General features: G+C 37.6%; 3 protein-coding genes and 1 long non-coding RNA gene across 6 annotated transcripts in view; 3 read left to right on the forward strand and 1 right to left on the reverse strand.

Moving 5' to 3' along the window:
- Positions 1-2893: 2893 nt before the first annotated feature.
- LOC144632710 (coiled-coil domain-containing protein 166-like) lies at positions 2894-56860 on the reverse strand. Its single transcript, XM_078491419.1, has 7 exons — positions 56613-56860; positions 40470-40523; positions 40054-40108; positions 13774-13918; positions 9138-9217; positions 5518-5694; positions 2894-3591 (listed from the first exon to the last, which is right to left on the reverse strand). Exons 1-7 carry the CDS (start codon positions 56729-56731, stop codon positions 3328-3330), a joined length of 894 nt encoding a protein of 297 aa, XP_078347545.1. The 5' UTR covers positions 56732-56860; the 3' UTR covers positions 2894-3327.
- LOC144632735 (uncharacterized) lies at positions 32818-33521 on the forward strand. Its single transcript, XR_013566934.1, has 2 exons — positions 32818-32916; positions 33244-33521. It is a non-coding gene; the product is annotated as an uncharacterized LOC144632735 (long non-coding RNA).
- Positions 34780-36233, forward strand: LOC144632655 (uncharacterized). The gene has a single exon (XM_078491337.1). It carries the CDS (start codon positions 34823-34825, stop codon positions 35606-35608), a length of 786 nt encoding a protein of 261 aa, XP_078347463.1. The 5' UTR covers positions 34780-34822; the 3' UTR covers positions 35609-36233.
- Positions 56861-71731: 14871 nt separating the features above from the next.
- The window catches only part of LOC144632717 (uncharacterized), a 74653-nt gene continuing 74295 nt past the window's right edge, over positions 71732-72089 (forward strand). The window contains exon 1 of one of the 3 annotated variants that reach the window (XM_078491433.1): positions 71732-71914. In XM_078491433.1, coding sequence (XP_078347559.1) covers positions 71778-71914 — 137 coding nt within the window. In that variant the 5' untranslated portion in view covers positions 71732-71777. The remainder of the gene's footprint in view (positions 71915-72089) is intronic. The other 2 variants (XM_078491431.1, XM_078491432.1) reach the window with 2 other exon arrangements.

The raw sequence follows: 72089 nt of genomic DNA on the forward strand, positions 1-72089 counted from the left end.
GTTGATTTCAGGACAATTGTATGAATAAAGTCCAATTTTAGCAGTCTCTGAATGTTTTATAGTTTCAAGCGTATTGTATGATAATCGATAGTCATGATACGTAGTAAATAATTTATCGTAAAAAAGCTCGCAAAACTGACGAATTTTGTTGCCTTTTAATAATATACTGTATAGTACTTGATTTGCATCTCTAATAGATTCATAAAAAAAAGGAGAAAGAAAAAAAAAGACGTCGTATAAAATTGTAAAATAGATTGTCGTAAAAAAAAAAAAAATTAATCGTCCCCGCTGAGAATCGAACCCGGGCCGCTGGACTGGAGGGCCAACGCATTACCACTACACAACGCGTTAGCAAGCTTGCACTTATGGTAGAAATTAGTGTTATATAACGAAGGCTTTTGAATGGATTACCGGTACCCGCGTCCGCTGTAAACACAAGGAACCAACGTGATCATATCTCCCTTCAAACAACTTCTATACTAACATGCCGCTCACAAAAAGACAGAATCATTTCATAGCTCTACACCAATACATTTAGTATTCTCATTCACGAGTGGGCTAACAAAGCGCCTTTGATTTGACATGTTTAATTATAGTGGATTGACTACCTGTAGACAAATTTTTAGAAAAATTTGTTAGAGCGTTTTAGAGAAAATCAAGAATGAATTTTTTTGTTATTTCTTGTAGTTTCCTACAATCGGCAGTCGATATATTTTAACCAATTAAAGCAAGAACTCTCTCGCTTTCAGTTAATGTTCTTTGATGGTTTAAATATTTATTTTTAATTTTGAATAACTGCGCTCAGATACTTAGAAACAATTTAAAAGCGCCTATTTCACATTAAAACGGGATTTTTCTGAAAACTTCATTCTCCGACGGTTAGTTTTCATGTAATTTAAAACAACGTAAACTTGGAAACCTTACTACATTTTGACGCAAATGGTGAGTTAATAATATTTGCTCAAACTTTTTCATCGTTGCAAATAGCGGAATAAGATTTGGAGCTAACAAAACTGATGCACTGAACTTTCTTTGTCTTCGGTTATGGTACTTTTGGGCGAGATGTGGAAGTGCTGGAGCGTTTCAAGTCTCGAAGTTTGCCCGAGATTAATATTTTGATGATCAAATTGTATTGAGGTTTCTGTTCCGACGATTTTTCGGAATCTTAGAGTCATAATAAGATGTTATAATAAGATAATTGCAGTAGTTTAAACGAAATCTTAGCGCTCAGTTTTCTGTAAATAGCAGTTTTATCCAAATAGGTGTGTTCAATAAAAGTAACATCGCGCAAAACTCGTAATCACTACATCGATATATTGACGTCCGTGTTAATCTACGATAAATTCGAGTAAAATGCAAAAGTTGCAGGGAAATCGAGTCAGAAATGGCGAAGTTATTAGAAAATTTTGACTGGCATACGGCACGTCATTTATTTCGATCGAGTCACCTTAATGAACCGGTACAAGTATGTACTTTGCTGTTAAAAGCAACTTCGATCGATAGCTAAAACAGAAAAAGAGCGTGCCATTCCGTGACAATTTGAAAACTCAATTAGTTCTTGTTTGTTGAATAAAATTTACGTTGTGAATGAACCAAAATCTTTGTTGAACAGTTCTGACGGGAAACAAATTTTCCAGGTGTACTGCGCTTTAAAGAACTTTCCCGAAGAGATTGTTTTTGATTTGATTCGTTTATTACTTCGTTTATTACAGTACTTTTCGTTCAATGACTATAAGGAGACGTGGCTTTTTCGAGAAAAACAAGGGTATCGTGTTACATTCGTTTAAAAAACCCAAAGGTATCATGTTACAAAAGTGAGAAAAACAACGGTATCGTGTTACAGTGTTTGGCAAAAAGCCAAAAGTATTCCCTAACAAACAAAAGTAACACGTTACGGTTGCTACAAAGCTAGCAACAAAATGACCGCTTTAAACAGAATAAGAACGTGCCATTTTGATAATTGAGTTAGTTTTTTGTTTTTCAATAAATGATGAAAATTTTCGTATTAAATAAAACAGTTCTGATGTATCAAAATGCATGTAATTTTTTTTGTGCAAAAAGTGACTCCGTGGGCCGCCATACACAAATAGCCCAACTCATGACATAAACCATCCCAACAGGACAATCGCCCAATTTCACCCCAAACCACCCCATAAATCGAAAAAATAACTCCTGCACGCTTAGCGTTCCTGTTTATGTATGTATTCTTATTTTAGTGACGTAGGTGATACTTTGAGCTACCTCTAAGAACGTAGTAATTTTGCATTAGAATTTTAAAAACATTGTCAATAAATCAATGGTTGTAAAAAAAATGAATAAAGAAATAAATAAATACTGTAAATACTAGTGTTAACCGCTGCTGTTAATGTAATTCCGCTCCAAGTATATAATTTTATTTTATGAAATAATGCATCGACGCCAGATACCGCTAGTAATGTATTAAGTAATTCACTGTATGTCACTGTACTGTATTCTAACAACCATGTTGTCTTGTAATTTAAGAAGTATTGTTACCGTATCTCTAGGTTTTTTATTTTTTTTCTTCTCTATGTGTGTACCGAAATGAATAATAATAAAAAAAATCTAAAACTAGTAACTCCTATTTTAATCCTGCCAAGGAAGAGAGGGGACTAAGGTACAACGTGTTTAACAATAAACAGCAAAACCATACATGCCCTGTGCAGAGCAGAAGTCCAAACTTAAAAAATGTTGTCTGAGTGTAATGTCCGTAACGGTGGAAATGCCCATATACGCACGCTAAGCATGAACCAATTCTTAATCAGACCACAGCTCTTGACCAGTGAGAGCGACAGAATATAATTCACTCGGTTATTGTATAGATAAAATTAGACACCCTCGCCCTATTTTATAGAGAAGTACACACAAAGTCATATCAGGTTCAACGCTTTATTCAAATCATAGCGTTAAAAAATTACGTTAACCAAATGTCTTGCATTTATTTCAACCGAAAATACGCTGTGATTATCACTGTTTTTTCCCCTTTTACCTTGACAAAGCGCGCGGTAGAAATTAATCGAGGGCCAATGAAGAAAATGAATTCCTTTCTGGCTTGCTGGTATACTGGAGGATAACACGTTCGGCTAAAGGAATCTCCTCAAAATTTCATGGTTGCCCTCAAAGCTTCGCTTTCTCGCAAATCTTCCAGCGTCGGTCATAAACTCCAAAATACCAGCCGCCTGAAGGGGTTTGTTTACCGAGTACCTAATATTCAATATTGGGAATATTTTAAAAATGAAGAAAAAACTACAACACCCTTTCAAGTAACGATTTGCATCCTGCCTCTGATAGTCACAAAAGTTTAAATAATTATGTCTTATAGTCGCCCATCTCGTCTGTCTCTGTACGTATTCCAAAGTTGTGATAAAGTCTGTTTTGCCTGGAGCCCCTGAGTTTCTTGAGGTCTCTACTGTATTGCACTTCACGTAACAGTGTTTTATGCTGTTCTTCTAGTTCTTGGCGATGTTCATGGAGAGATCTTGTTTGCCTAATGAGTTGTAAAAGCTCTTTACGCAACACTCGGTTTTCGTCTTTGATCCTACGTGTGTGTTCGTCTAAACATTGTTTCGCTTCCTAAGGAAACAAACGAAAACAAAACAGAGCTAGGAGTTAGGATTCTTTTTTTGCAGACTTTATCTGAAATAGCTGCAACCGTTACAGTAAAAACCCGTGAGTAAGAACCTATTGTTTTTCAGGTTAGCCTAAACAGGTTCTTACATAAAAGGTTATTAACACAAATTTAGGCTAATTAGGTTCCTAATAGGTTCTTACTTTCTGAAGAACAAATTTCAATGTTGTTATACGAGATCTTCAGCCTTTTCTTTTATAAAATTTGCATACCACGTAGTGTTTATGTATGTTTCATTCTGATTCACATATTTTCATGTTTTTCGAAATCGCGAAAGTCTACCTGCATCTAGCGGTTTGGATTAGTACGGGACATTTGTTAATGCAGAATAGTAAAATTGTTTAAGTAAACATCCAAGAAGTAGGAAATTTGTTTATCTGAAGGCCATTATCTTTAGTTTACCCATAAATTATACTCTTTTTATAGAAATTCACAAAATCTTTCAAAATTCCTCTTGTACATTTGTAAACGTCCTATTAAACTTCACTTAGCAGAAGGCAAACACTGCCAAGGTATAAGTAGCGTAGAACGGGATTTCCAAACGGAAAATGTGGATAGGGGCTAAAATTTGATTAAGACCTAAAACAAGTGTGACATCATTGTCACCTGATATTCATTCCGAACTCCAAAAAATTGGTACTATACTGATGTTCAGTCTATATGTAATCCATGTGTTATAATGGATATGTAATTGAAATCAAGCTGTTTATAGGAATGAGAGGTTCAAAGGTGGAAGGTGCTCCTACACAAATACTGGGTGGAGCAACCTTAAGCTAAACAGAATGAAATTTACAAGAATACCTGAAAACTGACATACCTTCGTTCATAAAGTACAAACAGATTTTCACAATAAAAGTGGGCTTAGCGTATTTGAAAGAGTTTGTTACCTCATATTATTATTAGCAGCACAAAGCTTTAGATAATATTAGACGAAGCAGCATTTTTTTCAAACACAGACATGGGAATTATCTGCGAAGATCAATCTCTTTCTCTCCATTCATGCACAGTTTCTTTTGTCCTTTACTTCAGTGAATTTGATAGACTTTGCGCTAAGTTGGTCACAGGAAGAGCGCCTTTTTGACTTGTACAGTATATTATGTTCAGCTCTGCTGTTATTTTGGATGTTCCTGTTCATTTGTCATATACAAAAACAACAATCAAGCAAGCAAACAAGCACTCCATTCTTGTTCAGTCAACATGAGATACAGCCAACGTCAAACTTGCAATCGTCATGAATAAAACAGTCAAAAGAAAACTAATAGTAAGCTATCACGATAGGTGTGTTAGTGAAGGGAGTGTTTGAAAGGCAGCAAGAATTAAGAAGTTGGAAGGAATTCCAAAATAGTGACAGTTCTGTAGTACATAGAAAGGTAAAGCGGGTTAAGTGAGTCTGTTTTGTGACCCCTTTTCAACAACTGCAATAATACGGTGATTAAGAAGGTTTCCGCCTAACATTCGAGCAATACAGGTAAAAAGAAAGTTACCACAGAGATCTCATAACATGGTAACAGTTTGAGTACAGCTCACAAAAACCAACCAAAACTTTAGCTCTCAAGCTGACCCCGCCAGAGAAAAATGGATTTGATGTTATCTACATTTCAGTTAAAACGGACGTTCCATGCCAGTTTAAAACAAAATGCAAAAAAAATGCATGCATGCATGCATGCAAGCTTGAAGCAAGCAAGCAAGCAAGCAAGCAAGCAAGCAAGCAAGCATACATACATACATACATACATACATACATACATACATACATACATACATACATACAACCTTTTTTTATACACGATGAAAGATAAGAAGCTACAAGCTTGTGGGGTCTACTTGCAATCATTCACAAACTAAGCAGTTTCAAACTTTTTAACACACACCTGTGATGCTTGTTGAGCCATCTCATGTATCTTTGTATCAGATTCCTTTTGATAACTTCTTTTCTCTCGAAGGAATTGAGATTTAAGTTTCTGAATTGCCTCAGAGTGTTTTCCTCTCATGGTGTGAACTTCCTGCTCCAGACGTGTGATCTCTGCCTTCTGATCACGCTGAAGAGTCTAGGAACAAAAACGTCAATTGTTATGTCACACATAAGATTAGTGAAGTGTCTGTTGGGCTACCTCTGGCTGCATATGACAAGTATTATGGGATAGACTGTTGTTATTAACCCACCCTTATGGGATTACTACCTTATCGTGGTAGGGTGGTTTGAGTGTCGGAGAGCATAACGCTGGCTGGAGTCTTGGAAATCTACAAAGTACTCCTGGTAGGGCCACCCATGCAAGACAGGTCGAAGGATATAGGGTCCTGACAAAAAGTGATCCCTCCAGGTTGGGAATTTGGCATAGGGTCAACAACAACAACAGAGGATACAACCACAACTGTGTGTCGTGGCCTTTGGAAGTCACCTCAAATGGCACGGATGAATGGCAGTGGTGAAATCCGCAAGGAAGTTAAGCCACTGACAGGATTATAAAAAAGTCCTAGGCACCAAGACTAGGCCAGAATAGGTTTTGGGAATGTGCGAACCCTGTATCAAATGGGAAACTGGTACAAGTTACAGGTGAAATGAGGTGCTATTGCTTATATTGCAGAGATTAGGGGAGTGCGTTCGACCCAAGATAGGTACCCAAGATAAGGCTAGCAAACGTAATCAGAGTTACACGACTGTTTATATCGTCATACAAATTTAAAACGACCGCGCATGCAACATCAGTAAAGCGCGCATCCAACATCACTTGAAACTATCAGAGAAACAATCTCAATCCAACAGCGCACGAGGCAGCACAGCAATTTTTTTACTACTGTAAAAGGAGGACTGCTGAAACGTTTATTTTTCAGCACAACTTACAGGGCAAACTCGAAAACGCAAACCTAAGAAAATAATCAATCTCGTTCCCAGGGTCTCTTGCAAAGAAACTGCAACGTCATTAATTAGCCAACCTGCCACATAGCAAGATTCATAGAACGAAACGTAAAACAACTTTCACTGGACAGCCACGGGACCACATGCCACCACAAGATTAGGATTTTTTCTCCTACCGTCGAACACAAATTTTTTTTACAGTCTAGCGTTATCTGCTTCATGAATTGTTTTTGCGCGCGCTGTCTTTGTTGACGTTGCTGTGTCGCAATTAATTGCTTTCTTATGTCTAATCACATGAGATCGAGGCCACCTTGCCACATACCAACATACATAATACGACACATAGAACCACTTTCGCTTGTGCGTTCACAGGACAACCACGGGGCCACAGGCCACCGCAAGATTAGGATGCGTTCTCCTACCGTCGAACGCAATGAAGGGGAAGCATGTTCACCTGTCCCTTGTCCAATGTTATGCACCAACAAACAACTGTGAAGACACCATGAAAGACAGCTTCTATTCACAACTGCAAGCAGAACTGAAGAAACTGCCGTATAACGAGTGCCATTAATGTGAAGGTGGGAAGTGATAATTCGAGCTAGTATATGACAGAGCAATGGGAAAGGAAGGCTGTGGTACTATGAATGAAAATATTAATGGACAACGTCTTGCCGAACTGTGTGCAGCATACAACCTGGTCATTGGAGGAAAAATCTTCCCACACCGTGATATTCACAAGCAAACATGGTGCTCTCCTAACGGTAGAGATCGGAAACAGATTGACCACTTTGCACATTAGGACACATTACGATGCTCACTTCTGGATGTTAAGGTGAGAAGAGGAGCAGATGTTGGCAGAGACCATCACCTTGTCATGGTGTATGTTAAGCTGAAGCTAAGAAGCACTGGTCGAAAGCCACCATGCAGCCAGTGCGGCAACACAGACAACTTGCCATCAGTGAAGAATGACTTCATCACTCAACTTAGAAATAGATTCCAATCCTTGGCGGTTCTGTCTGATGAGCCCAAACCAGATGAATTCAACAAAATATGGAAGCAAGTGTCTTTCACTTTCAAAAGAGAGCAGCAAGGTATGTCTAGGTTTTAAGAAGGCAGTTAAGAAGAAGTGAGACTCTGTGTACCTAGCTCACAAGCCTTGATGGAGTCGATGGGGTTACAAAAAGTGACATAGGTGCTCTAGAAACAATTAAGCTGATGTTGTAGGTTCTTTGGCAGTGTCGTCCACCACCCCCACCCAACCCAAATCTCCCTTCAACATCCTTTGTGCCATAATTATCAGTTATTAGTTATCAGCTATAAGCTATTAGTTAAGGAGGCTCGATGTAGTTTTTTTAGGAGGGGTGGTTGTTTTGAATTTTATATTTTTTTAATTTTTTTTTTTCAAATTATTATTTTTATTTATTTTTTTTTTTTTTTTTTTTTTTTTTTTTTTTTTTTTTTTTTTTTTTTTTTTTTTTTTTTTTTTTTTTTTTATTTATTAATTTTTTTTTTTTTTTTGTTTAAAAAAAAAAATTTTTTTTTTTTTTTTTTTAAAAAAAAAAAAAACAAAAAAAAAACCTAAATTCGGAAACTGCTTCAATGGCCTCGATGAAGTCTTTTCTTGATAACGGTTCGCTTGTCGTCAGATGTAGCTGCTTGCAGATTTCTTTCAGGACTACTAGTTTGAGTTGGCCGATTTTGTTGGTTTTAACAAGGTCGCAAATGAACATGAGACAAAAATTGATGGCTTTGATTGTCCATGTCATCCAACACCAACTTTTGAGAGTGTCCAAGGGCAACGCCGTCAGCACGGTGAATGTCTTTCTTAGTGAAATCCTCAGGGTCAATACCCGTATAGCGCTGCGCAGCTGCTTGCCATAAAAACATTCTGCTGGTCAGTTGCGCAGTCCTGCTCTCTCCAGGCTTAAAGGTGAGCTTTCCGTCCTCATTTCTAAGCATCTTTATCTCCTTCGCTGCCTCTGCACAGGATTCAGGCCTTGTTTCCAGTTCTTACATGCTCATCGATTTTTTTTAATAAAAAATGTCTTGACGTTATCTGCCATAAGAGTAAGTAGCAACCTCCTGTTATTTTGAATTCATTAGTTTTACTACCCGCTGTGAGCTCAAGGTGTAAGAGCCACAGTACTCTGAGAAGAATCAATGTTTAAGGGGTTGTATGGGAATGAAACACAAACAATTTTGTTTTAGGAGTTATAAATTCCAACGTTTTATGAGTAAAATTGACTTACACTGTTGCTGCCAAAAATCAGACAAAAATGCTTGTGGTCGACTTTTACATTTTAGGCTCCTGTGTACCTGACTACTGTAGATTGACTCACTGATTCATTTTTAATACCAACAATAATTAAAATGAATGGGTAAGTGGGGATGAACCATAAATCCACAGGTTTTTGACCAATCAAGGCAGCCATAGTTTCTGTCTGATTAAAATATTTTTGGTAACCAGTAGTCAGGCTTTCTCTAGGACCCAGTCTCCAAAAACTGATTTTATTGAGGTCATCCTGCAAAACATGTGTGTTGTGGGTATTGTATTGTTCAGAGTGAAGTGTTATATTGTCCTCTAAAAATATAATCAGTATCAATATTAGAATTAAACATTATTACAGGATGTACCTGATACTCTTCCAATTCTGCCAGTTCATTATTTGTCAAGGCAAGTTCAGCCTCTTTTTCAAGCGTAAGCTGTTTCAAAGCTGTTAACACATCAGGAAAAATAACAAATACCATAATTATCAGTGGTACATGTATATAATTCTTGTTAGTCCCTTATTATTTTTTACCTGAAAGAGACATAGGCTAAGTAAGGATGTCTTAAATTAAAAAAAAAAACATTTAAATACATCCACTTCATGCTGTTCAGTCATTTACTACATAATAGCCTGAATTTCAGATGTCTTCCTCTGGTCGCTTACTCCCAAGAAGAGATGTCTGAACAAAATAGTTGCAAATGCCGTCTGGTGATGTCACTACACTTTGCTTTAATTTGTGTGGAAAAGTCTCTGTTGAGACTATCGCTTTGTGAAAGAAAAATGGCTTCAATAAAGGATTACTGCAGGCCTGGGGTTTAAAATTGGTTTAGTAGTAAAATATAAACTGACATGAAATTTTAATTGACTGCATGCTATATTCTTTACACCAGTCTGCCTTGATTCAATCTGATCTGATTTGCTTAACTATTACTCAAACAAGTACACTCTTAGTAACTTGATTCGTTTTAACTTGAATTAACCCATTTAGGGAGTTACAGAGTAAAGGAATTCAGTACAAATATATACTACTTGACCATGGACACTGAGTTCAGAAACCACTTGTTGAAAAGTGTCAAGCGGGTTGTTGACAAAACAAGAAAATTCAATTAGACAAACACAGTGTTAAAGCGATGACCCCCGCTTACTTAAAACCTACCAGCTTTCCATAATGATTCTGCCTTCGTAAGAAAAATGAAACAGTTTCATTCAAAGTAAATAACTAATAAATTAATTTTTCACTCATAATTACACATAATTATGTGACTGTATTATTTTTAATTCAACCAATCAAAATCACTTTTCTGGTTTTTGGGTAGTGACAACACCAAACGACATTAGCTGCTATTTTGTTCTTCATTCATCAAAGTTATTATTTAATAGTAAATGACTAAAAAGTTTCTTTTTTCTTTCTTCTGGATGACAACATTAACAAAAAGCAAAACATCGTGTGCACAAAAAAGAAAGATGGCTACAGGTTCCAAAGCTGGAGCTTAAGGCAAGTTATATAGCTACGTACAGAAGCCAGTTTTCGCTCGTACAGTGCCAGCTTTGGGCTATTCTCCTAACATATTATACTTCTTGCTCAAGAGCAGAGGAAAATACTACGGACCCTTCATGTATGTATTGCTCTCAACATATACATCTTGGCCATTTTAATGACATCCAAACTTTGGAGATTTACTTTTTTTCCTCTAATTATGAAAGTGGCAAGGACATTTGAGGAAGGGATCAAAATAAGGACAAGGAAAATAATGGGAAAATACAATGTAAAAGGAATAACAATATTCCTTTTACATTATTATAACAATATTATAATAATTAAATGTGCTGGCAGGCTCTTGTTAACAGTAGACACTCAGTTAGTGGAAGCACTCAATTTATAGAAACAGTGTGTTTTGTTTCCCCATGACTGTTTGGATCCAATGATCATCCAATCCAGGCCAGTCATTATTATATGCCCTTCAATTGCATTATAAGTTTTTTTTTACAAGTTTCCAAATTGCATTATGACGGATATACAAAATTTGCTGTGGTCTCGAGATGCATACCTGCCAACTTTTCTTGCCAAGGCAGAGATTTATTGAGTGCAGACCCAGGACAACATGATCATATTCATAGATTTTAAAATATATATCTGAAGTATTTCGATGTTCCAAACGTATCTCTATTCCAGTCCCAGGACGTGTTTAAATTGCTGAACACTGACCGCGTTCCCAATGCATTTCTTGTCAAAACTTGGCTGAGATTTCAGGGAAATTAGTATCGTTATTTACTCATTTTATATGGAGTTTTCAAAATTTTGAGTTTACATTTTTTTGGCAAGTGTGTCAGTTATGGTTGTAATAACTCACACTTTTCTACTAGGCATGTGAGAAATTGGTTCATAAGTGTGAGTAAGCATGAGATCAATTATCAACTCACAGGCTTGAGACTCAAGCCTAAGGCGTGAGAGTTGGCAGGTATAGTATATATGTACATGTATATAACAAAATATTAAAAAAAACCCTGAAGGATAACTTGAGCAAAAGAAACAAATCAAAGTAATTATTATAAGTTAAATTTCCTCTTTTTCAATGTTTCCTGAGGACAAAAATTAACAAGAAATCTAGGTATACACTCTTTTTATTTTTATAAGAATTTAGTTAATAAGAATATCGAGGCTGAAATTTGGGAATTTTTAAGAATATTTTAAGAATAAACCCGAGGCTGAGATTTTGAAAGAATATAGTTTTTAGTTGAAACAAACTAAATCAGGTATTTCATTTCGGTCACTTCATCTCTGTGAGGAATGCTTTGTTTAAAGCCAAAAAGGCTAGGCTACTACGAAAAGCAATGGTACATGTGCACAATGTAATACAATACAGATCTGGACACCAAAAACTTGTAATTGATTACCCAATACCCCAGGGGGGTACTCCCATATGTGGCCTATATAGGTATGTGCCGCCCGATAGGGTATGGTTTTTTAGGTTCTCGGTGCTTAAATAGGGTATCATTTTTGCTCCTTTTGGCGATGTGTTCCCGGTGTGATCCTTAGATAGGGTACCTAAATTCTACTAGCTAAAATAAACGCCCAGCCAGACCTCTCAAGTCTCACGATTTTGTCGTGAGACTCACGGTTTTCACTTCAATCTCACCATGAGAAACAGAAATCTCACGGTAAACAGAGTAACAATTAAGTCATTTGATTAGCGCCTGGTTTTAGGACTCTTAGTTATTTTTGTCCGTCAGTTGATCAATCTCCCGGTTTTTACTGAAATCTCCAGATTTTTTTACCTCAACCTCCAGATTTCCAGTGCTAATTTGAGGTTGAGAGGTCTGCCCAGCTAAACGAAAAAAAGATATCTAAGAAATGAATTTTTCTGTTCAGGTATAAGAAAAGCGATTTTATAAAGATTTGTGTCTTGCTGTGCGCGGTTAGCCGTTATTTGGGTTGTCACGGAACGCTTCTCCTCCGCTTGAATAGGGTGTCATTTTCCGGTTTTGGGCCTGGAAAAGAGTATCAATTTTCACTTTCTTTATCCTTAAATAGGATCAGCTAGGGTTTAAGAACCTTCCTTGGTGGCACACCCTATCCAAAATTTATGGAAGTACCCCCCCCCCCCCCGTGCCCAATACTTGCTAAAACGGAAATGTCAAACAGTATTGGGCAATTCCAGAAAATATCCATACACCACGACGGACGGCTTCAATATTTTAACCCCCCTTGCCTTCAGAAATTCCAAAATGCGTTACCCCCCCATGCTCTCAGAATTCCATAATTGGTAATCCCCCCCTCCCCCTCGGAATTTCCCTTTTTTTCGTAAAACCCTTTGGAATTACCAAATGTGTTCACAAAAGCCCAACTTGGGTTATTTTACGTCAGTCGGTTTCACATCACTCCACTTTTGTGGGAAAAAAATGGAAAAAAAAGATTTCTGCTTACCCTTGTGCAACAGCTACAACCTACAGAAATTTTACATTACACCAAACTGCTACAGAACATTAAAATATAAATAATTATTGTGTGATATAAGTTTGTACACTCGGAAGATAGAGCAGTTTTCAATTGAGTATCGTAAAACCAAAACCAAAGTAATTACTCTGGCCAATCACAAAGGACACAGACAATCCAGTGAACCAATCAAAACTCGAAGCAAATACATGTAGCTAGCACGAAGCGTGGGAAAACGTGCGCAAGCGAGTCACAATTGGTTTTAGTTTTAGTTCTGATTGGCTGAGAAAGTGGCGTGAGATTTTTAAGCCAATCACTGAGCGCAATAATGCAAAACCAAAGCAAATGCAATTTACTTTCGACACTCAAGTGAAAACCGCTCTATTACGATCGAGGGCGATCGCGTCCTCCGACACATCCGCCATATTGAGTTTGAGCCTGCAGGGTCAGCAGTCACGCCCAATCCTGTCGCGCCAAATCTCTCTCACAGTACAGAATCAAGCAGGCGTTTCTAAATAAAGAAGCAATTTAAGGGACTGATGCGAGTTTTCGTCATCTGGCCGACGAAAGGGATGTTTACAGTAGATACGCGAACAAAAATCTGTTCGTATTTTATTAATCTGATATTTGTCATCAAGAAATTCATGAATTTGATGTACAACCCAAGTTTTATCAGCTTTCTTCAACACATGCCAGATCTATGGATGCTTCTCCTATCAGTTTCGCGTCGTTTGGTCGTGCTTCATACGAACTGGTAACGTTCACAAAATTAAAAGTTTTAAGCCTTCAGAATTCCAAATGTAAGTACCCCCCATGCCTTCAGAATTCCAGTTCAAAGAAACCCCCCTTGCCCTCGGAATTCCAGTTCATAGAACCCCCCCTTGCCCTCGGAATTCCAAAAAGCCGTTCATGGTGTATGGATATTTTCCGGAATTGCCCATTTTCTAAGAAAAATTATGTTCATAAGAATATTTCAGCCAAAAATCGGCAGAAAAATAAGAATATTCAGCCTGGGTTGGAAAAACTGTATTCTTATAAAAAAGAGTGCATTTTGTAGATACTGTACCCTGTTTCTTTTCTTGATACTCTTGTAACATCTGCTCTCTCTGCTGTTTGATGTTCTCCAGTTCTTGCTGATTGCTGTCACTCAGAGATATGATTGTTGTCTGCCTCTTCTGTGTCTTCTTAGCCATGTATGACATGTACTCATGCTGCAAATTGTGCGTTCAATTAATATTAATAATAAAAATAATAATAAAAAACTTGGACACAAAATCGCATTATCTGTTGTTAAATGTTTAAGGGCGGTGCCTCCTACTGTTACTGGGTACTTGTTCTGCACATCACGCAATGTATCAATCACACTGGACACACATGCTTTTGATTAATTTGCTCGCTCAAAATGACGAATTCAACTACGCAACCAAGCGCACTACTTAACATAGGGGTGAGACTGGGTGAATTGTCCTATTGGGATGGTTTATGTCAATAAATGGGTTAAGTATGGAGGCCCATGGAGTCACTTTTTTGCAAGAAATTTGCTTGCAAACAAATATTTTTTATGTGCACTTTGTATGTCAGAACTGTTTTATTCAATACTTTTTTTTTTCATCATTAAATTGAAAAACAAGAACTAATACCATAAAATTCCGGTTATAAGCTCCCCCACTTATAAGCCCCCCCCCCCCCGGTTATAGGCCTATCTACCTGGAAGCAAAAAAATACATCCGATTATAAGCCCCCGAACCCCCCCCCTCTACCGGATTACAGTACTGAACAAGGGTAAATGTTGCTTTATTATGCATTTTTAGCTTTAAAACGTATTTCGATCAACACTTCCGTGGCCCGTTTTGGAACGGTTTTTTTTTATTCCTATTATAAGCCCTCCCGGATATAAGCCCCTCCACTTATGAGCCCACCCAAAAACCCTTATGAAGTTGTATAAGCCCAGGGCTTATAACCAGAATTTTATGGTATAGTTTTTAAAATGTCACAAAATAGCACGTTCTTATTCTGTTTTTAAATAAGCGCTTAAAAAGGCACTTATTTTGTTGCTAGCTTTTTAACGTAATGTGATACTTTTGAATGTTTGTTACGGTATACTTTTGGCTTTTTGCCAAACACTGTAACATGATACTATTGTTTTTCTCACTTTTGTAACATGATACTTTTGTTTTTCTCGAAAAAGCCAATAGTCATTGAACGAAAAGCGATATACGAAGTAATAAACAAATCAAATCAAAACCCATCACTTCGGGAAAGTTCTTTAAAGTGCAGTACACCTAGAGTATTTGTTTCCTGTGAGAACTGTTTCGACAAAAGATTTTGTTTCCTTGTAAATGTTATTTAACAAAAAAGAACTAATTGAGTTATCAAATTGTCACGGAATGGCACTTGCTCTTTTTCTGTTTTTGCTGTTGATCGTAGTTGCTTTTAACAGGAAAGTACAAGTTTCTAAAAAGTTAGTACTATTTTTGAACCTCTTCAACAGTTCAAAATTTTGCCCCTATTTCGGTTTTCGTATTACAATAGGCGGTTGTAAAAATGCAGCGTCTGACAAACTTTGTGTGACATTTCATGGTTGACTTGTTCTAGCCGATATTAATAATTTTTCTTATATGCAAATTCTGGCCGAATTCCCACGCGCGGACGCTGAAGCTGTTTTTAGAACAGAGGGTATTTCCCTAGCATACCGAATGACGTAAGCGGTACAAGTCAGGGCATGTTTGTGAGAGGAATTTTTCTTTTTATCTCTAAAATCCTTTCAGTGACACACAGCCCCTCCCCCCCCCCAAAAAAATAGATTACTCTTAAAAGAGAAATACTTTGCAATAAATTTGTTTAGTAAAGAACGACGGATTCGCAAAGATTTGAAAGGTAGCTTATAATAGCTTTAAAACATTACGTGACTTGAGCTCTAGCCGATTGAAAGTGAAACTTGTCATGTCAGCACATTCTTTTCCACCAACGTATTCATAGATTCTGGCCCGCTAAATTATATTTCTCTTTGAAAGCGTGGAAATTTAGTATTTTCCATGAACCACACGCTTCAAAATCGAATAGTTCACACTAAACAGACATTATAAAGACAAAAAAGAGAAAAATTTTTCATTTGTTACTGATTTGCAGCTTCTAAACATCGCGTGACTTCAAGCTTGGAGGTCTGGGTCTAGTCACCGACAAAACAAAAAATAATAATAATAATAATAAACCCCGTGCAGAGCAAGAACTGCGCAGCGCAGTTAATAACAAAATTTCGATAAAGGAATTGCATGCTATTAATTTTGCTGTTCAGATATGTGTTGTGTTGTGGGTGTTTGTTGTTCGTTTATATTATAATTCGCGGCGTTACTACGCCTGTAAACCTGTTGTGCGATTTCGTGTTGTGTTTGTTTTTGCTATAGTGTTTTTTCAATTTACATATAGGAAATCTATGATTAACTCTTCCTTCACACATTCCCGCTACCAAGTGTTTTTTATACGGCTAAAACATGATCGTGCAATGTAATATGTTAACTCTAAATGTTAGAGGTTTGAGAAACCGTGTAAAAAGGAGATCAGAAGCATATTTTGTTTTCTAAAAGACCAAAATTGCGATGTATACTTTTTACAAGAGACATATTCTGAACCGAAAGATGAAATTATTTGGAGAGGTGAATGGGGAGGTGACATTTACTTTTCACATGGATCACTACACAGTAGAGGTGTGTGTATTTTATTGAATCCATCACTAAACTACACCGTTAAAAATATTAACAAAGACCAAACAGGCAGAACCATTTCGATTGATTTGAATTTCAACGAAAACAAACTCTCTTTGTGTAATGTTTATGTCCCAAATGACTTACGCCAACAACAAGCTTTTCTACATAATTTAAGCACATTCTTGATGTCCAACACTGATATGAGGGTCGGAAAGGGGGGGGGGGGGGGGTGTCGTGCACGGTTCACGGGAATTAAAATCAACAATTCACGGTTCACGAGAATTAAAAAAGACTTTTCACGAATCACGCACAATTCAGCGTTTGGTTTTATTTCCACGCGTATGAACTATGAAACTGACGTTTCGACCGTTTGAATTATTGCATACACATGAAATAATTTGTTTTTACGCTCTAAAAAACTAAATTTACAACTGAATGCCATAATGTACACGAACTGAACTGATTACACTTTATTACTTGAAATGTTTTGATGTACTGCATATGCGCAAGGACAATATCTTTGCCAGTAGTTTCATAGGTCTCATAACACAATAAACCGTTCACGTCTGTGGCCGGACAACTCTAACCATTCGACTACTGGTCTGTACGCCACAGAGAAAGGTCAGCACATTGTCATCATCGCACACGCTCTTTGTTGCCAACGAACGAATTATTTGCGCTGGAAGATGTCGTTGGATTCACATAAAAAACAACACCTTCCAAAACTTGGAAAACACTTCCCTCGCTGTCCGTAATTACACTTTCGCTCGCCATATTTTAAATGACATAATATCATTACATCTCCAGCGCGCGGTGTAGTTATTCATACGAATCATGTGACGTCCAGACATGTCTAGGAATGGTAGCCTTGAAAGTACGTGACGAGCGTGACATTTTGTTGACAGACTTAGCTTGGCCTTGACATATCAAGTTCCGCGAACCTTTTCGAGTTCTGACATGCCTGGCATGCGTTACTATTATGTACATTAAATATTTCACGAACAATGAGCTAAATATAGACCATTTTCACGAATCTCGAGAAATAAATTAGTTATTTCACGAATCACGGGAGTACTTCCGTTCACGGAATAAATTCTTTCTTTCACGATTCACCGGAATTAAAAATAGGCGATCACGGTTCACGGAAAACCCCCTTTCCGACCGTCTGATAATTGAAAATCTGCTAATTGGAGGTGATTGGAATATTTCACTACAAGCTATTGATAAAAAAGGTGGAAGCCCATGGAAATTTACAGCCTCTGGGGAACAATTGGTGACGATGATGAAGGAATTTGACTTAGTAGATGTTTTCAGAGCGAAAAATCCAAATAAAAAAAGCTACACGTACGAATCAAAAGCGCTTAAACTATACTCGCGTCTCGACTTCTTTCTACTACCACAGCATCTGATCCACTCGCAGGGGCGGATCCAGGATTTCTCAAAGGGGGGTGGCTGTTTACCAATATTTTTGTTTACTATATTGTTCAAGCCCCGGTTTGTTTTTTATGGTGGGGGGGGGGGGTTCTGGCTTTCAGGAAGTTTTTTGAAAGTGGAGTGCAAATCATTTTGGATCTGTGGCCCATATTTAGTGAAGCCAAAGCCTCCTTCCCCCTAGGGGGGTCTGGGGGCATGCCCCCCTTAGAAAATTTTGAAAAGTTGAAGCCTCTTAGACGTGATTTCCGCGATTCTAAGCAGCTTTATACAGCTGTCAATTAAGTTATTAAAACACTGTTTTTCCTTGATAATTTGGCAAAATATTCTTTCTTCAACTTACCTTGAGTTATATTTCGGAGAAAACGTCTACTTCTTATGAAATGAACTGTGATTGAAATTTAAAGTTGACAAGCCAGGAACTTACAGGAAAGAACAGATATGCGTTTTTTTGCTCACCCACATGCGTGAAAATTTTTAGCCCTTGGCAAAGTGGCCTGGGAACTTTGGCGACTTTGCTTGCTTTTGAAATCGCTTCAATGCGAAAAAACGGTACGAAAACTCGCTAAAAAAGATGTAAATGGAGAAGAAAATCATTCCAGCAAGGCTAAAACAACTCTTGAAAGTTAAAAGGAATCTAATTGTTCTAAAATTATACACACATGTTTTGTTACATTAAGCCAGAAGTTCATAAAACAGGCCTTTTGAAAATCTCCTATTTTGGAAAAATGGCCTTCCTTAACTTTGAACGGCTGCCTGACTATGAAAGGTGGATGGACATTGTCCTTATTTTCTATTTTAATATGTTTATTTTTATTTTTTTGGTGGATCAAGGGGGATGGCTAGCCACCCAATCCACCCCCCTGGATCCGCCCCTGACTCGGTTGATCAGATAGAAACTTTGGTCTCTAATGCTCCCGATCATAGAGCAGTAAAACTTAAATTTAAGTGTCCTAAGAATGGAAGAGGCCCAGGGCTATGGAAATTCAACAACTCTCTTTTGGACGATGAAGAATACGTGAATTTGATTAGAGGAAGCTATTCTTCTATTAGTGAAAAATACCCTGAACAGGAAGACAAAAGGCTGAAATGCACACTATGAACTCACCATTCCATTAAAATGCCATTAAAATCCCTTGAAAAGGTCATGAAATTGATTTCATGGCCCATGAAAGACGCAAAAATGATTTTCATGGCCATATCTGTGGCCATGAAATTCCTATGAAAAAATGGCAAATATTTTTCATGACCCATGAAAGTTAAAATTGGCACTTTCATGGGTCATGAATTTCCCTTGAAAATCATGTCGAATAGCAATGCACCATGAAAACATGCCATGAAATGCATTTTCACAATTTTTCATCACCCATGAAAAAAAACATTTATTGAAGGTTCAATTTCATGACTCATGAAAAATGTTTTCATGAGCCATGAAATTGAAGAGTTTTCAAACTTTACAATTTCATGGCTCATGAAAAACATTTTCATGACTCATGAAAGTAAATTTTTGGATCATAGAATTTTATGGCCATGAATTAACCATTAAAAAATTCATGGTTTATGAATTTTTTATTAAATTAATTTTTTTTTTTTTTTTTTTTTTTTTTATTGAAATGCAACAATACATACAGAAAAAAAAAACAGCGATTACAGTACAATAACAAAAGTACACGGTTAACACTGCTTACAGTACTTAAACTACTAACAGTCTTTAACAATACCTAAATACAGCTTACAAAACACTACTTAAACTACTAGCAATTACAATAACACCACAGGGCAAAGAAAAGAAGAAGGCAAATAACCATAATTACAGGAAGACACAATGTACCGTTGATTGTTAAAGTAAGGCAAAAGCATGTGATTGCACTTGAGATATTTAAAAAAACAGTAACCTATGTTCCTGTCATGAGATTAGGAGTATAAAGTTAAGTAAGAAAAAAAAGAAAAAACAGCACGGACATAACAATATTAAACATACCTATATGTATCCCGCAAAAGGTTTCCATTTTTTAATTTCTCCACTTTCTGTTTCTATTTCACGATAAGATTTGAGTAGACATATGAAATACGTTAAGTTTGGGTACATTTCCTTTGTTTTAGTTAGCCATATGTGATATCGTGCTAAGAGAAGACAGTAGTTGATTAAAAGTGCAGATTGAGAATTGTCTGGCCTCAGCCCCAAAGCAGTGGCATTTGATAAGTTGTAGTCTTTAGGCAGTAAATTTACGTTTTCTAGCCATTTGATAACTTCTTTCCAGAAGTGTGATGTTTTGTCGCATAACCAAAAAAGATGAATTAATGTCTCTGGGGAGGAGTGACAGAAGCTGCAGTTTTCGTTATCTTTTAGACCTATTTTAGTTAAGAAGGTATTGGTTGACACGCGTCTATGTAGGAGTTTGAATTGAAATTCAATAAGTTTAGTACTCTTGGTGCATTTCTTAGCCAAGACGTAGGCAGCGGTCCAATTTATATTAACCTCTATTGGTAGGTTACAGTCTTCTAGCCATTTATTTTGACTTAATTCTGGCGTTAGACTTTTGTTGCTAATCAGTTTATTGTATACTATTGAAGTTGCCTTTTGGGCCTGTAGAATTTTTGTTGTGAGTGGCACATGGTCGCAGTTGGTTTTCTGTACATCTCGGAAGTTAGATTTAGCCCGAAGGGACTTTACCGCCGATATTAATCCGTAGAAACTTAGAGGGCGAGGATCCAATCCATACTTTGAGTAGAAATCTTTTTGCGATAGAAAGGTGTTTGTGTCTGGACCGAGAAGATGTTTTACCATGGTAATTCCTTTTGTGAACCATTTTTTAAAAAAGACTGGCTTGTTTGCTATTTTTATAAGGGAGTTATACCAAAGTGGCAGGTCCAAAAAACGATCTTTAGATGTTATTTCAGGCTCAAAGTTAACTTCTGCCCAAATAACTAATATTTCTTTTAAAAAGGCATCAGAAGTTGTTATTGTCGCTAAGGTGTCTCTAGCGCTGAGGTTGCAAGAAAAAAAGTTTTGGCAGCCATATTTTTCGAGAGCTATATCGAAGAAGATTTTCCATTTTCCGCTGTTACTGTTATCTAAATATTTTTTAATCCAGGTGGTCTTAAGAGATTTATTGAAGGAGATAATGTCAATCATTTTTAGGCCACCATTACCAAAATCGTTTATCATAACTTTTCGCTTAATCTTGTCGCCTTTACCGTTCCACAGAAAGTTATAAAGCAGATTGTTAATTTCATTAATGACATTGTGGTTTGAGCAAAGGGGAGAGAGTAAATAAACCAGTTGAGAGACTACTAATGACTTGATTACAGTGATTTTACCTAACAAGGTGAGCCTGCGGTATTTCCAACATCCTAACATTTCCTTAACTTTCTCAAGTTTCTCGCTGTAGTTTAAAGAAACAGATAGTTCGGGGTCTGTAGAGATCCATAGCCCTAGGGTTTTTACCTTGTTTTTTGGCCATTTGAGTTCTTTTCCTGGTAGCACGATTTTGTCATTTCCAATACTTGCACCGATCCATAGGGCTTCAGTTTTTTTGTCATTGAGCCTGAGGCCAGAGACTTTGCTGAATTCATCAAGCATTGCAAGAGATGAAAAGAGAGATTCATGAGACCCGTCAAGAATTAGTGTTGTATCATCGGCGTACTGACTTATCTTAATTTCCTCATCGTTTACAGAGATTCCCTTTATATTTGTATTGTTTCTTATCGCGATGGCCAAAATTTCTGCCGATAGAATGAATAGATATGGTGACAGTGGGCAGCCTTGTCTAACACCTCTTTGAATTTCAAAAAAATCGCTAGCCCAGCCATTGTTTAGAACACAGCTTTCGGTATTGTTATATAAAGTTTTTACCCAATTAGTGAGCGAAGCACCGAAGCCGAAGGTTCTTAGAGTGTCATATATGAAGGACCATTCAAGAGAATCAAAAGCCTTTTCGAAGTCTATGAAAAGAAGTAGGCCCGGAATGTTCTTTTCTGTGGCATATTGGCATATTTTATTAAATTAATGTTGGCCTACTTAAAAATTAAAGAACATTCAAGATGAATGACAATAGTTGAGTTTTAAAGTGGCTAGGCCACTGTATTACAGTTAATTCTATTCATTCTCTTTAATTAAATTGGCAGGGGAAATTGATGTGAATGAACGAATTTCTGGCATACAGTATATTGAAAATGAAACTTTAATTCAAATCGAGATAAACATGACCATTAATTTACCATTAAAATAGTGTTTGCTAACTTAGAAATTAAAGAATATCCATCATAAATATCATGAATAGAATTTTAATGGTTCATTATTAAACATCAGATTCTCAAATATCAAAAAATGCAATGTCATGAAGCATACATGTATTCCTTTGGTAGCTAGCGGTATCAGTTATAAATGTTTTATATGTGCATTGGTTGATGTTTAAAACTTTTAGATCAACAGGAAAGAATTTTGGGCTATGTCCTTTTGTACCAGTGCACAAGGGAATAACCATTGCATTGTTCTTGTTTGGGAGTCATTGTTTAGCTGTACACATGTGGTTTTTTGCACCTGGTTAAAACCGAATTCAGGCACAATTATGAACAGTGCACAAATTCAAGAACCTCAAGGTACCATAACTGTTTCATTGTGCAATACAACTTTCACTTAACTCTCTACTGGTCTTAATTTAAAAATACTTACATTCCCAACAACAATGTTCAAACAGCAACATATGCATCGCACGTACGCTTGATTAATTTTTAGTTTGATCTTGAAAATCCACCATGCGGGAAACTCGCATCGTTGTTATTGCTGATATACCATATGCACACAAAATATTTTTCCAAAGCAGTCAGTTTACCGTTTGGAATGCTCAAGGTTGAGCGAAAAGATATTGCAATGGAATCCCACATAAGTTTCATGGAGCACACGCCACAGTGTTCGGGAGCGTTCGAACTCCTCAAGTTCCAACTTGACTATACTTCGTCTTTCTCTCAATAAAAGTCAATAATGTCCCAAATTCGTTAGTAAAATTGCTTGGAAACATTATATTATGCTTCTTTAAACGTTTCCTGGCTACTTTCCAGACAACAGAACGCCATTAAATGGCGTAAAAAGCCGAGTGTGTTTGTGAAATTCGGCTACACGCACCGCCATCTTGGATTTGGACGAGAAGGCCCTGAGAACCAGTTAATCTATCCCATGATGCAAGGCTCTTTTTAGGCGCGCGATTTCAACGGTCGAAGGCAGTTGAAAGAACTGAGAACCGAAGAACTATACCTCTTGAAATGATAAAAGCAACAAAATCAAGATCTTTCACCTCTAAAAGAGAATGTGAGTAGAAAGAATCGTGTGTTTCTTAAAAGTAATAGTTAAGATAAAGGTTTTTGTAACAATCCCCTCGGAATTAATGAGCAGTCAGTGTGATGTTGATCTGCATACATGCATAAATGTAAGCTTTGTTATTGCAATTATTCATAAATTAAAATAAGCTTGAGCTGAAGCTTAAAGTTGTTTTAGAAACTTATTTAAAAGATAGCACCTAAACTTGTGATAGAAATCGATCTCAAAATATGTTTCTGTTATGAATAATTGTGCTATTAAAGTGTGTATTCCACGCCCAGAGAAGATCTGATTTTAATCGAATGTTGCTTTGTGCTTTTGTAGGTATTGCAGCAGAAAAGCTCGATGAAGACATTCACCAACAGAGCAATGTCATGATTTTTAAAAAGCTAAGTGAAAAACAATTCACAAACATGACTGATGATCGGTACTTTGAGACTTTTTAATCATAAGTGGGATGTACATCTAGCAGGAAAATGTAGTCTTTGAAACTTGAACAACTGTAAATTTGAGTGCTTTCAATGGCAGTCACTACTCATGTTTGTCACATGAGAAATCCTGCAAATTTAGTGAGAACAGTGAAATAAATAATCAAAATTGTTTCTGTTCGTCTTAAATCTTATGTGGGCTGCTTGATCTATTGGTATCAGTCACCAATCTATTGCATTGTATTTTGGTGCAGTTTTGTATTGTTGCTTGTTTTTGTTTCTTGATCTTCATAATATTTTTTGTGTAGCACAGGGCATTCTTGTATCTATTTTAGTTCCATTTTATAGGATTCATAATTTATGGTAGTTTAACGGCAAATTGATGTTACATGTATTTGTGTCCTTGATTTACCCATGAAAAAAGTGAAATTTGTTTTAAAGGCATTTTCATGGTGCTTCTGGGCCTTTACCTACCCCATGAAAAATGTAGAGAACCAGATGGTGTCTGATCATGAAAACACCATGAAAACCATCAGAAATTTTCATGGTCAATGAATATTTCCATATTCAAAGGATATTCATGGGCCATGAAACTTTTGAACCCATTAAAAGCCCATTAAAGTCAACACCATGAAAAACCAGGCTTTATTTTCATGGTCTATAAAAAAACCATGAAATTCTGTATCTTGCTTCAGTGAACTTTCATGGCTTTTTCAGGAGTATTTAAAGGACTTTCATGTAATGTGAGGAATTTAATGGGCCATGAATATGGAAATATTCACAGGATTTTCATGCCTTTTTTATGCCTTTTTAATGCCTTTTTCGTGGCAAAACCCCATGAAAAAAGCCATGAAAAATCCCATGAAAAAGCTTTGAATATGTCATGAATTTACCATGAATAAATTAATGGGAAAATGGAACTGAGAGGTCTTACAATCCCTTATGCCAAAAACAAGGCGAAAAATCTCCGTAAAAGAGACTGAGTGATTTAGACCAACTCATTTCTAATAGTACAGACAGCGTCCGGGTTAATTATCTAGAAGCGGAATACTTCCAGTTAAAACATGAACTTTGTCTAATCTACGAAAATAAGGGCAAGGGCTCAATCATCCGTTCTAAAACAAAATGGACTGAGCAGGGTGAAAAACCGACAAAGTACTTTTTCAACCTAGAGAGATGGAATTATAACCATAAAACGATCATCGAGTTAAAGCACCCGGATGGTAATTCAGTGACAGAAGAGGACGAAATACTAAGGGAAATTGAAATATTTTATAAGGATCTTTATACTTCTTCTACTAGTGTAGAAAATGCTTTATTCAAATCTTTTATTGCAAATTTAGAATTACCTAATTTTGAGGACTCGGTGAGTAGTGAATTAGAAGGTGAGATCACTCTTAGGGATTGTAAAGATATTCTATGTACATTTAGTAGTGGGAAATCACCAGATGAAGATGGATTTACTTGGGAGTTTTACAACTGTTTTTTTGATCTGCTAGGCCAAGATTTTGTCGACTGTTTTAATGCTTCGTATAGAGCAGGTGAAATGTAACTCTCCCAACGGAGATCGAGGCGTAATTACACTTATACCGAAAGAAGATTCGGACCTTTCTACACTTGCCAATTGGCGCCCCATAACATTATTAAACCTAGACTATAAAATTGCATCAAAAATTATTGCTAAGAGACTAGAAAAAGTTCTAGCTTTTCTAATCAATCCGGACCAAACAGGCTTCATTAAAGGAAGATTTATTGGACAAAACATTCGGTTAATTAATGATATTCTTGAGCAAACAAAGCTTCAGAACATTCCTGGTATATTATTACAGCTTGATTTTAGAAAGGCTTTTGACACAATTGAATGGGAGTTCATACAAAGAACAATTGCACTGTTTAATTTTGGGGAATCCATTCAACGTTGGATCTCCACCTTTTACTCCAATACAGAAAGTGCGGTCTTGAACAATGGCTTCTGTACAAATTATTTTCATCTCTCAAGAGGAGTAAGACAAGGCTGCCCTCTATCCCTATATCTGTTTGTTTTGGCAGTAGAACTGTTGGCTGTCTAGCACTATGTTTCACCTCTCTCCAGAGACCTCCATCAACTTAACCAAAATGAAAAACAAAGATTATTATTGGCTCCTCGTAAATAAAGAACAAATTGAACCCAAGGCTACCTCCAAATGGGAAAGAGACTTACACAAGTTGGTCAAGCATCTCTACAACCTTTTTTTAGTCGTGTAAGAAACGTATGTAGAGATAAGCTTAGGGAATTTTATTACAAACTCTTACACAGAATTGTAGTCACCAAAAAGGAATTATTTCTCTTTCGTGTGGCAGAGGATGCAAAGTGTCCATACTGTGAATTGACTGACTCCATAATTCACACTTTCTACAACTGTAATTGGAGCCAATTATTCTTCGCAGAGGTTATAAAATGGTTTAATAAAGAAAATGCCACCTCTCTTACCCTCTCTCCAACTGAATTAATTTTTGGTAAGAACAACAAAAACAACGGCGAATATTGGAAACCCTATTATATACTGTTCCACTCTTTAGCCGTTGTTTAACGGCGAATATTGGAAACCCTATTATATACTGTTCCACTTTTAAGCCGTTGTTTAACGGCGAATATTGGAGATCCTATTATATACTGTTCCACTTTTTAGCCGTTGTTTAACGGCGAATATTGGAAACCCTATTATATACTGTTCCACTCTTTAGCCGTTATTTAACGGCGAATATTGGAGACCTTATAATATACTGTTTCACTTTTTAGCCGTTATTTAATGGTGAATGTTGGAGACCCTAATATATACTGTTCCACGTTTTAGCCGTTGTTTAACGGCGAATATTGGAGACTATATAATATAATGTTTCAATTTTTAGCCGTTGTTTAATGGCGAATATTGGAGACTATATAATATATTGTTCCAATTTTTCGCTGTTGTTTAACGGCGAATATTGTATGCTGTTTTATATATATTGTTGAAATTTTTAGCCGTTGTTTTGCTGCGCAAATCTGGAATTGTTATTTTAAATTTTAGCCGTTAGTTAACGGCTCGAATTTGACTGGTATATACTACAAGTATTTTTTATGGCTACAAATTGTATATCTCTATAGATTTAATTAAAGGCGAAATTTGCAGTTATGAAAACTCCGCCTTCTCCACAGGAAGCCGGAGAAGTGTCTTCCGTCATGTTCCTCGGCTACAGAACTTGCCAATAATTTTGTCACTTTCTTCAAAAATAAAATTATTAATATTAGAAGTAAACTCAAAGTTGCCGAAACGCCTGATCTCTTCTGCACCTTAGATAAATCGACGCTTGACTGTCAGTTGAATGCCTTTTCACCTACTTCAATCATTGAACTTTCGAAGCTTGCACGTACTGTTGCGTTTAAGCAGTGTTCTCCTTATGAGGCGGTAACCGGTAAAATTTACCGCTTGTAACACGACTCTTTACCGCCTAGAATCACTAAGATATCCTGTAAATTCAACAGGTAATAAATAACAAAGTAACACCACTCGTTTCACCTTCGTAGTCATGATTGAAAATATAAAATAACAGATTGAAAATAAACAGCGACAAATGCAATACGGTATTCATTTACGAATTTGTGCTTAAGTATTCAATATTCTTTATTTCCCTTCGCTTTCCGAAACTCTGAGGGCTGGTATCGAAGAAAGAGCAAGTTTTGCTAGTCTTTTTCACTTCGCGGCAAGTGCACATCTGTTGTTGCAGGTTCTACGATCGATTCCACAATGAAGCGGCAGCAATCCTTGCTGTCCTTCCACGGGTTGTCCTAAAACCCGGAATGCCAGAAACCCGGAAAACCGGAATGCCGGAAATCCGGATAAGAAAGCCCGGAATCCTAAAACCCGGAATGACCTTTTTTGTGTACGTCTTTTCAAGATAAATACGTGGAAATATGTTTTTTTTGGGGGGAAATTGGAAGTTTGTTACGAGTTTTCAATTACGTTGCGAGTTAGCGACTCAAAGTTCCGGTTCCCAACTTCGGCCCGGCTGAACTTCGCAATTTAGCTACATGTAGTCGAGGAGAAACAATTGTTTCAAAGTCATGGCGATATCTGAACTCAATGATTTTAAAGGAACAAGGAAACAAGTTGCGGCGGGAATATTCTAACCTGCGATCAGGCGTTATTTTTCTCGCGGCGGGTTAGGAATATTCCAGTGATTTTTGTGGCTCAAGATGCACAATATTTGTTTGACGAACAAGCAATAACAACCTTCTGATCAATGTTCTGACTGATAGTACGTGAGTGGAAGCATTACATTCACATACCGTCTATTGCATCTAAGCATGAACGCGTCTTTTCGAAAATGGGTATCAATCAAACACCGTCGATATTCGTCGCTTGATGATGGAAGCAATAATTCAGTTGAAGTGTCAGACAACGTTTTGCACCAGCGATCACGCAAGTAATTTGCCGATTAATGAATTTTATGCAGGCAGATATTTGGTCGAATTTTCCGTTTTTGTACAAAAATATATTTTTTACGCTTTTTGCGAGGTATAATCTAAATTTTTAAGTCTTTTGCGTTTGATAGCCGGGTGAAACTGGATGTATGGTTTACCCGGCCCATCTTTACATAAAGTTGATTTTAATCGAAGCCGAAGCGAAACGACAGGGACGACTAATTTGTCACGCCAACATGCATGTTTGCGGCTCGCTAAACATTGATTTAAAGTTTGTGAGTCTTTTATATTTTTATTTTTATGGCTTTTTCCCAACGATTAAGTGTAGCAAAGCCCTTGTTGAAAACATAACTACAGAAGGTTTTAATCTGCACAAGTTAAAAACAATGTAATGTTTTTATTGACGTCGGCTATTTGTAACAAGTGTTTTGCAACTTGAGCCGCAAGAATCGCTGGAATATTCCCGCTGCAACTTGTATCCTTTAAAATCACTGAGTTCGGATATCGCCATGACCAGGAGCCCATTACTAGTAATGGGCTCCTGCCCATGACTTTGAAACAACATGTTTTGTTTCTCCTCAGCTAGCTAAATCGGGCCGAAGTTGGGAGCTTCAGGTATCGAAATTGACAATTTGATTCCCTAACTCGAAACTTCTAATTTCCCAAAAAAATAACATATTTCCACGTATTTATCTTGAAAAGACGTACACAAAAAAGGTCATTCCGGGTTTTAGGATTCCGGGCTTTCTTATCCGGATTTCCGGCATTCCGGTTTTCCGGGGTTTCCGGCATTCCGGGTTTTAGGACAACCCTCCTTCCACTTTGTCCATTGAAAATAAAAACAACCACAAAGGCAAAGAGGTTAAAATAATTCCAGAAGTGAGAAATATTACTGACATATAATAGTTCAGTTTTCAAAAACATGCAAAATGCAATAAAAAGTTGATTGCTTAGTTGACCGTAGCTGACGCGTGGTGAAGACAAAGGCAGCTTTCAATGTCAAAATTCTTCTCATAAGTTCGTAAGTGTTTAAAACAAAATCCAGATGACAGGTTTAAAGAAGCACTCAGAATACAACTTTGTAACAACGCTGTTGTGAATGCTGAGTATTCGAAGCAAAGAAAAAAAGAGCTGCAGCAATTCGTAGCAAAGAGGAACAGGACCGCCGATTTTTTAAGTAGTACGTCATGTAAGCGACAGCAAATGTATCTCCTCAAAACAACAGAATATTTTATGCAATTTTTCTTAGGCTGTATAGCAGGCGAAAGAGGTCTGCAAGGCCATAATAAAGTTGTCATGAAATAAAATTTGTCCAGCATTTGGACAACATTCTGTTTCATGTAGGTAAACTAGAAAACGGCTGGGATTTACCAGAATTTCTTTACCGGTTTGTGCTGAAAACTAGGGAGAACACTGTTAAGTCTTGTAGCCTGGACCCTCTGCCTGCTGTTTTGTTAAAAGAAAACTTTGGCATCCTTCTACCAACACTATGTAGGATGGTGAACTTGTCCCTGGAATCTGGATATGTGCCTCCTTCACTAAAAACTGCCGTCTTATTGCCACTACTCAAGAAACCATCCCTGGATCACGAAATCCTCAGTAATTATAGGCCTATCTCAAACCTCAAGGTCATTTCAAAAATGATCGAAAAAGTTGTTGCAGTACGTCTTCAGGACTACTTGGAATCCAACCAACTTAATGAACCGCTGCAATCAGCCTATAAGCGATTCCATAGCTGTGAAACTGCTCTTGTACGTGTACACAATGATATTCTGCGTGCCATTGACGATCGTCGCTGTGTTATACTCCTGCTACTGGATCTATCTGCTGCTTTTGACACTGTCGATCACAACATTCTGCTAAAAAGACTGAACTCCAAGTTTTCAATCTGTGGCACTGCCCTTGAATGGTTTCGTTCGTATCTTACCAACCGTACGCAATTTACCTTAATCGATGGAACTAAATCGCAGTCTCGTGAGCTCAAATGCGGGGTCCCCCAAGGTTCGGTCCTAGGGCCTATCCTGTACTTACTTTATACTGCACCATTGGCTGACATTCTACGACACCACGAAATGCAATTTCACTTCTACGCTGACGATACTCAGTTATATATCTCTTTTTCAACAAACAACGACGTCGAATTAACCAACACTATGAACTCACCATTCCATTAAAATGCCATTAAAATCCCTTGAAAAGGTCATGAAATTGATTTCATGGCCCATGAAAGACGCAAAAATGATTTTCATGGCCATATCTGTGGCCATGAAATTTCTATGAAAAAATGGCAAATATTTTTCATGACCCATGAAAGTTAAAATTGGCACTTTCATGGGTCATGAATTTCCCTTGAAAAATCATGTCGAATAGCAATGCACCATGAAAACATGCCATGAAGTCCATTTTCACAATTTTTCATCACCCATGAAAAAAAAAAAAATTTATTGAAGGTTCAATTTCATGACTCATGAAAAATGTTTTCATGAGCCATGAAACTGAAGAGTTTTCAACCTCTACAATTTCATGGCTCGTGAAAAACATTTTCATGACTCATGAAAGTAAACTTTTGGATCATAGAATTTTATGGTCATGAATTAACCATTAAAAAATTCATGGTTTATGAATTTTGCATTAAATTAATGTTGTCCTACTTAAAAATTAAAGAACATTCAAGATGAATGACAATAGTTGAGTTTTAAAGTGGCTAGGCCACTGTATTACAGTTAATTCTATTCATTTTCTTTAATTAAATTGGCAGAGGAAATTGGTGTGAATAAATGAATTTCTGGCATACAGTATATTGAAAATGAAACTTTCATTCAAATTGAGATAAACATGAAAAAGGTCACGCTGACATTTTTCAAATTAACCCACAATCTGTTTAAATCTTCTTGAATTTTGCTCATCCATGCCCCTTTTTGCTTTTTTGTAAGTTCTTATTATGTTAGTCAATTCTACGAACAGTTGGTCAATGCCAAAGTTGCCTAGAATTGTGTGACATCTGCCTCATTAATGAACAGGTTAAAATTTTTAACAAAAACAATGTAATTTATATACAATTATGTGTACTTGATAATATTGCTAACTAAATTATATTTTAATTAAGCAGGAAATACTTTTAAATTTCTACAATATTATAAACCCAGGGGGGTACTCGAAGTATACATGTCGGGGGGGGGGTCCGACAGAACTTCATATTGCAAACCCCCAAAAAATACACAAGCCTAAAATTTTAGACCCAAAAAAATACCTGGCATCAAAATTTCCAAACCAAATGAATATTTTTCTGATCCACTGATCGCAACGAAAACCTGAAACGAAAAGTTTGCTCGGAGATAAGACCCAAAAAAATACCAAAAGACCTAAAAAATACGTGACAGATCTCTTGACCCAAAAAAATACCGAGCGTATAAATTTTCAACCCAAAAAAATTCGTTGGACGCCCCCGTCATGTATACTTCGAGTACCCCCCCTGGGATTATAAATGAGACACTAATATCGACAAAAGAAAAAGAAAGTTAACATTGGCTTTGACTGAACTAACCTTCCTTTGAAAAGTTCAATGTACACAAAGTACTCGCAAGAAGGGTGAATGCCTGGATCTGGGTATCCCATCTCTGGATTCAAACTAGTGATCAGAAGCTATAAACTACACTTTGCAGTAATATTAGCACAAGCCTGTACTATTGTCCTAGCCATTCGTGTTGTTATGATCTTATTAAAATGAAAATGTTTCATAAGCCATGATCACATGGTTTCATGGCCATTAATTTACCATTAAAATAGTGTTTGCTAACTTAGAAATTAAAGAATATTCATCATAAATATCAAGAATAGAATTTTAATGGTTCATTATTAAACATCAGATTCTCACATATCAAAAAATGCAATGTCATGAAGCATACATGTATTCCTTTGGTAGCGGTATCGGTTATAAATGTTTTATATGTGCATTGGTTGATGTTTAAAACTTTTAGATCAACAGGAAAGAATTTTGGGCTATGTCCTTTTGTACCAGTGCACAAGGGAATAACCATTGTATTGTTCTTGTTTGGGAGTCATTGTTTAGCTGTTGTTTTTTGTTTGGCCTTTTGTGTCAGCTCTTGTGTACCTGTACACCTGGTCAAAACCGAATTCAGGCACAATTATGAACAGTGCACAAATTCAAGAACCTCAAGGTACCATAACTGTTTCATTGTGTAATACAACTTTCACTTAACACTCTACTGGTCTTAATTTATAAATACTTACATTCCCATCAACAATGTTCAAACAGCAACATGTACATATGCATCGCACGTACGCTTGATTAATTTTTAGTTTGATCTTGAAAATCCACCATGCGGGAAACTCGCATCGTTGTTATTGCTGATATACCATATGCACACAAAATAATTTCCAAAGCAGTCAGTTTACCGTTTGGAATGCTCAAGGTTGAGCGAAAAGATATTGCAATGGAATCCCACATAAGTTTCATGGAGCACACTCCACAGTGTTCGGGAGCGTTCGAACTCCTCAAGTTCCAACTTGACTAACCCTATACTTCGTCTTTCTCTCAATAAAAGTCAATAATGTCCCAAATCCGTTAGTAAAATTGCTTGGAACCATCATATGCTTCTTTAAACGTTTCCTGGCTACTTTCCAGACAACAGAACGCCATTAAATGGCGTAAAAAGCCGAGTGTGTTTGTGAAATTCGGCTACACGCACCGCCATCTTGGATTTGGACGAGAAGGCCCTGAGAACCAGTTAATCTATCCCATGATGCAAGGCTCTTTTTAGGCGCGCGATTTCAACGGTCGAAGAACTGGCAGAGAACCGAAGAACTATACCTCTTGAAATGATTCTAAAAGCAACAAAATCAAGATTTTTCACCTCTAAAAGAGAATGTGAGTAGAAAGAATCGTGTGGTTTTTAAAAGTAATAGTTTAGATAAAGGTTTTTGTAACAATCCCCTCGGAATTAATCAGCAGTCAGTGTGATGTTGATCTGCATACATGCATAAATGTATGCTTTGTTCCTGCAATTATTCATAAATAAGCTTGAGCTGAAGCTTAAAGTTGTTTTAGAAACTTATTTAAAAGATAGCACCTAAACTTGTGATAGAAATCGATCTCAAAGTATGTTTCTGTTATGAATAATTGTGCTATTAAAGTGTGTATTCCACGCCCAGAGAAGATCTGATTTTAATCGAATGTTGCTTTGTGCTTTTGTAGGTATTGCAGCAGAAAAGCTCGATGAAGACATTCACCAACAGAGCAATGTCATGATTTTTAAAAAGCTAAGTGAAAAACAATTCACAAACATGACTGATGATCGGTACTTTGAGACTTTTTAATCATAAGTGGGATGTACATCTAGCAGGAAAATGTAGTCTTTGAAACTTGAACAACTGTAAATTTGAGGGCTTTCAATGGCAGTCACTACACATGTTTGTCACATGAGAAATCCTGCAAATTTAGTGAGAACAGTGAAATAAATAATCAAAATTGTTTCTGTTCGTCTTAAATCTTATGTGGGCTGCTTGATCTTTTGGTATCAGTCACCAATCTATATATTAGCTGTTAATTAACCATAAAGCTGTCTGTGCATGGCTTGTGACTCATTCATTGTATTTTGGTGCAGTTTTGTATTACCTTATTATAGGAAATTAACTCTTGTGTTAATTAAGGTATTGGAAATTAACGCGAATTGAAGGAAAAATTACTTCCCAATAAAGGAAATTAACGCGAAAGAGGGGGTAACATTTCGAAATGAAGGAAATTAACGCGACGTATACAACAGGAACAAGTTTATTTTAACACTTGTTGGCGCACTTCGAACGTTCTTTGCAGTATCAGTGATAGCGGCAGATGTCCACCCTGATAAAATAATGATTTTTCCTTTGAGTCAAGAAAGTCTGGACTGTAACGAGAAATTGGGGCCAAAATAATGGAAATTAAGGTCATGGAAATTAACGCTCCACTTAATTAACGGTGCGGAAATTAACGTTAACAAAAATTAACGCGACTTAAAATAACGCGAAATTTTGAAATTCGCGTTAATTTCATGATGCGTTAATTTCCTATAATAAGGTATTGCTTGTTTTTGTTTCTTCATAATATTTTTTGTGTAGCACAGGGCATTCTCGTATCTATTTTAGTTCAATTTTATAGGATTCATTATTTATGGAAGTTTAACGGCAAATTGATGTTACATGTATTTGTGTGCTTGATTTACCCATGAAAAAAGTGAAATTTGTTTTAAGGCATTTTCTTGGTGCTTCTGGGCCTTTACCTACCCCATGAAAACTTTAGAGAACCAGATGGTGTCTGATCATGAAAACACCATGAAAACCATCAGAAATTTTCATGGTCAATGAATATTTCCATATTCAAAGGATATTCATGAGCCATGAAACTTTTGAACCCATTAAAAGCCCATTAAAGTCAACACCATGAAAAAACCAGGCTTTATTTTCATGGTCTATAAAAAACCCATGAAATTCTGTATCTTGCTTCAGTGAACTTTCATGGCTTTTTCAGAAGTATTTAAAGGACTTTCATGTAATGTGAGGGATTTCATGGGCCATGAATATGGAAATATTCACAGGATTTTCATGCCTTTTTTATGCCTTTTTAATGCCTTTTTCATGGCAAAAACCCCATGAAAAAAGCCATGAAAAATCCCATGAAAAAGCTTTGAATATGTCATGAATTTACCATGAATAAATTAATGGGATTTTCATGGGTTTTGAGTTTATAGTGCAATACAGTTGGAAAAATCGAGGAACGTTTGTCTGATCTTGACAAGTGGATGTCTCTCAACAAGCTAAAGCTGAATAAGGACAAGACTGAACTTCTCTTCCTTTACTCAAAACACAACCTACAGCAGTCTCTACCTCCAATCCGTTTTGGTCAAGACATAATTCAGCCATCTAAATTTGCTAGAAACATCGGTGTAATATTTGACAGCAATATGACTATGCTTCCGCATATCAGTTCCATTTGTAAAGCAGCCTCTTATCATCTCCGAAACATCTCCCGTATAAGGAAGTACTTATCCACGAAAACAACCGAGATCTTGGTCTATGCTTTTGTGTCTTCCAAACTCGACCACTGCAACTCTCTTTTATACAATGTGCCGAAGTATGCCTTAAAAAAGCTCCAGTCAGTTCAGAACGCCGCTACTCGACTTATCACCTGTTCCCGAAAATACGACCACATCACTCCGATATTGAAAGAACTACACTGGCTTCCTGTTTCTGAACACATTAAATTTAAGATTCTGCTACTTACCTTCAAAGCTCTCCATCAACAATCTCCTATCTACATTCAAGATTTGTTAACGCACTACCAACCTTCAAGAACCCTCCGATCGTCACACTCTTCACGCCTTAACCCTGTCAAATTCCACCTTAAGTCGTATGGGTCTCGAGCTTTTGCTGTTTCGTCGCCTGAACTCTGGAACAGTCTACCTCTTTTTATCCGCTCATGTGACAATTTAAGTTCTTTTAAATCAAAACTTATCTTTTTAAAAAAACTTATTACTCTTAGCGATTTTTACTTTTTATTACTTTTAATGTACATTTTTAATTTTTAAGATTTATTCAGCTAATTTTAACGAATTTTTATAGATTTGTAAAGCACCTAGAGCAGACCTGGATAGGCGCTATAAAAATGTTTTATTATTATTATTAAGAAAGGGGCAGGAATCAGAGTAAAAGATATGGCCAGCAGGAATTTCAGACACCCCTGTCCCCCCTATGTGTACTAGCTATAGTTAAATATCCCTAATAATTCTATTTCTTTTTCTGTTTAATAAGTCTGCTCAATAGTTTCAGGTTTATTGTCAACAAAATATATCATAATGTAAAGCTATATGACATTGGTAGAAACTCAGCCATGTTCTATTGAAAATTCTTGAATTTGATTGAGTTGATCTTTACTTAACAGTTAGACTACAAGCCCAAGTTTTGAGCCAATAGTCAATGTGGTGCAGCCGAGTTAACTATCAGAAAACAAGGGCGAGTAGTCTTTTTGTTTTAGTAGAAACTCGAAAGAACTACAGTCCAAAAGTTACAATTTTCTGCACTTTTAAGCCAAATATCAAGAATAATTAATTTTTCATTATTTCAAAGAGCAACATTCTCTCAGCAAAAGAAAACAGTGTGGGAACCAATGCAATCAAATGTACACAACTGTAATGAGTATGATCCCAATTATTTAGAGTCCGTATTAAATCGGTCGGTATAAAACGCAGACCATGCAGACTGCAGACCGTGCAGACCGTGCAGACGGTGCAGACTGAGTAATTTTTTTTCTTCTTTTTTTACATTGTGTTTCACAAACTTTTCACGAACGGTTTCCGAAGTTGTTTGAAATTCGCGAAGTTCGCTACGAACTTTAGGGGGAATTTCATTAAGTAGTTGTCAATCAAATTACGAACTTCGAAACGAAATTGTGAATTTCACGTGCAGCGAAGTTGAAAGGTTGAGGAGTTCGCAAGTTAAGAAGAAGTTCGTCCAGTTTGTTTAATTTGGTGAAATGAATCCGTTCCCAGTACAGCAAAAAGCAATCCCAAGTCCAGTAAGGCAGGACATCAACGGACTAAAAAGCAAGGCTGCCCTGAAAATGGTTTGTGAATGTTTAACAACTGAGTTTTCCCAATGTCACCCGACACCCGACTAAAAATAGATTACAAGTTCTGCCGTGTGCAGTTTCGAAGGAAAAAATTTTAACAGATGAACCGGTTTACATATAAAAATACTGTTTGTGTGTGCCGTAAAAATCTTCTAAAGAGAAAAAAAACGTTTTCCTTCTTGAATACACATCAGTTTGGAAAATCTGCGGAAAACCAGAACTTTTCAATTCCGTGTTGTTATACTTCTGTGTTTACACAACACGCAAGTCACGCCATCTGTCTGTTTGTGATAAACTCTGTTCCTCTGAAATAATTTATATTTGCAAAAAAAATAAGCTTTGGTTAATTTTTTTTACTAATAAACAACACTTGCTTTGGAACAATTGAAATGTGTATTTATTTACGAATTACTTATATTTTATTATTAAGGACAGTGTAAAAAAATTTGGGGGATTTCTCAAGAAAACCCTGTATTCCCAAAGCATAACTACCAACCGAAGCATTTGTTTACGTTATAAAATTGAACTAGAAACCTGAACTTAACAAATAAACTGCTATATCCGGCCAGTTCGTTTTACCTATAACTTAAAATGTTCCAATGTTTACAGTGCAACGCGCTCTCTGACAGTAGAAGGAAAACTCAACAAGCTGGAAGCTAAATAAAATAATCCTTGACCTTGAAGCCAACTTTAGATGATTTCCTGCCTTCCTGGACTTGAAATTGCCTCTCCTTGTACCGTGAACGGATTCATTTCACCAAATTAAACAAACTGGACGAACTTCTTCTCAACTTGCGAACTCCTCAACCTTTCAACTTCGCTGCACGTGAAATTCACAATTTCGTTTCGAAGTTCGTAATTTGATTGACAACTACATAATGAAATTCCCCTAAAGTTCGTAGCGAACTTCGCGAATTTCAAACGAACTTCGGAAACCGTTCGTGAAAAGTTTTGTGAAACACAATGTAAAAAAAGAAGAAAAAAATTACTCAGTCTGCACGATCTGCACCGTCTGCACGGTCTGCAGTCTGCAGTCTGCAGTCTGCATCACTAGGTCTGCGTTTTATACCAACCGGTATCAAATGATGATCTGTGTAACCTTGACATCTGGATGAAGTGTAATATGCTATCAGTAAATATTAAGAAAACTAATTATATTATTTTTAAATCGAGGCAGAAGCACCTCAGTAAATCCTTTTCTTTATCCTTTGGTAATCAAACATTGAAACAAGCCCGGGAAAACAAGTCAGTGATACAAAATTCTTAGGTGTCTACATTGATGAGAATTTCACATGGAAATATCATATTAGCTTCGTATGTAAACAAATCTCTAAGTCAGTTGGTGTCATATTTAGGTCAAGATATTATTTATCATCTAATACTAAGCTTGCTCTGTACTACACCTTAATTTACCCTTATATCACTTACTGTAATTCAGCCTGGTCTTCTACATATGTAATTAATTTAAATAGAATTTTTCATTTACAAAAACGTGCTGTGCGAGCTATTACCAACTCAGACTATCAAGAACATTCTGCTCCCTTATTTGCTAAACTGGGCATCTTAGATATCTTCCAAGTCAATGCATTGCAAATAGCAAAATTTATGTTTTACTATCATAACCAATTATTGCCCCCGATGTTTCTAAATTTGTTTTCTACTAGTAGTCAAACACACAGTTATGATACAAGAATAGCCAAGTGTTATCGACCACATCACTGTCGTACAAATCTAAAGCAGTTTACAATACTTTTCCAGGGTCCTAAAATTTGGAATTCTCTACCAGAATCGATCACTGGTTTGAGTAGCTTCTCCTCTTTTAAGAAAAAAATGATTAAATTTCTAATAAAATGAGTCTGAAATTGGCCTAGCTGCACATTCACAGCGAAATTACAAACTTATTTCTAACCCGAGGTGGCCTCCCCCATAAGCCTTGTGGTTTCTTGGAGGTCTCCTCACCCTATCTTTTTAAGTTATTTTAATTTGTATTTGCAATTCTGAAGTGGCAAATAAATGATGATGATGATGATGATGATGATGAGTAATTTCAACTAACTGCTGGACAGCAGAAATTCGTCATTCTTATCTATTATTCCCTATTGATGTTCGTACCTGAATTAAGCATTCAGACTTAGCTCTGGACTTATCTTACCGGTACTATATATAGCTAGTTAGGTGAAAATCTTAGTATTTCCAGACACCGAACAGTCCGAAGGTGCGGACTATTTTATGCCTGAAAAATAAATCAGTTTCGTAATACACAACTCATATATAGTCTGGTCAAATTTTTAGGAAGCCTGTAAGATAGATTTTTTTATTTTGTAAGTGGGAAAATTCTTTTTAAGTATACATACTATTCTCAGAAAGTAATCTATCGTTCTTAGTCATACCGAAAAAAAAGTTAATAAACACCTTCAACATGAAACAAAAAAGCGTGACAATTTTCCTGGAAATCAACAATTATGCAAATTAGATCAAATATGCTAGTTAGGACAATTCATGAGAACGTTTACGCGGCAAATAAGAGTGTGTGGACTTATTTAAACTTATGGACAGACTCATAAAAGATATGTTTGGTTTCAAAAGAGACTGCCACAGTGTCTTTAATTTGGAGAAAATTAAAAAAATTTTCTTGCATCTGATAAATATAACCACGAAATGCTAATATTTGGAGTCGAGCCAAAGTATTGCTTTTTACACAAAATCGTTTATTTATATCTCAGACATGAGTTGTTTATATGCCAGACAACAAGTACCGCAGTAGCAATCATGAAAATGATCTTGAAGGCTTATCAGACGTTTGTAAAATTAGCTGTGGAAATCGAAGTTGACATAATTTGCCACCGTTGTCTTGCTTAATTTACCCCAAAAACTAGGGGGTGGTCAAAATCCAAAGGAATTTATTTTACTAAGAATAGCACTGATCAAAATCTTATCTGATAGAGAAAAAATGCTGAAAGTTTGAAGGGAACCAGCCAACTTAATCCATGGACCTTGCCCGGTTCTTACTGACAATATGACACTTAAGGTGCAGATGGTGTTTCTCACTTTTGAAATTTTTGTTCCCAATTTACAAATTATCATGATCTTGAAATCTTCCACGGGGCAAAAGATGCGCTCTGATCAATTGGCTCATTTTAATACAAATGCCTCGCAAGTTGCAAATTATTGACAGACATGTCACATGGAGCGGCAACTTGTCTTGCAACATTACAAATAGTAGGGGATACATGCTGTTCTACTTTTCACGGGACTTGCATTAACACAATGTTTTGTTGCATCCCATGCAAGTGGCTAAAATTTATTGCTGCAAATGATATATCTTTTTTTAAAAACCGGCAATAGAATCTTTTTTGCATTACAAAATTAGCTCGTGTAACATCGACTTTATTTACAAAGACTTACACTTTCCAGTCGGGTTTGTTGAGCCTCTTCCTGTAGCCATTCATTTTCTTTCCGTCTAGTTTTCAATGTGTTAAGAAAAGTCACTTTTAATGTGGGCCTCTTTTACAAATACTATTTCTTATTTACATAAAACTTAATATACTGTAGCTACATGTACTCTCTCCACTTAATAATAGTAGAGTACAAATAAATGATATAAATGGTAATAATCCCCCTCCCCCCAATCCTTCACTTCCAAAAATTACAGAATTTTCAATAAAAACACTTCCCTTGATATACAGTTGGCCAATTAGGTCCCTTAGCGATTTAGGAAGTGAGGCATCCAAAGAGTTTTAAACTCCACCAGGAGAATTGGTTCAGTGCCCAGAACTATTGCACGTCTGAACATCAGTCATATTCACCGCTTTAAAGGATACAGCTCTTCCACTTCTCTCTTTAAATTAGATAATTTTTCTGTTAAAACCTCTAGTCTACAAATAAAGAAAAACTAGCTAAGTAAATTTATTTGTATCTCATGGTTTTATTTTATCTTTGGTTTAAAATTTTTCAAACCAGTTTAATTTATAATTCCCTTTGTTTCAGATTATGATAATGAATATAAGACAATGTAAAAACAAACAAACAAACTAGACTGTTCACAGCCCTTTATTTTTTCGTGTTTTCTCAATTGATGAGCGCAAGGTGAGAACAGCATGAGAACTGGACATCAGCGCAAAACGGAAGAAGCAAGGGGGTGGGGAGCAGGGAGCGAAAAAAATAGAGGGGCTGTAGACATCTTTGGAAATATTGAATTTCCCGTTTCTCCAGAAACGGAAAATTCCCATTGGTTAAAAGGCGGCAAAAGTGTCATCACCTTGACAACGGCCGATCATGATTGCTTGCAGGCCGCGTCTTGCGGTTTGCTCGAGTTGTCATCCCTATTGACATGCTGTGATTTGCGATGAATCGATTTAATATTGGAACGCTCGTTGGAGAAACTTCCAAACGTTTCGTCGCTCAAAGACGAGCAGCAAGAGGCTGTTCACCAACTTCTTTGTGTGAAGGACGTAGTTGGAATTTTACCGACTGGCTTCAGCATAACTTTTGCCTCGCTCGTCACGACATCCTCAACAGCGAAATAAAAACTCGCGTGTTGTTTTCGGACGACATCCTCAACACCGAAATAAACGCATCAGAAAACGCAGACAAACGCATCTACTTCATTGTGGCCGAAATCGCCGGATTCGAAACTAATATAAGCATTAACCTGTAGAGCGGAATCGTGTCTTTTTGATGTTCACAGCTAAGTTATACTGAAGAACGACGATGTATTGTTACCTAGTGGTTATAAATGGAACGCAGTCTTGTTTATATCCTAAAAACATAACTGGAAAACAGTTAAAGGTAGAAGTTTGCCATATAATCGAATAAAAGCTACTGTTTTTGATATTCTTGAGTTTAAAATTAGCATAATCCAGATAACTCCAAGAATACTGCAGACGACTGTCAGTTAAACGAAGGTAAGTTAAGCTTATTTTTGCGGAATAAAAAGACTTTGTCGAACGGAATAATGATCTTTTCGTGCCTGGAATAATGGAATAACGGAATTTTTGAGTCGGAATAATGGAATAATCAACATCACATTATTCCTCTTCCACCCCCGAAAAAAAGGTATTTTCTCTCTCTATCTTTCGAAACAGATGGCCGGCCCGGATATCAGTGCCGTCAAATTCGAGAATTTCTTGCAATTGACGTTCTTTCCAGGGCCTAAATGAAGCATAAAGAACTATTCTTCGCATTTCGTCGCAATTCTATACTCTAATCAATGATAGTAATACGCTATCCGCCGCTAAATTTCACGGCATTCTGAATAATTTTGCAGTGGGCCGAGCAATGTGACATTGCCCGATCTTCGACTAATAAATTCAATTTTGGGCCATGTTTTGAATACCTTGAATCTGTTTTTCACTAACAAAAGCAAGAGTGTTTAAAAATCTACCCTTTTTCGGCCCTTTCTCGGCCTCAAATTGAGCCTTTATTGCCTTTTTTCTTGTCAAGAATGCATCCTTTCCACACAAAGCCTTTGGACAATCTGAAGTTGTTGTCCGACTCATGCGGGGGGGGGGGGGGGGGGGTCTCATGCGGCGAAATCTCTTTTTAGTAGTGCGGTTCGCTATTGAAACTTGAGGCGCGTCGTATTGACATTGCGACAGACCGATTAACGTTTGAAATTCGCAACGTAAACCGCCTTCGCTCTGATTCAAATCGACCCCAAACCGACCAAAAAAGACATTGGAACGCAGGTAAATAAGAACATTTTTATTCTAAGATTATGTATAACAAATAGAGCGTTTGGGTCCCCTGTGAATTTGCGTTCTTAATCGTTTTAGGTTAAATATTAGCGTCCCTTTAGTGTGTGAGACACTTGTACCAGTCCAAACTTGCGTTCTTACGTTCTATCTAGGTTACGTATTAATTATCGTCGCTTTAGTCTGTGAAAGACTTATACATTGCCTTCAAGTGTTGACGGACGCTTTGTTCACACACACCAAAAAGAAATCCCTTGAATTGAGAACACGAATGATTATTTACTCGTGTTTAGCGTGACTAACGCAATCGATTGTCGCGAAAACAAATCCTTTAGGTTAAATATTAGCGCGGCTTTAGTATGTGAAAGACTTGTATTAAACAGTACAAATTTCCGTTCTTAATCATTTTAGGTTAAATATCAGCGCCCCTTCAGTGAGTGAGACGCTTGTACTAGTAGAACGCTTTAGACTGTGAAAGACTTAAATGTTGCCTTCATGGGCTGAACCACTCACATTCTCGATTAGTTGTGTCATATCTCATTTTAGATACTCACGCATAAAAATAATTGTTACATAACGTTTATACATGTGACAAGTCACGTTTTTAACACGAGATCGCAAGTGTTGATGCAATACTAATGAGAGACCCTTTCATCACCTACAGCGGAATATGTGACAAGTCACGTCTTTAACACGAGCTCGCAAGTGTTGACGCAATAATAATAAGAGACCCTTTCATCACTCACTGAGCGGAAAGAAATCCCTTGAGAAATTAAAACAGTCCCTTGAGAAATTAAAAAGTCCCTTGAGAGTTAACAAATATGTGGTTCCAAATTTTGTCCACATAACCCCTATTCTCCTACTTTTTGGTAGCTTGTAAACAAGCAAAATAGTCGAAAAAAACTCCTTGTTACGGAAACAGCAACGAAGATAACCAACAACCTGCACACAGACCTTCCAGGGTCTCCAAACCATATGACTGCCAGTGGTGAAAGCCAGAAGGAAACTACTGGCATGAAGTTGGAAGTGCTGAGTGCAAAAACCAAGACCAGGCTGGGTTTTTGGAACATACGTCTATGTACGAAACTGGAAAACTTGCTCAGGTCACAGCAGAAATAAGAAGGTGTAGAATACCTGTGTTGGGTGTTAGTGAAAGTAGATGGACGGGGACAGGGAGAATGAAGACAATGTCGGGTGAAACGGTCCTGTACCCTAGGCGAGACGATAGACAACATCGTGAGGGTGTGGCGATTATCCTGAAGAAAGGAGCAGAAAGATCGCTCATGGAATAGAAGCCTATTGATAGTCGCATCATAAAAGCCAGGCTGAAAGGGAGACACAACAACATAACCCTGATTCAATGTTACGCTCCGACCAATGATAGTGAAGACGATCTGAAGGACAATTTCTATCTCAAACTCCAGGCAGAAATTGAGCAAGTACCAATGCAAGATCTTATCATCATCATGGGAGACCTGAATGCCAAAGTTGGTGCTGATAACTCAGGCAGTGATAGGGTGATGGGAAGGCATGGATGTGGCACCATCAATGAAAATGGAGAAAGGCTTGTCGAGTTTTGCACAACAAATGACCTGGTGATAGGAGGCACCCTTTTCCTGCACCAGGAAATCCATAAAATCATGTGGACTGTTCCCCAAATGGCAGGGATAGAAATCAAATTGATCATCTGCTGATCAATGGAAAATGGCGAGATCCCTTTGGGATGTCAAGGTGAGGAGAGGGGCTGACGTTGGTAGCGACCACCATCTTGTGACTGCCTTTCTCAAACTGAAGTTAAAGAGTGCAGGGCGCCCAGCCAAAGGGCGCAGCCGTTTTGATGTGGGACAATTGAAACAACCGAATGTGAGAAAATCCTTTATTCTGAGAATTTTCTGGCCACAGAAAATCTCCAACAACCAGCTCCTGAAGCAAACCAAGCAGGAGGATATTTGCATGATTGTCACCAGGGGAAGATGGAGATGGATTGGACATGTGCTTCAAAAGGACAACAACAACATAGCTAAGACTGCAATGCACTGGACACCTGAAGGCAAACACAGAAGAGGGCGCCCAAAAACAATATGGTGCAGTTCTAACCGTAGAAACGGAGTTAAGGGAGCTCAATTACAGCTGGAGCACCATTGAAAAACTGGCTAGAGATAGGCAGGGTTGGAGAAACTTCGTTGCTGCCCCTATGTGCCACACAGGCATGATGGGCAGTAAGTAAGTAAGTAAGTAACTAAAATGGTTTGTTTATTATATTGCTCCCAAGGTATGCATTGCAGAATAAAAGCATTTACATGTAAGCCGTAAAGTAATAACGCTGTAAATAAAAATATCAAAACATATAGACTGATTCAGGTACAAATGTACTTGTGCTGTTACATCTGAAAAGCTTATCATTTTCTTGCGAACAAGCAGCCAAACACTCAATTTTAGACAAACGCACTGGTTTCTAGATTCATTGTTGATGAAGCTTTTGTGAAACCCAATTTAATAGCAAATGCTTCTTCATGTACGACGCTAGCTAGAAAGATAGGCACTACATAATTTGTTTCTTTGCTTCTTGTTTTTCTTGTAAACCCCTTCAAACTTAAAAGGCTGCCCTTATACGGCCATTTTTATATGACTGCCTTGCTAGACTCTTTCTACTAGTATATCTGCTAGTCAGCGGAGTTGAAATGAAAAGTTTACAGATGATGGACTGACCGACCGACCAACGAGTGTGGGCTAACCACTAAACTTCCTGAATTAAAAATTCAGTTGTAAAAATGATTTTGAACAATGCACCCCTTGGTGGCTGGAAACTGGCACAGTAAGTTTAAGATTCTGACTTCTGAAATTCAGAAACACCAGAGTTCTGGGTTGTGATGACAGGAACCCTAATCACTTTCATCTTTAATCTAATTTCTGTCAAAAATTATGAAGCTTTTAGAAAAATTTCCTACGTAACAAGCTCTTTGTTTATGTACAGTAGCTTTGATGTGCAGTGAAAAGTGCAAAAATTATTAGTTGCTAAACGTTAACTTGCGTAAACAAAGCTCGACCTTGCTCGGCCGTTTCTTGTCCAAAAAGCCTGCCAAAACCATCAATTTGTAACAGAAATGTTCCTTTTTCTGTAGGAAAGCTTTGGTGGACAAAAAAAATCCCTACAAAAATAACCACCAAATATAACTGGCCGGAAACTGGGCAACTAACTCTACATTAAACTTCTCATTAAAAAAAAAAAAACAGAACTAGGGAAAGGGCAACATACACCATCATAGAGGACCCTAAGTAACATGCGGGTCTTAGACTGATGAACATATTTTCTTGCATTGAACCTTTTTTTTTTCATTTTCAGTTTGTAGTTTTTCAAAAGCTGTTAGTAACACTTTCTAACATACAGTATACATGTATTATACAGTAAAAACCCATGAGGAAGAACCTATTATTTTTCAGGTTAACTTAAACAGGTTCTTTCATAAAGGGTTATTAACACAAATTCCCTCTGTGGTCACCTGCTTCCAGAAGGGACGTCTGAAAAAATCCGGCCCTAATATTGTCGTGACGTTGCTACCCGAAAACCGGGTAGTGATTCTGAATGGTTGATTTAAAATTATTTGCATAATATTATTATGTGTAATTATGACTGATCTGAATTTCAACGTGCAAGGATTGTAATTTGAAAACGTTTGCAAAGAGTTCACCTTCGCAGAAATGAATTTACTACCGTAGCCATTTACCGGTACCTTGATTAAATCAGTATTTTAGTTTACCTACGGATACAGAATTAATATGGGAAACCGGTGGGTTTTAGTTGGAGGCATTCGTCGCTTTGACATGCAGTGGCTGGCCAAATAACGCATTTGTCTCATTTTGTCAACTCGAGGAGCCAGTGATTTCTGAACTCAGTGTTCACTGTCAAGTAGGATATTCTTGATGTAATGTATATGAAATGATTCATAATTATATGACATTCTTGTAGTGAATCCATTTCTTGATGCCTCTGTAACTGTCTAAATTGATTCAATTGAGTACTCAGGAGAGTATTTGTCTGCTGCATAACATATTATATTTTGATCGCTAAATAAAGCAATTAAGTTCAGATTTAATCTGTTCCGTAAAGAATATAGCTTACAGTCAATTAAAATCAATTCATGCAAGTTTTCGACAGTTAACTATTAAAACAATTTTATACCAGTGCAATACTTTACTGAAGCGATTTTTCTTTCACAAAGTCATGGCCTTGACAGAAATTTTTCTGCATGAATTAAAGAAAAGTGTAGTGACGTCACTGACTGCATTAGGGCCGGAATTTTTTCAGACGTCCCTTCTGGAGGCAGTCGACCAGAGAGGGACGTCTGAAATTCAGGCTAGGTTCTTAATTTCTGAAGAAAAAATTTCAATAAATTGTCATAGAGATTTTAGTGGTATTTGGCCTTTTTCTTGTATAAAATTTGCATACCACATAACTGGTTATGAATCAAAGGTCTCTATGAGACTACGACTATTTTGCTATGGTCTATCTGTTGGCTATCAATTGTGGTATGGAGTAGTGTTTTGCTAAAGGGTGAAAGACGCTTTTCATGTTGTTTAGGAGTGGAAGTCTTGAAAATAACTTAGCTTACCTGAATACTTTACACTTCCACATAACATTCTAAATTAAAACTGAAACCTAGAAGTCAACAACGCGCTGTTTACAAAACTCAACCGCAAATTAAGGAGCCAAAGAAAACCCAATCGAAAACACATTGAATATACTGTAGTACTCGTGTCGCGTATACGCTTATTCCGGCCTACTAAAGCAAACAAACAGTTCAGCGGTTCAATACATTCTTCATATATACCCACACCCCCGGCCCACACCGAAAAGAAATCCCTAGAATTGAGAACGCGAATAAATGATTATTTACTCGTGTTTAGCGAGACTAACGCAATCGATTGTCGCGAATGTGAAAGACTTGTAAAAGTACAAATTTGCGTTCTTAATCGTTTTAGGTTAAATATTAGCGCTCCTTTAGTGTGTTAGACGCTTGTACCAGTCCAAACTTGCGTTCTTACGTTCTTGGTTACATATTAGCGTCGCTTTAGTCTGTGAAAGACTTATACATTGCCTTCAAGTGTTGGCTGACGCTTTGTTCACCCACACCGAAAAGAACTCCCTTGAATTGAGAACGCGAATGATTATTTACTCGTGTTTAGCGTGACTAACGCAATCGATTGTCGCGAAAACAAATCCTTTAGGTTAAATATTAGCGCGACTTATACGTTGCCTTCAAGTGTTGACTGACGCATTGTTCACCCACACCGAAAAGAAATCCCTTGAATTGAGAACGCGAATAAATGATTATTCACTCGTGTTAAGCGTGACTAACGCAATCGATTGTCGCGAAAATATCTGATTTGAGATACTCACGCATAAAAATAATTGTTATATAACGTTTATACATGTGACAAGTCACGTTTTTAACACGAGATAGCAAGTGTTGACGCAATACTAATGAGATACCCTTTCATCACCCACAGCGGCTAATGGAGTTCAAGTCTAATTTCCGGTCCAAAAATATCGCACGTAGACAAAAACAATTGTTATCATGGCGGGTGTTGAGTGCAGGTTGAGCGGAATGAAGTAGAAAGCGAGTTCTTCTAGGTTTTAGAAAATCTCTCAAGAGTTTTGTTCACAAAACATTTAAAGACGAACAAAGGGAGTGTATTCGACGAATAGTTTGTGAAAGAAAAGATGATTTGGCGGTGCTTCCGATGGGATTCGGTAAGAGCGTGATCTATCACCAGTGGTGTCGAAGAGTATTACATCACACCACCAAAGACGCCAGACGATCGTGCCAGTGACGAAAACTACGACCTTTAAATGACTGACCTGAGCCTTACACAAAATCAGCCTTTGCAGAAATCAAATTTTAAAAACCATCCGATCAGCTCGTAATGTGAGTCTTATGCGTATTTTTCTCGTCTTTTGCCCGATAAAATGTGCGAAACATTCATTTTTCCGTGCTACGGCGGAATTTTAAAATAAATAAATATTATCGCTGAAAAGGGTTTCTTGAAAGTTGGGACAAGCATGTTGCCTCATCCTCGGTGTAAGAAGAACGCGAATAAATGATTATTTACTCGTGTTTAGCGAGACTAATGCAATCGATTGTCGCGAATGTGAAAGACTTGTAAAAGTACAAATTTGCATTCTTAATCGTTTTAGGTTAAATATTAGCGCTCCTTTAGTGTGTTAGACGCTTGTACCAGTCCAAACTTGCGTTCTTACGTTCTTGGTTACATATTAGCGTCGCTTTAGTCTGTGAAAGACTTATACATTGCCTTCAAGTGTTGGCTGACGCTTTGTTCACCCACACCGAAAAGAAATCCCTTGAATTGAGAACGCGAATGATTATTTACTCGTGTTTAGCGTGACTAACGCAATCGATTGTCGCGAAAACAAATCCTTTAGGTTAAATATTAGCGCGACTTATACGTTGCCTTCAAGTGTTGACTGACGCATTGTTCACCCACACCGAAAAGAAATCCCTTGAATTGAGAACGCGAATAAATGATTATTCACTCGTGTTAAGCGTGACTAACGCAATCGATTGTCGCGAAAACAAATCCTTAGTTGTGTCATATCGGATTTGAGATACTCACGCATAAAAATAATTGTTATATAACGTTTATACATGTGACAAGTCACGTTTTTAACACGAGATAACAAGTGTTGACGCAATACTAATGAGATACCCTTTCATCACCCACAGCGGCTAATGGAGTTCAAGTCTAATTTCCGGTCCAAAAATATCGCACGTAGACAAAAACAATTGTTATCATGGCGGGTGTTGAGCGCAGGTTGAGCGGAATGAAGTAGAAAGCGAGTTCTTCTAGGTTTTAGAAAATCTCTCAAGAGTTTTGTTCACAAAACATTTAAAGACGAACAAAGGGAGTGTATTCGACGAATAGTTTGTGAAAGAAAAGATAATTTCCGTTCTTAATCATTTTAGGTTAAATATTAGCGCCCGGATTCAGTGAGTGAGACGCTTGTACTAGTACAACGCTTTAGACTGTGAAACACTGAACCACTCACATTCTCGATTAGTTGTGTCATATCTCATTTGAGATACTCACGCATAAAAATAACTGTTATATAACGTTTATACATGTGACAAGTCACGTTTTTAACACGAGATCGCAATTGTTGACGCAATACTAATGAGAGACCCTTTCATCACCTACAGCGGAATATGTGACAAGTCACGTCTTTAACACGAGATCGGAAGTGGTGACGCAATAATAATAAGAGACCCTTTCATCGCCCACTAAGCGGAAAGAACTCCCTTGAGAAATTAAAACAGTCCCTTGAGAAATTAAAAAAGTCCCTTGAGAGTAGACAAGAATGTTCCAAATTTTGCCCACATCACTCCTAATCTCCTACTTCTGCTTGTAAACAAGCAAAATAGTCGAAAAAATGAAGCACTAATCATTTAGAATATAACATGATAAACATGCACAGTAATGTATCAGTCAATTCCAAGACCGCCCATTCCCCCACTCTGCGGCATACCCCGGCAATTTGACTTGACGTTAACTGCACATAGTGGGGCATTTGACGCAAAACTTTGCCCACTGGGTTGGGCCTTTGACCAACGAAAAACATTAGTCAACGAGTGAAAATAAACATTCGCAGGCGAAAAGTGATTAAGACCGCTTGATTATAAATAAACCTGTTGAATGTTGGCATATTCATATTCACTTCATCGAAGTGAAAATAAACATTCGCAAGCGAAAAGAAATTCAATTGACAGTGTTGGATTGTGATTTTGTGTACCAGTAGTTTGTTTATTATTGAAAATAAGCGAGTAAGCCACGCAAAAGAATGTTTGTTTTTATTTGCATAATAACAAGAATTTGTCTGTTGTTATGAAAAGTGCAGTCAATCGAATCCAAACAAACTCATTTCTTTTTTGTTGGTATCTGACTGTTACGTTCCTTTATTTTAAAACTAATACGGTGAAAAGTTTAGCAATGTGTTCCCGGTGTGATCCTTAGATAGGGTACCTAAATTCTATTAGCTAAAATAAACGCCCACCTAAACGAAAAATTTTCTGTTTAGGTATTAGAAAAGCGATTTTATAAAGATTTGTGTCTTGCCGTGCGTGGTTAGCCGTTATTTGGGTCGTCACGGAACGCTTCTCCTCCCCTTAAATAGGGTGTCATTTTTCGGGTTTGGGCCTTAAAAAGAGTATTAATTTTCGCTTTCTTTATCCTTAAATACGGTCAGGGGTTAAGAACCTTGGCGGCACACCCCTATCCAAAATTTATGCGAGTACCCCCCCCCCCCCTCGGGTGGTGTACGCAGTGTCGCCTGTGGTAAAAGGAAAACAGCTGTGGCGACGTAAAACTAACTAGCCCGATTCGAAAATAATCATGTTTCCACTCGCATTAAATCATAGTGATGACTAGTGATGATAGCATTTGGAGAATAAGTTTCAGAGTGTGACCACGCTTCTTAAATCTGCCTCTACGAGGTTTGTAATTGAATTATTTTTAGACGCTCTGCCGCAGCAAGGCTGTAGTTCTTGTTTTTGTATTGTATTTATTGTTTAATAAAGCTTTAAATAAAGCTTACACAGAAAATAAATGTACAGCAATACAAGTAAATAAAATTATTTTAACGACGCTTGGTGATCGCAACAAGCCAGTATGGTGTTGTTATATTGATAACTTCGCAGGCGTCTTTGTCTCACAAACAACAAGTCCGCCATTTTTTTCTAGTTTAATCGGCTGATATTTAGTGAGTTAATCATCACCCAGAGCAGTGTTAAATTTAACCCTTAGTTTAATCGTTGATTAACGCTAATCTAATCGCGTGTTTAAATTTAATCGCCAATTAGCATATTTACTCGCTGATCAGCGCTAATCGGAGTTTGGAACAACCGGGCCCTGAATGTAAAATTACGTTTAAATGCTCATTCTCAAGCTTGTAGAGCACATCTCAATAATAAATCAATATAACCTTTCCTAATCTACGCACTTAAGGGACCATAATTAACCGTCATTGTCAACCCTAGTAAAAACAGACCCGGAATTCCGGTGGAATTCCGCCGGAATTCCAGCCCGGACTTGCCTGGAATTCCAGGTAGAATCCGGGTGGATTCCAGGTGGAATCCACTGGAATTATTGCCGGCATTCTGCTGGTATTCCGCCGGAATTCCGGACTATTCCAGCTGCAATTCCGTGATAATTCCGGCTGGAATTCCACCGGAATTATTGCCGGCATTCCGCCGGAATTCCGGACAATTCCAGTTGGAATTTCCATGATAATTCGGGCCGGAATTCCGCCGGAATTCCAGACTTTTCCAGCTGGAATTCCAGGGAAAATTCAGCCCGGTATTCCGCCGGAATTCTGGACTATAGACCGGAGGGAATTCCAGCGGAATTTTGGGTCGAAGCTTTTCCGACTGGAGTTTTGCCGGAATAACGCCGGAATTAGCTAGTAGCACTACTGATTTTCTTGTTTGAACTGGAGCAGTGACAACATGGATTTTTTGAATAGAAAAGCAGCCTTACAATGTTTACTCTACAATGTACTTATAAATGCAAAGAATATTTTGCACACGGTGAAATGAATGCAAGGAAAGAAAATTTTTTAATCAAAAACAAACATCCACAACATGTAACTTTCAACCTTTTTATTTACTAACAACTATTCTTATAACTCTACAGTAACATGTACATATTAAGTGAATCTGACTTGAGATAGAAAGTTGAAAGATAGATACACTTATTCTTGGTTGTGGTTAACATGCGAATAAAAAAAGGTCAAATAATAAAACGATGCGATATTCAATGTCTTTGATCGCATGACCAACTGTTTTCGTTCGCGATTGTATTCGCCATGTTCATTTAATTTGTATACATGTACACAAACTGTTTAAAAGTGCTTACCTCTCAGTTGATCGATCGTAGGTTGTTTCATTTCTTGTGGTAATAAAATTATTGCTGAACACAGTAGTATAGTTGCTGATGAGACCACTTCATTTCACGCATACAACTGTTTCAAACATCGAAACATTTCAGCACAAAGAGACGGCGTCGCTTCGCATTCCACAAACCGATGCAAAGATCTGTCGTTGGCCTGTTCCATTTCTTGAGGTAATGAAATAATTTATAGCTGAACACAATTGCTGACGAGACCACTTCATTCACGCGAACAACTGTTTCAAACATCGAAACATTTCAGGACAGAGACGGCGTCGCTACGCATTCCACTCCGATGTAAAGACGTCAGGTAATTACATTGTTTACAACGCTGCAGAGAATCTTTTTTTCCGGCAGCAGAAAGGAAGGAGTTTACCTATATAAACTGCACATTACATGAAGAAACAGGAGAGACGATTCCCGCTTAAAGAAACGGTCAAGTATAAAACGTTCAGGTCTCATTACAGGCGGAAAACTAAACATGTTTTCAAAGTTGACCAATTAGATTAAAACGTCTCATATGTCAGAGATCACGTTTCAGTGTGTTGTCACGAAAATTGAAAGCATGCAGAATTTTCATGGCTTGTTTGGAAATTTGTCTTTGAAAACAAACATTTTCTTTATTTCAAGGATTTCTACTATCCAGGATTATACTGACACTAACAAACCGATTTAATTTTCGGAGCGGATTTACTAAGATCAGACTTTCAAGGAGCAAATGCAAGAAACTGCAGACATCGCCCGCAAAATATGGACGTAAATAAAACTTAAGAATGAGTGACATTACCTGTTTACAAGGGCAATGAGTGGTAAGTGTGTGCTATAGTCTCAACCCAACTCTTGATTTAGATTTGGAGCGCAGAACGAACGGCGAGCTGCCACTGAATATTATTTAAGATTATGAAGATCTAACAAAAGGATTTCTTGGATTTACTATTTCTCCATCGCAGAAGAACTTATAAACACAGGACATTACTTTGTGGCTCGGCGGTTTGATTCGGTAAAGAGTCGAGTCTATTGTTTACTCACAGTGTTTGCATTACCGCACGTGCATTTTAGTCGATCAAGATTGGAGTACAATTGAATTCTTGTTGGATTGGAATAGACTGAGCTTCATTAATCTAAAGTTTCTTTTAAGGAAAGGTTATCCACTGTTAACCAGCGTTGAGCCGTGGAGCTACCACACACTCGTTCAATAAACCTGCTTCAATCGACTGATAAGCTGCTAAGCCACAAGAATATGTACCTATCTCATTTTATTTACATTTTATAAACGTTGAACTCAAGTGGCCACTGAGACAAATATAAATAAATGCGTTTTATTCTTTGTACCTGTTTGTACTGCTGACTGTATTTTAGCGAAGACATTAAGCTTAATTAGTGGAAACGATCCATTTAGACCATGTCTTCAAGTATTTTTTGAGACTTATGCAATAATTGTACAGACGAAAAAAATTGTGTAGATTGTCAGAAACTCTATTATTTTGCCTATCGTTTTGATTGAACTCTCACTCATAATGATTTTTGGGGAAAATCATGGCATTGGGTGCAGCCATGAAATACAAAATCTCCATATAAATCCAGCGGACTCAGAATTCCAGATTCCACTTGCCCGGTATTCCACTGGACTCCAGATCTCCTTACCTGGCATTCCACTGGACTCCGGAATTCCGGGTTCCCCTTACCTGGAATTCCACTGGACCCCGCACTCTGGACCTGGCATTCCACCGGACTCTGGAATTCCAGGTTCCCCTTACCCGGAATTCCACTGGACTCCGCACTCCGGACCTGGCAGTCCACCGGACTCCAGAATTCCGGGCTCCACTTACCCGGAATTCCACCTGGAATCCTCCCCGGACCTGGAATTCCGCTGGAATTCCACTGGAATTCCGGGCCTATTTTTACTAGGGAAGTTCTTTTGAAATGCATTCAAACAATTTCCCCTCAAAAGTCACAAGTCCTTTTCATTCGTATCTCCGAAGATTTTCAACAATTACTTGGGCAAACCCGAACCTTGCCGACAAGTAAATTACCGAGTTTTCGGTGTCAAAAGACAGCGGTATGCCCCATTTCTGAACAACACATTTAATCCATGGCTGTGTTGTAATGATGCTTAATCATAAGGACATCAAGACGATGATAATGTGTAATTCATTACAAATTCAGTTATTACTTCACGCATGCCCATGAAGTGGTAGATGTCCCTGAGGGGACTAAGTGACTTAGCAACAGAATGCAGTTTTATCCGTGTAGATCAAACGAGTAAACAAACTAGCGAACAAATGCTTTGAACGTGAAAACATTGATAAATTCAGTTCAGGCAAGCAAACACTCGCTTTAAATATGTGACCTCTTTTTTTGGCGTCATTGCAAGCCGAGTTTCGTAAACAATTAAAGAATGGCGCTTCAAAAAGCTTCGAAGCACTTTCGATCATCTACAACAACGACATTCATTGTTTTTTGGTGATTTTAACTGTGGAATGATCTTTATAGGTAGAAATAATGTTCTATGAAAGTTCATGATGCGCCATAAACGTTTATCTTTTTTCAAGAAAGTTTCGAACACACGCCGGCGAGACTTGTTTGCTAATTGATTGTCTATTGTAGCATACATGGCAAATACGGAAAAATAATATCTCTGGTTCTATTTGGTGTAAATCGGTGATTTAAACGGTGAAATGATCTTATTAAATAAAAACAATCGTCTACGAAAGTTTTTATGACCCGTTGTGAAAATTTATTAACTTTTTTGCGAGGTAAAGTTTCTGTCTTTCGGCGCGTGCCGGCGAGACTTGTTTGTGGAATGAATAATTGTCGGCTCATTGTCTGATGAAGCGTCACGGCAAGTAGTAGAAAGAATGATTTCTCTTCGTTGGCATAAATCGTTTATTTAAACGGTGAAATGATATCAATGAGAAGAATTGCTGTTCTATGAAATTTTATATGATGCGCCGCGTCGGCCGTGAACATTTATTAAAAGATAAAAGTTTCGGTCTTTAAAAAGCAACCTGCGCCAACGAGACTTGACTCGTGACAACAATCACTTGTCGCGCGTATTGACCCTGTATTCAACAGATCAAAAAAATACTTTCGCTCGCAGAAATATTGCAAGCACACTTACCACAACAATTTAATCTTAATCAGGAATGGTTTCTTTTACTATAGAATTCTTTGCTGTTATAAACACCTTTGAAAGCTTGTTCAAGTGGTGATTTAATTCTTGTGGGACGCGTACGTATGCTCCAAAGGAAAAAAATATTTGTCGGCGCGTAGGAAATATTCAGGTAAAGTGAGACCAAGCTCTTTGTTGCATTCACACAAACGAACGCACGCTTTTAATATGAGAACCACCGTAAGTTTTATTCAGACAAGCGAACGTATACGCACGCTTTAAACGTAAACATTTCGATTAATTTCCCTTAGATAAGCGAGCGTACGCTTTAAACATAAACATTTCGATTAGTTTCCCTTAGATGCCAGCACACGCTTTGAACATGAGCCGATAAACATTTTACTAGCAAAATAATATGTTTTGCTTTCAAAACCTGTTTTGACATTGATACAAACTTGGACTCGAACCTCGTTTTCAGAGCCCGCTTTGAGACTCCCAAGACGAATCCTGATTAGATGTGAGGGCTTCTGAATATTAAGTACCCGACCTGACTCGGGTCCTCTGAATTACACATTTTCATCGCCGTGATGTTGTCATGATTTTCCAGAAGTATACATTAAGCTCTTTGTTGCATTCACACAAACGAACGCACGCTTTTAATATGAGAACCACCGTAAGTTTTATTCAGACAAGCGAACGTATACGCACGCTTTAAACGTAAACATTTCGATTAGTTTCCCTTAGATAAGTGAGCGTACGCTTTAAACATAAACATTTTGATTAGTTTCCCATAGATGCCAGCACACGCTTTGAACATGAGCCGATAAACATTTTACTAGCAAAATAATATGTTTTGCTTTCAAAACCTGTTTTGACATCGATACAAACTTGGACTCGAACCTCGTTTTCAGAGCCCGCTTTACCCGACCTGACTCGGGTCCTCTGAATTACACATTTTCATCGCCGTGATGTTGTCATGATTTTCCAGAAGTATACATTTTTAAATCAATTTTAGAAAAGCAAGAACCTGTTTTAAAATTTGAGGCTAAATAGGTTCTTATAAAAATGGTAAGTTGTTATCTAATTTGCAAATTTTTAATAGCCTAACAGGTTCTTAAATGTTAGGTTCTTACTCGCGGGTTTTTACTGTATACCCGGGTGTATAGGAGACTTAAGCTTATCACGGTAGCTTAACTCACTCTTTTCTTAGTTCCTGCTCCTTTCCCGTCGGTCCAGCTTTTCCTCTTTCTTCCTCTCTTTCCGTTTCGCCCTTGTTACCTCCCTTTCCCTTCTTTTTGCCTTTCTTTTTAGCTGGCATCTCGCCTTTGGCACAAAATTTAACACCTACTGTTTTCTTCGGACCTTCTCGTCGTTCTCGTAAACGTAAACACTTGAAGGAGAAGGAGCGAAGGAGCGTTGTTATGGCTGTTGACGCCTGCGATTCCGCAGCGGATGTTTATGACGTCATGTATGACCACGTAATCAGTTCTCATCGTTCTCAGCTCGTTCTCAGCAGGAGGGAGCGGTAAACTCGCTGCCTCGTCCCCAGGCGTCCTCGTCCTTGGTCGTGCACGGTTCGCTTGGTGTTGTGGGACTGACGTGCACGGTTCGCTTGGCGTTCTGGGCCTGATGCGGACGGGGAAGCGGACGCGCTCCGCGGCTCGCTCCCTAACCATCAATCCCCGCGCTCCCTGTTTTCCCGCCTTACCGCCTCAACGTCCGGCCAATCGGCGCCTGGGGACGAGGCAGGTAAACTCGTCAGCTCGGTTGTCCCGAGGTCTTGGGCAATCGTGACGTCACAGCCATCGAAAATGGTGGCGTAGCCAATGTAAGATAAAACTGGTTCAAGCTGTTTTTCTACTCATTCCAGGTTTAAATGATGTTGTGTTTCGGTCACAACATGTAGCTGTTTTCGTTCTGTCTTTAGAAGTAGGTGCACAGGCAGACCACCTTATGTGTTCGTGGTTAATAATTGTTGACATAAGGTTACGTTGAAATCAATGGCGCATATAGAAGATATATAGAGAAACATTACGTCACTTTGATTTACTACAAAATATAAAACTTGCTCTAAATGATTCAATAAAAGTAAAGATGAAATGTTGAATGAGTCTTTGCCGCCTCGAGCCCTTTAAGCCGTTTATTTTGCGAGATCATTTAGCCCTCAATATGTACATAGCCAGTTCAACCACCCCCCAAGCATCATCAAAAACATACCGGAAGCAATCAACCGGCGTCTATCCACCATTTCGTCCGACCAAGAGGTCTTTGACGAAGCAGCGCCGCCGTATCAAGAAGCGTTGCGGAAGAGCGGCTATGCATTCAAACTTGAATTCAAACCTCTACCATACAACAGAAATATCAGGAACAACTTCGGGCGTGAGTTCATCAGCTTTATCGAAAGATCCTTCCCACCGGGCCACAAGCTGAGAAAAATTTTCAATAGGAACACCTTAAAACTCAGTTACAGCTGCATGCCGAGCGTAAAACAAATTATAGATGGCCATAACAAAGCCATTTTAAAGAAAGCTAAAGTAAGAACACCACAGCAAGACGAAGGTAGAAAGTGTAACTGAGGAAAAAGAAGGAATGCCCACTGAATGGTGAATGCATAGTGGATGAAATCGTGTATCAAGCTACGGTCACGACTGGAAATAAAACGGAAACGTACATCGGCCTCACAGCCAACAATTTTGAAGCAGTAGTCCAAGTAGTGTTTTGTAAGTTGTATTTAGGTCTTGTTAAAGACTGTTAGTAGTCTAAGTACTGTAAGTAGTGTTAATCGTGTACTGTAATCGCTTTTTTTTCTGTATGTATTGTTGCATTTCAATAAAAACAAAAAACAAAAAAAGACAAACAAAAAACAAAAAAAATTTTAAAGCGAGATACGCAAACTATCAGATGTCCTTCAGCATTAAAAACGAAAAAAGGAAACTGAGCTAAGCAAATACATATGAAAGCTAAAAGAGGAGGACAAAGAGGAGGACAAGGATTTTAATTTTAATATTACCTGGAAAGTTCTCGCTAAGGCCAAACCGTACACGAACACTTCAAAACGTTGTGACCTGTGTTTGTTTCTAATTTGTTGGCCACATATGGCAACTCTAAATAAGCGGAACGAGCTTATTTCCACGTGTAAGCACAGGTGAAAATTTATTTTAAAGTTTATTTTAAGGTTTAATTTAGAATATCACACACTAATTTTAGCGCGAGCGATTAGTGATGCTTTTTAAGGTGGAATAATTTGCCCAATGCCTGGAGGGCTAAAGAAAGCTTAGCTTCCTTCAATAGGGAACTAAAGACCATCAAAAATCTCGATATTGTAAATAGTAAATTGTAAATAGGCTAGTGCATGTAAATATTGTAAATATCTTGTATATTGTAAATTAGTTTAGTTAGTATTCGTATTTATCTTAGTGTTAGTTTTGTTATGATTATTTCTTAGGTAACTTAAACACGACCACATCAGCTATGCTGTAAATTTATCGTGTCTAAATAAAAGATATTATTATTATTATTATTATTCCACGGAATTGCATTGCGCATCCTTGCTGCGCATACATTTTCGCGTCATTTATAATTAGCGCGCGCACGAGCGCGCGCGCACACAGAACACTACGAGATTCCCTTCAGCCTACGCTCGGTAGGGAAAGAAATGGTCGTTTTCTCTTAAACGAGCACGGTGACCCCCACTTTTTAATGCATTAATTTAAATGTCATACGGTTGTCTACAATATAACGCGATTTAAAGAAAAGTTTAAAATTCTACATTGAGATATTTTAATTTTAATGCCGTAAAAAACACGTTTTTAAGGAGTGCCGTTAACGTGCGCACAAAGCAAAATCTTTAATTTCTTTCGTTATCTTAATTCCTGTACAATAAGAATAGTTTTTAATACTAGTGGTAACCACAGGTTAGAAAGTGCGGGCCTCGATGCAGTTAAGAGAAGGTACTGGGAGGGAAGTGTTTTTGTTAGTTTGGAAAATTACTTCAAGTCGAAGTTTTTAGGAAGTTTTCCAGAAGTTGGCATAACTGTGGTAATTGAGATTTCTTTTATAAACTGCGGTTGTTTATTGAGAGTCTGTCCACCGAGAATAACAGTATCTCAATGTGTGCGAAATTATGATGATTTTTTTACGTGTTTGATATTACCAATCATATGTTGACAAGTTTGCCATGTTTCAATGGTGAATACGCCAAAGTTTATCGATATTAAATTTTTCAGACAGTGTCGATAAATCACTGGACAAAAGAAAATTATTCCGAGTAAGGTCGAGTAACGCGTCACTCTTAAGTCACGAATGTTTTTTATCGTTTCCTATTGCCGCGAACCAATCAGAGTTGTTTTTTTGATTGACAGTTTTGCGAAGTGTAGTCGACCACGCGCGTGAATTGAGATGTGATTTTCCTCCGTCGGCAAACTCGCTTTGTTGTCAGTGTTATAAGGAATTTCTCGAGAATAACCGTTGTTGGAATCATTCGCTTTGCCGTAGTTTATCTGTGATACAATCACAGCAGATCTTCTCAAAAGCAACACCTATAAAACAACGTCTGCAAAACGTAATGTCTGCAATCTTCCGACAGAAGCCTCATTTTTCGCATTCTTATCGCTCTTGGAGACAAGATTTTTCTCTTCCGGTGTTACGACAAACTGTCGTGATTGACACATTTTTGCATTCCGATCGTTCTTTGTGGAAGAACAAAATTTTCAACTTCCGGTTTTCAGATAGCCTTTATAAACGTGGCGCGCACGCGTAATACGCAATCCGCTGGTCACTGTCAAGATTAGGGTTGCGGGCCTCTCTTGGGCCCGCAATAAGATCAAAGTCTATTTTGTTGAAATAGACTAAAACTTTAATGCAAAAATGATTTTTTTCTAGAAACAATAGTTCCCCATTCGAATTACTAGGGTTCCTAATATCTACCTCGCGGGTCGTGTATTTACTATAATACCCATCCATTTTACACAATAACTAGCGCGGTGATCCCCATTTTTTATTTCATTTTTTTAATGCTCATAACATAATTGTAACCTGGACCAAGTTTCAGAAAAATTTTAATACTCCTTCTATTTCAGTGGAATCACCTTAAGATTATTATTTTTATCGTACTGCTGACATTCAGTTTAACCGTGAGCTATTTAAATTTGTCTTGCACCTATAAACCGCCATAAACATTAGTACTTTGGCCGCTTATTCACTAGAATGAAAACATTGTAAACTCCAGTGAAAATTAAATAAATGGGGAGCTCCGCTTTTAGGCGTGCCTAAATCTATATATTAAGTGTTGTAGTCGATTAAGCGCGTGCGTACTGAACTTTGTAAAATTTTAAATCTTTCCATTACGCGATCATAACGTTGACATAATTACGACGCTACAGTGTAACGGAGTTTAACTGAGGAGTGGGCCATCGTTTCGATGGCCTACGAAACAGTGCTGTATTAAATCCAATGCACTCAAAATTTGAGTAGTCTGTCTTCTGATATTCTAATGCGCTCCTTCACTGCAAGTCGAGCACTTTCATGGCTCGCCGGTATATATAATATCTATATATATATTTGTGAGCTTGATGTGTGGCGGAAATGACGTCATACGGCCGCGCGCTGGTGGCCTTATGGTGTGAGGCGTCGAACTTGAAATCAGATCTTCGGGACTGAGGGCGGGGGTTCGAATCCGGCTAGGGTTTTTTTTTATATTTATAATACTCCCTCCATCCGCGCGAGCGGAGGGTTTGAATCCTCCTGCCGTTCGTTCTTCTTTTTTTTTAATGCCCTCAAATAAATGTCCAAAATGCGACTATCCAATAATTTGTCGATGATTTTGAAAATAGCCTGGGTTCCCAACGCTTTATACCTCTTTACGAACCAGAAAGAGCCGCCATCTTCAAAGCGGAGTAGACCCTGGGAACGAGGGTGTCGCGGCCATGCCCTTTACTAGGCAACAATAACAAATCACCGGTTAAAATAATCCACTCCTTATTTATAACACCCCCCCCCCCTCCCCAACCCAGAGCTTCGCGAGGCCCTGCGAGTCAAGTATTACTAGTTATGTGGATGCTGTAGTTTTTTTCAGTTGGTTGACTAGTTTGCCTTTTTTATGGCTATCCTTCTTTGAATTAGTTTGCATTACAATAATGCCTGGGGAATAACATATCAATGGGTATAAACAAATGTGCATAACAACAACAACAACAACAATCTTTTATTTCGTGCCCAGAAGAGTTACAATAAATAAATGCATGCAAGAGGAAACATTTACAATAAAAAAAGAGCACAGCCACTTAGAAATAGCTAAGGCTAATCGAGCTAAGTGGCTGGGCCAAGCGGAAAAAAATATTGCAATTAAGGTTACACAGTATAAAAAAAAACGGGACACGATTTCCATTCACACACACACACACACACACACACACAGACAGAGAACAAAAAAAGAAAAGTGTATGTACACACAGAAAAGAAAAATAAAGTTCATCAATGTAACCAGTTAGTAGTTGGAGATAATCAATTCTTTTAAGAGATTTTTGAAACAAGCACGACTCTTAGATTTAAGTGAGTCATCAATGGAATTCCAAACTTTAGCACCGAAGAAACGAATGTTAAATTTTCCGTAATTAGTCCTTGCTTTTGGCAGATAGTATGAAATCTTACTTGCCAGTCTGGTTTGATATTGATGCACTTTATTGATACTCTTAAAGAAATTGTCAAAAAAATTGGCATAAAAAATGATGAAAACATGCATATTTTTATTGAAGTATGTAGTTGGAAAGGCCCTAGGCATGATAAATCTGCATTACAAGAATTGTTGATTGCCAAAGAATGAAAGAAGTTACAAAGTGAGTCAAATCCTAATAAAGTCTCGAGTATAGCTGTGGAATGACCAAAATATATGTATTTACATCCAAGTATTCTGACAAGCAGCTAATTCTGTCTTCTACCTTTCTCTGTTGTCATGCACCTTCTAAAAGGGATTGCTGTTAAATATTCAAGTTAAACCAAGGTTTGTCTAAATCTTGTTTAATTTCGGACGGCCGGCCTTTAATATATCCGTATTTAATAGACTTGTCATTTCAGTCAAAAAATAAATTTGAAGTTTGCAGCCGAGATGCGGTGTGGACGCCCGAGGAAACAGCTTGAGAACAATTTTTGAGTTATTTTTTCAAAATAGCTCTTTAGTCGGCGCGATGTTCCGTGACTCAGACAGTCAGTCAGTGGGTCAGTGAAGTATGTTTGTTTGTCACACCAATCAGATTCCAGGTACTATCAGAACCAATCAAATTGCAGTTTATAAAGGCGACGTAATCTGACGAAATTATGTGTCGCAGCGTGTCGCAGTTCGTTTTCGTTGAAAGATTAATTGGTGAGTTGTGAATTATCATGGATTTGAAACGTATTCGTAGTTTGCGAATCAAATTGTGAGCTTCGATACAAAGTTCCCAACTTCGGCCCGAATTAATTAAATCCTTCTGTAGTTATGTTATCAAAAAGGGCTTTGCTACGCTAAACTGTTGGAAACAAATGTCATAAAAATAAAAAACATTTATGTTCAGCGAGCCGTAAACATGTTGTCTCGAACAAATTAGTCTTCCCTGTCGCGTCGCGTCGGCTTCGATTAAAATCAATTTTACATATGGGTAAACCATCCAGTTTCATCCGGTTTACAAACGCAGAAGACTTGAAATTGAAGAAAGTGAAGATTTTGCCTCACAGAAATCGTTAAATATGTGTTTTCATACAAAAAAGTAAAAATTTGACCAAATTTCTATATGCATGATCGCTGATGCGAAACGTTGTCTTGCACTTCAAGCTACTTTCCTTGACAAATTCTAAAATCTTCGAGTTCAGAAATCGCCATGACTTTCGAGCAACATGTCTTGTTTCTCCTCAACTACCAAACTTGGAAAGTTCAGTCGGGCCGAAGTCGGGAAATTTGTATCGATGTTTGCAATTTGATTCGCAAACTCGCACCGTAATTGCAACTTCATAACAAAGTTTCCAATTTCCCAACAAACTTCGCAAAGCGGGCGGCCAAAGTAAAATGAAATCAACTGTAAAACATTTCGTTCAAACATTTAATATTTCGTTCAAACGTTGAACCGGTACAAGTAACTTTACTGTTAAAAGCAACTACGATCGATAGCAAAAACAGAATAAGAGCGTGCCATTTCGTGACAACTTGATAACTCAATTAGTTCTTGTTTGTTGAATAGAATTTACGTTGTGAATGAACGAAAATCTTTGTTGAACAGTTTTGACAGGAAACAAATACTCCAGGTGTACTGCGCTTTAAAGAACTTTTCCGCAGAGAGTGGTTTTTTTATTTGACTCGTTTATTACTTCGTTTATTATAGTAGTACTTTTCGTTCAATGTCTATATGAAGACGTGGCTTTTTCGAGAAAAACAAGGGTATCGTGTTACGTTCGTTTTTAAAAAAAACAAAGGTGTCATGTTACAAAAGTGAGAAAAACAACGGTATCATGTTACAGTGTTTGGCAAAAAGCCAAAAGCTAGCAACAAAATAACCGCTTTAAGGTCGCGGGGGACACCTTAGGCTCATCATTATGCATTTACTTAAAGCGTATGCACGAAGTTCAACGACTGACATCGAGAACTTTACGACGAGATATTTGCATAAAAAATATGAGCACGCGCGCGTGATTTGATGTGTTTGCGTCTAGAATTGTTTGTCTCTTTGAAAACGCATTGTGATTCATAAAAGCGTGGAATATAATTACCATAATTACCATTTTGAAACCGTTTTTTGATCGGGACACCTTCGGAAATCTCAAAGTTTGGACTTTTCCGACAATTTTGTGGCAGAGAATTCAGCGCGGATATAGAACTTCATGAGCTGCCACTGCAGAGAGGTAAACTAGGAATACTGTAGTGTGTTATAACAGAGGCGGAATTTTAAAAGAGCGCTTTTAGAAAGAGGTAGAAGGCATTCAATTAAAATTTGCGCATTTAAACCGCCATAACTTGCCGGAAAACTTTAAATTAAAAAATCCGCTTCTGTTATGACACTCTAGAGATATTGACTGATTAGTTTTTCACAAGATCACAGTGTGCTGTCTCCTACTCGTTCTACAAACTCTGCCACGAAATCATGTTCTTCCCAATAGACCATTTTACAGTTGTCTGTTCAGTGACCTGGCCTTTGAATGGAAGTGAGGCTGGAGGTGACCTTGTTTTGATACAGACCTCACTGCTTTTGTTGTGTAAATCATGTTGTTCTGATGCTAACTAGTTTGCATTTACATAATAAAGCAGGGAGGTTTGTATCAATGCAAGGTCACCTCCAGCCTCGCTACTATTCAAAGGCCAGGTTACTTGGAAGGCAACTGTAAAATGGACTATTTGGCAGTATCGTGGCTATAACATCGCCGTAGGTACAATCTACCAAATAAAAGATGACATACATAATCTTTTATCATTTCTTTATGTCTCTATAAAATTTGAGCTTAATCGCATTCATAACAGCCGAGGAATAAGCGTTTTAAAAGATGCAGGTCAAGCAAAATTTCGCTTCATGAATTTATTCATGCTGTATATATCCGCCGCGACCTTAAGGTCGCGCAGGACCCTTGCAATCATTAGTATGTATTTATTTAAAGAGTATGCACGAACTGCCGGACGACTGAAGCCGACAACAAACGAAATATTCATGAGAATGTTTGTTTTTAAACTCTTTTGTACAAGTAATTACTAGTTATTGTTCTCAACTTTGTGCCACGTGCGCTGGAATTAACATAGGGAATTATCATAATTAGATTCACAGCTTTGAATATATCACACGTTGTTGTAAACATTGTCTCGGAAGGTATTCGGAAGCCTCAATACCTGCAATTTTGTGTCAAAGTTTTCTCCGCCGATATAGAATTTCAAGAGTTGATTCGCGAGGAACATAAACTTGGTGTACTCTATTGTGCTATGACTAGAGCGAATTTTTAAATTTCCTTCTCAAAATGAAGATAGCACGTTTCAAAGTTTAGATTTCACATTTTTGCTCTCTTAGAAGCCATTAACTTGTAGCAGTTTTTGAAATTGAAAATTTCGTTCTAGCCATAGCACAAAAGAGGTTAAGATTTATCACTAGGCTATATAATCATTTAACTTGGTGCGCTGTCCTACCCGAAAACTTGGACACAAAATCGCATTATCTGCAGTTAAACGTTTAAGGGCTTGTAACATCACAGACAAAGGTCATCTCTCAGTAAAAGGACAATCATGGTGTAATTCCATCATCCCCGAATATCCTTGTTAAATTTTAGAGGAATCGATATTCAAAATGTAGTGAATTAAAGCTTTACAAGATAGCACCCCGTCAAGAAATTTGGCTAATGAATTTATTAATGAGCAAGGGTCCCGCGCGACCTTAAACAGAATAAGAACGTGCCATTTTCGGTGACATTTTGACAATTGAATTAGTTTTGTTTTTTAATTAAATGATGAAAATTTCCGCATTAAATAAAACAGTTCTGATGTATCAAAATGCATGTAAAATTATTTTGTTTGCAAGCAAACTTTGTGCAAAAAAGTGACTCCGTGGGGCGCCATACACAAACAGCTCAACCCATGGCATAAACCATCCCAACAGGACAATCACCCAGTTTCACCCCAAGCCACCCCACAAATTGAAAAAATAACTCCTGCACGCTTAGCGTGCCTATGTTTAATAAACAGGACGAATTTTGGTCTAAAACCATGTCTATGTGTCAATAGCCTTTAAGAATTGCAAATGGTGCTTCTATTTCTGAAGCTAATTTATGAAAAAATTGGCTCTAGAAGCACTTTCGCCGTTAACTATACGGCTACACCAGCTTAAACAAGTATGGAGGCTTATCGATCTCCTACAGCATGCTATCTTATAAAAAAATTTTATTGGGTAAATCACTTACCAGGTCAATATATTGATCTTTTAGGGTCTTTCTGAATCCTGATCTTGTGAAAACTTCCTTAGTTTCTCGATGTCTTATTAAAATCATACATTTTTGTTTATGAGGGAAGCTCGCGTCAGCCTCCCGCAATAATTTCCTCGACGAGTACGATGATTTACTTTTTTTAGATTATTGTAAGGACTTTTTAGAAATACTGAGCAAATCACAACAGCCAATGTAGACTGAACAAGCCGTGTTTTTGGCTAATGGGTTTGCATTAGAAGCGCTTTCATCATTTTTGTGCCTATTTCTTCATTTGCTTTTTCGCGGCAATCACGCAAACTACGCAGCCAGTACCCCCAGCGAGCTGTGATTAAAAGAAAGCTTTTTAACGATTTAATGTTTTCGGTTATTTAAAGTTTAATATTTTTGTGACCTCATATCGTTCTCTCCGTGGTGTACATATTTGGGCTCGAAAGATATCGGCCTTGAAATAGCGCAACATCGTAACATTTTGATCGCGATCCCTATCGATCGATCACGAACTTTTTTGTTTTAATTTCTTCATGGTTTTGTGTTTTTGCCAAATTTGAACTAAAAAGGCTTTCTCGTATATAAGATTCAGCATACCAACGATCCTTTTATGATTTTTGTTCAATCTCGTAACCCAACTTGTGAAAATGTGGAAATGCAGAATTCACATGCCCCCTCAAAGGGTCCCCAACCGTCCAACCTCCCTTGTTCTCTTCTTTGTTTCTCTTGCACAGGCTCCGCTGGGCTAAGAGCAACAAGCGGCTCTGGGGACGAGAAATGGTGACAAAATGGCAATCTCGAGCCCAGAGTGACCCCCGGCTCCGCGATCCGTCAGCGGTTGGTCAGCGGTAGGGTCGCCGGGACTCACTCTGGGAAACTGAATTTTAATTCAGTTGCCTACTGGTCCTCACAAAACAATAGAAATCAACACGGAAGTCTGAAAATCTTTCCCGGAAGTAAACCAAACCGGAAACCCTGGAAAAACATTTTTTTGTTTTCCTTGGTCAAATGCTCAGAAGTATCAGGTTAATTTTGGAAAACACACAAGAACTCGTGATATGGCGCTACATAAACGAACTATTTTCTAATTCTTCCCTTCTCATTGAACTCAAAAGATGCCATGAATAAAAAAAGGACTTCCTTTAAGCGTCGACTGGTCGATTCTGAACGGAGTTTTAAAACAACAACGACGGCGTCAACAAGGACAAGGTCGATTGAAAACTCAATTTATAGTTGACTTACAAATCTCGCTAGAACTACTGTTTTCATTTAAATATCCGTTACGGTTGAAAAACTGAATATTGCAGACAGTGTTTGATTCAAAATAATAACTCATAACGCAGAATTTGAACATTTCGCGTTGTTGTTTTGCTGAAAAAAAAAAAGAATTGTACAATTGTGTGCACGTGAATTGTGTGCACGAGCTGAGTCGCCGAAATGCTAATTACACCTTTTGAATACACCTTTTTACCATTTTTTAACTCAAAAGATACCACGAATAAAAAAGGACTTCCTTTAAAAGTCAATTCTGAACGGAGTTTTAAAACAACAATGACGGCGTCACCAAGGACAAGGTCGATTGAAAACTCAATTTATAGTTGACTTACAAATCTCGCTAGAACTACTGTTTTCATTCAAATCTCCGTTACTGTTGAAAAACTGAATATTGCAGACAGTGCTCGATTCAAAATAATGACGCAGAATTTGAACATTACGCGTTGTTGTTTTGCTGAAAAAAAGGGAATTGTACAATTTTGTGCACGTGAATTGCGTGAATTGTGTGCACGAGCTGAGTCGCCGAAATGCTAATTATACCTTTTGACATGTTTGAATAGCGTTTGACCGGTGTGGCCTTAAACGTCTTTATTAATATTACCGCCATTCGACGAGGAAAAAATTATTTGCTCGAAAACATGCAATCTATCATGAAAAGATGCGCTGCTAGCGAGAAGCCTCTGAAATATACGAAAGTTGTCAAACAAAAATTTTTATCAACATAACAATAGCTTGTCCGTGCGTTGTGCATTATGTAAATTTCTTCGCCGTCGTCTGCAAAACAACAACTTTCACACGCACGCAGTCTTCACAGGCGGAATCCAGGAAGGCAAACAAGATCTTTGATTTAAAACCAATATAGCAGTATGCTCAAGAAAGAGACTAACGGAAATCAAAACACCAGACGCTCTTTTGTTAACTCTCTCTTTTGTTAACTGCAGAACGTTTTTGTTACTTTTGTTGCTTCGATAAACACCAGTTCTGTCGATACTGTGTTAGAAATAGTTCAACTTTCTCGATTTACTTCCGTTCTAGGAAATTTACTTCCGCTTAGACCTGAGAGCATGCGCAATAAAAACCGGAAGACCAAGGTTCTACCTGAAATCGACCTGAAATTGATCTGATCAGCAGGAGGGCATTTTGCGGGCGCATGCGTGCAACCGCTGTACAAAGACCGCGTGATCTTGGGAATAAAAATGGCGCGGAAGATTCAAACTTTGTTTTTTGTACTGTTAATCGTCACATAATTTAATATAGACGTAAATTTCGCTAAGAAAAAGTGTTTTGTGTGTGGCAAGGCTCTTATAAAGCAGATTTTCCTGCCTGCTTCGGGATCGTTGTTGCAAATAATGGGAAAATATGTGGGACAGGTAGGAAAGCCTTCACCGACAAAAATCAAACAGGCCGTAAAAGGGGAAAACATTTATTCGTGTGCTGGAGTGTGATATATTAGGATCAAAACTTCACATCAAATCAATTGCTGTAATACAGGCAGATTGCGAGCAATATTATAGCTTGTCGGGAGATTTTTTGCCTAAAGGGACGGCCACCAAAGAAAAGGGTTTTCCCTGAGGGGAAAGACATGTTTGGGTGTTCTGCACATAATAATGCAGCTCACTGATGACTCTAAAGCAAAGCCAACTTGCCCTCGACTGGCAAACAGGGTTTCCTGGAACAAAAACTGCAGTTCTTTAAATCACATTTAGGCGACACAGAAGTGAAACAGTCGTTATAACAGAACGAACATCAATCTTAAAGAAATAAACGTTGAATGAAAAATTGAAAATAACATTGTTTATAGTTAAAAATTATTTCTTAAGACATTTTATGCGGCAGTTATTAGAACGTTTCTGAAAAATATATATATCGCTTGTTCGTTTCACGCTATTTTTTGACTGGTGATCAAGGCTAGATTTTGATAAAGGAGCCAAAAATGTACTAATTAACATAGTAAAATGTAAACAAATAGTCTACCAGCAAAGAATTACCATAACACTTTAAAATTAAGACCGATCTCAGAAATTCTTTTCTTGTTCAACGGAATAATTGTGGTACATCGAAATGTGAAGTTATTTTGACCAATGCTTAAGTTTAAGGAAATAATCACAAACGATAGTTTCTCTGTTAGAATAAACCAGCGAGAACGTACGTTAAAGAAAGCTAAAAATTACCACAATAGACCATTTTTTAACGCTACCTTCGCAGCATTAGACGATAGTTCAAGTACTTCAGGCTCCATATATCATCGGTAGACGCTGGAGATCAAGGTTAGATTTTGAGATTTTCGCATCGTGAGAACGATGAAATTGCAGTTTTATGAAAAATCTGAACAAAATCATGATCATTCGCTCAAACCCGGGATACTTGATTATAACATCGTATAGTTAAAACTGCTGTTTTATATTTTAGAACTAAGAAGCCGTAGCGCTTTGTCCGTTTAGATCTCCCGGCTATTAAAAACATGGGCAAGGTATTTAGGTTCTCGACATCCGGTCGCCATTTTGTCCACGCGCAATGTTTAATACACATAGCCAAAGTCGATCAGATAAACGGCACGCCGACACCAAAGTATGTTTGTTGTTGTCAGAAGATAAAGCAAGGACTCTTAGTATCGTATACAGCAAATAAAACTTGAAACACCTTTTATTTTGAGCTAAAAATTAGGCCATAAATTGTGAAAAATATGTAAACAATCGATAGCAGAACTTCTCTGTCGTGCGCACTAGCCCATATCGACGCATGCGCACGCAAAATGCCCTCCTGCTGATCTGATCAATTCCAGTTTCCCAGAGTCCGTCCCGTACCGCAATCTCGAGCCCAGAGTTCATCTAGTCGGTCAGCGGTATGGGATGAACTCTGGGAAACTGGAATGGATCAGATCAATTTCAGGTCGATTTCAGGAAGAACCTTGGTCTTCCGGTTTTTATTGCGCATGCTCGTAGTTCTTAGCGGAAGTAAATTCCCAGAACGGAAGTAAATCGAGAAAGTTGAACTACAGTATTTTTAACACAGTATCGACTGAACTCGTGTTTATTGAAGCAACAAAAGTAACAATAACGTCCTGCAGTTAACTAAAGAGAGACTTAACAAAATAGCGTCTGGTGTTTTGATTTCCTTTAGTCTCTTTCTTGAGCATTCTGCTATATTTGTTTCATATCAAAGGTGTTGTTAGCCTTCCAGGATTCCTCCTGTTAAGACTGCGTGCGTGTGTCCGTTGTTGTTTTGCAGAGGACGGCTAAAAAATTTGCATAATGCACAACGCACGGACAAGCTATTGTTCTGTTCATAAAAAAAAAAATTGTTTGGCGACTTTCGCATATTTTTGTTTAGTGACTTTTGTATATTGGAAAGGCTTCTCGCTGAAAGCGCATCTTTTCAGGATAGGTTGCATGTTTTCGAGCAAACAATTTTTTTTCTCGTCGAATGGCGGTGATATTGATAAATTCGTTAAAGGCCACACGTACACAGGTCAACGCTATTGAAAAGGCGTAATTAGCATTTTTGCGACTCAGCACGTGCACACGTGTGTTATAATTTTTGATCAATTCTTTTTCTTTAGCAAAACAACAACGCGTAATGCGTATTGCTTTTCTTTAAATTCTGCGTCATTAGTTATTATTTTGAATCGTGCACTGTCTGCCATATTCAGTTTTTCAACTGGAACGGAGATTTGAATGAAAACAGTAGTTCTAGCGAGATTTGTAATTCAACTATAAATTGAGTTTTCAATCGACCTTGTCCTTGGTGACGCCGTCGTTTGTTGTTTTAAATCTCCGTTCAGTATCGACGCTTAAAGGAAGTCCGTTTTTTTATTCATGGTATCTTTTACGTTCAAAGAGAAGGGTAGAATTAGAAAATACTTCATTTATGTAGCACCATATTACGATTTCTTAGGTGTTTTTACAAAATTAAGCTGATACTTCTGAACATTTGACCATGGAAAACAAAAAAATGTTTTTCCAGGGTTTTCGGTTTGGTTTACTTCCGGGGAAGATTTTTAGACTTCCGTGTTGATTTCTATTGTTCTGCGAGGGCCAATAGAGAAAGAGAAATACATTTCAGTTTCCCAGAGTGTCTACCGGCGACCCTACTGCTGACCAACCGCTGACGGACCGCGGAGCCTCGAGATTGTCCCGTACCGCTGACCGACATAGACTGACTCTGGGCTCGAGATTGACAAAATGGCTAACAGTCTGTATAACGCGAGTGAAGTCGAACCGTGGAGGGAAACATTTGAGCTCTATGAAAAAATATTAAAACTTAAAGCCGAAAGAGAAAAGAAGGAAAGAGCAGTGAAACTTCTGGAACTAGATAATTGGTAAGAATATCGGAATGCGCTCGTAAGTCGTTAGTTTCATAATGATCATTTTATTACTGGCGTCCCAAACTCACGATTCGAGAAATCGATCGAATAGCTTTTTTATGTGAACGTATGAATGATTTATGTAAGCGTTTGAAGGATTTATGTAAGCGTGTGAATGATTTATGTAAGC

This window comes from Oculina patagonica, chromosome 12 (genome assembly GCF_052425735.1).
Source record: "Oculina patagonica isolate OP01 chromosome 12, crgOcupat, whole genome shotgun sequence".
NCBI classification, from domain to species: domain Eukaryota; kingdom Metazoa; phylum Cnidaria; class Anthozoa; order Scleractinia; family Oculinidae; genus Oculina; species Oculina patagonica.

Coding starts and splice junctions, on each gene's coding strand:
- LOC144632710 (XM_078491419.1), bottom strand. CDS start 56,731: ATGCCAGCTAAAAAGAAAGGCAAAAAGAAGGGAAAGGGAGGTAACAAG. Junction 40,524..56,612: donor GAGCAGGAACTAAGAAAAGA/GTGAGTTAAGCT, acceptor CTTTATTTGTAG/ACTAGAGGTTTTAACAGAAA. Junction 9,218..13,773: donor GTATCAAGAAAAGAAACAGG/GTACAGTATCTA, acceptor ATGTGTTAACAG/CTTTGAAACAGCTTACGCTT.
- LOC144632655 (XM_078491337.1), top strand. CDS start 34,823: ATGTCTCTCAACAAGCTAAAGCTGAATAAGGACAAGACTGAACTTCTC.